The following is a 72,089-nucleotide window of genomic DNA, read 5'->3' on the forward strand; positions in this document are numbered from 1 at the left end:
ACCATTGAAACCTCTATGAATTCTGAATATTGTCACGTTCAAAAGAAAGGCAGCGTCACAAGGCCCGAGTCCCAAAAAGGGTCGGCGAAGCAAAGCCGAAAACAAAAGTTGGTTGGTTGGTTGTTCCTAGAGGAATGGCACAACCCACCACGGGGGATCGGGTACGAATCATGCACCAGTAGGATTTGTGAATGGAAAAAAGAAGTAATTCTAAAGACAACGGCGCGGCAACTATTGCGTCTTCGCTTGCCTTTTTCTCGCGGGCAGATTAAGCGCGTCGCATGGCCCCTGCTCCCAAAAGAGCATGACCTCGATGCTCTTTGGGGGACGGTCTTGTTGTTGTCCAACGAAGTCAGGTGTTCTCCACTTGTGATGCACTCATCTCGTGAACTTCGGCGGCACAAGGTACGAAGGCCAACGAAACGTTAATTTGTAGTCCGCTTACAATTGCTCATATTACCTCACGTATTCCTAAATTATTTAAAACTGAACATTTAATAATAGTTGGCCGAACAATTATGATCCTACTGCACCTAAAACTGAACAATTCACAGCATCTAACGCTGAAGTTTCAGTATAAGTTCGCCTTCCTAGCAAACGGAACAATGAGCGGTTATATTTCATTCTTATGAAATCATAGCGCGTATAGCCTGAATACTTTAAAAATGTAAATGTGTTCCAATTTTGGCAACACTGCTTATTTCTAACATCTTTCCGAGTGACGTTATTCTCCGTATACAAAAGCGCATAAGTGCTTGCAACGGGGACAAGGGAATTTTGTTTCAAGATTATAATATTCATTTTTCTTTAACATTAAAATGTATATTATAATTAGGTCAGAGTACTCCGCTATGGCGTGTCTTATAATCGCATTATGGTTTTGGAATGTATAAAAGACGCCCTAGCTGCATATTAAGCCGATCATATTTCGGTTTCTGTTAAGTAATCATGTACATTCCTTCCATGACCATTCTGCGGCTTTTCATTGTATTCGCGCTCTTGCTATCCACGATTCAGGATGGTCGGTTATTTGTTCTTGGACGTACAAATATTAGTCACAAAGGACCAGCATTTCAGCATGGCTTCCATCTAAATAGGAAATGGTGGTCATCCACTCGGAGGACGCCACCACCGCGTCCACCGAATCCTTTTCCTCCATTTCGTGAGTAAACCATTTGTCTCTACAGATAGAAACAAGGCAGTAGGCGCGTCAGCGAGAGCTTCGTGCTTAAACTAATTTCCTGCGAAAGCGTTTCCCAACAATGAAGACGGCCACCTTTGCTCGTCTCCTGCTTCCTCAGAGAATTTTTGCTCACTCACTGATCCACTACTCGGCAATAATCACGGAACCAAGGTTTAAATGGCTTTTGGTTGGGTTGTTTGCCACGGAGAACTCTCAAACGTATATATTATGGTTGTTATCATCATCATGACTACACCCAATGCAGGGCGAAAGCCTCTCTTTAGAGAAGGACGAAGAAACAGAGTAGACGCCACGGGCGCTACTCTGTTTCTTCTTCCTTGTGTCTTTGCGCTACCCTCTCTAAACAGTGTCATGCACCAACTAGCCCAAATCAAAGTACTGCATAGGTCTCTCGCATTTTCCTCCAGATAACCCGGTCCTGTGCTTGCATCGCCGCCACGTTCTCCCCGCATGCTTCACAATTTCCTCCGCCAACCAAACTTTCTGTCTCCCCGGCGCGCTTGCCTTTTCTTAGAATTTTTTCCTTCTCGCTACATGTCTCAACCATGCCCATTTCATCTTGTTCTCGACTGAGATATTCTTAGCACCCGTTTCTTCCCTGAACTACTCGTCCCTCTTTGTCTCACACCAACGTCCGCCGCGGTGTAACATTAGCTCGAATGCTGATCGCGGTTTTGATCGCGGCCTCGGGGGTCGCATTTCGATGTAGGAGAAATGCTAGAGGCCAGTGTACTTGCGATGTCAGTACACATTAAACAGCACCAGGTGGTCGAAATTTTCGGAGCCCTCCACTACGGCGTGCCACATAATCATATCACAATTTTGGCACGTGAAACCCCAGATATTGTTAATATAATATTAAGGGTACACCTCTTTTCTCTTGCACGGCTCGCTGCGTCGTCCTCAATTTAAGCTGTGCCCTTTTCATAAGGCTTTATGTTTCCGACCCGTAGGTAACTAACGGTATGATGCAGGAGAATAATAGAAGAGTAAGAATTGGTTGGGACACATTTGCCAGGTGTTCTCATATCATGAATGGCAGTATACCAATGCCCTTCAAAGGAAAAATATATAGCAGCTGCATCTTACCGAACGTATATAAGTGCTGGCAAAGTCACGTAATCATGTATTGCGGCAAATTATGACATTAGCCTGACCGCCGAGGCCACGGTGGCTCGGTGGCTACACCGAAACGAGGCCAAAGACGCCTACGAGTGCACCTGTGCTTTAGTCCCGTTGACTCGCAGCGTACATGGCCCACATGTGTTACAAGGTGCCCAAGCGAAGAGGCGCCATTCGCCCAAACGGAGACGTGCATTGTTACCATTAAACAGAAACTGAAGCACGATTGCCAGCCATTACCCAGTTCCGCCGAACGAAAAGGTCGCTAGTTCGCAAGAACACCGAATTCATTGTGCGAGATTGTAGAATGCGCCGCAATGAAATATCTTTAGTCCCGTTCACTCGCGGCGCATATGGCCCATATCTGCTACAAGGTGCCTCAGTGAAGAGGCGCCATTCGCCCAAACGGAAATGATGTAGTGTGCATTGTTACCATAAAACAGAAGCTGAAGCACGATTGCCAGCCGCTACCCAGTTTCGCCGAATGAAAATGTCGCTCGTTCGCAAGAACACTGAATTCATTTCTGCGACATTGTTGAATGCGCCGCAGCGATAAATATCGCTATTGAGATATTCAAATATATTCAGTTACTGCTGAGACCTCCAGAGTACTTGCCACTCAAGTTTCATTGAAAATTCATAGGGACATTATTAGCTGTTGAGTGGGTCCGCCATCCACACATCATGTAAGAAAATGTCGTGTTTTTACTAAGACGTAATCAATGTAATCGCTGAGACCTCTTTAGTATTGATCATTGAAAGTTTGTTGTAAGGCCACTATTTGGAAACGGGAAATAGCGACCGGGCGTCACCCAACACAAATTACATAACTGGTGGGCCGTTTAGAGCTTCCAACCCATTACAAAAGGCTGAGCCATAATTCTTCATCGTCATCAGTCGTCGCGTCAACAAAGTGAACATAACGCCTTACAGACGTGTAGCTGGTGCCTCGCTTCTCCGCAGAATGACGAATAATGGCTTAGTAGGTGCTTCCCAACTTCACAAAAATTGTGATTTATGGCGTAGTGGGTACCTTTCTAGTGTACTTGTATTGTAGCCCCAAGAAAGCTTACAACGGACTCTGGAAACGCCGCTCTTCCAGCTTTCGATGACTGTGCTGTGATTTCAGCGCAGGCCTGGCGTTTTTTAGAACACAAGTGCTTTGAGAGCAATAAGTTCGCTAGATATGCCTTCACATCAGTGCTAGAGTGGCATGTAATGTTGCCTTTGTAACCCGAAATCTGATAACAGGTGTTCTGTTAATTGGCAAATTTCTGGGCTAATTGGGCTAATTTCGCTCTTTGTTGCTGCCAATAGGTTACCGTTCGGCATGGTAAGCAATTCAAACCAAAAAATTCATATGTGTAATGTGTGATACTGTAATCGCGGAAAGAATATTACTTTTAAGGGCTCGTTTTTCTTTGTTAGACATAATATTAATGAGAACTAACAGACAATAACGCCAAGGAAAGTATAGGGGGTGTTACTTGTAACAATTAGGATATGAATTTAATAAAAGTAAAGTGGACGAAAAAAATAACTTGCCGCCGGCAGGGACTGAACCTGCGACCTCCGAATAACGCGTCTGATGCTTACCACTGAGCTACGACGGCGGTCATCCTCTCGTCCACTTTATGGGGTATATATGTGCTTTTAAACCTAGAAGTGTTACTCAACGCCGATCGCAGCCATAGTGGCGAGTGTGGAACACACTTTTTCTGCCTGTTGGCGTCACGTAGCACGTGATCTTTTTACAAGCCAGCAGCTGACCAATAATCCCTCGCATGCTACCTGAAGGGATCAAGTCTGCCAAAACGAGACCCTCGCTATGAATGAAGGAAAGAAGATTACTTTTAAGGGCTCGTTTTTCTTGGTTAGACCCATATTAATGAGAACTAACAGACAATAATGCCAAGCAAAGTATAGGGGGTATCATTTGTAGCAATTAGGATATAAATGTGAAGAAAGTAAAGTGGACCAAAAATAACTTGCCACCGGCAAGTATTACTTACAATGCGGGCGGAAACATATGTCCGTGCTGGCATTTTTCATATGCTACAGAAAACCTAACGCTCACAATCTCTGTGAAATTCCCCACTCGATTTCTCACCGTAATGATTCGTTTTCCTTCTCGATGTAACTTTATTGTGGAATGTTTATTGTTTATTTGCGCCCAGAAATCCAAAGCGTTTTTATTGCATATTTTATGACAAAAGGTGCTCACCTATTTTTGCCGCGCGCACCGATACCTATTCGTATGCACATACAATTCGTGTAGCAAGATCTACAAGCAGATCGAAATGGCTCCGTAGTGCAAGAAGTGATAAATCTACGTTCTGCAGTGCACGCCTTCACTTTTCAGATATTTGGTGTAGTACGTATTGGAGAAAATTCATCTGATTGCCTTAGACACTTGGAAATTAACTCTCGCCACTAATCACACTTATTGCAAATTAAATTGCAAATTTTGGTGTGTTGACTGGGGCAACAAATGACCTATCAGTGTATTATGTAGTTTTTTTTTGTTTCGTTTTCTTCTCGCTACTCTAGTATTTTCTACTTTTTTGTACACATGTCGTTTTCATTTCGTGACTATTCAGTTGAATCTGTATGTACAGTATATTTTTATTGACTTGTGTGCGACGTACGGCCTGCGTGCCGAACTGTCGTAGGAGCAGAAGCCTTTGTCAGGCCACGTGGCCTTTAGCTTCTGCTTCCTTTCTCTTGTAAACAGAAGAAATAAATAAAGTCAAATATTGCAGGACCCCCAGGACGCGCGATGACGTTGTCAAGACAGAAGCGGATGCCTAAGCTTAGGAAAGCAGCTGCTTAATGTCGTTCTGTCTGTCAGAATAAAAAGAAAATAAACATTTTTTTGTGTGTGTCATGCGGACAAACTCGCCGCTTTCGTGTATCCTATCGACGCAGATAAATAGCGTTATGTCTAGAAGGTTCCTATATACGCAGCATTTAATATTTAATGGTACAAAAATAGTGCTATGTTGTCACGGGCTTTTGAAAGGAAAACCTTTTAGAAGAACCTTTGGTTCTACATGACCTAGCAATAAATTTAACAACCATTCTTTGGCATGAGTCATTGCGACTGGGATTCCGCCATAGCGATTACTTTCGTGTCGCTTCCAAGCTTTTCAGACGCGCAAAAAAGATTGTTCAATTGTCTGTGTATTCAGCGTACCGGTTGTTTCCTTTTTTACTACTGTTTAAAGCTACTCAGAAATATTTGCACTTTACTTTCGTTCACAATTTTTTTCTTTTTCTTTCCTCAATATTCAGAATAACACTACAAGAAAGATCGTGATTACTTACGTATTGTAGCACCTGTCAAAGCGTATGCTTTTTGGACTACTGCCCGTAGTGGGTATGGGCCATTGATAAGGATCCAGAATAAGGGCACTGCGAACTGACCCTCTAATGTCAGCCATATAGCCACTGTGAATATAATTGAATGCACATTACGTACTTCAGTGGCACTCCGTATTCACCTTTGTAAAGTTAACCCCGGCGAGGGTTCTGAATCTTCTTCTTCTACGGCCGCATATCACCCTGGACCCACCGCACGTCAAGAAAATTATATATATATATATATATATATATATATATATATATATATATATATATTGTGAGAAATATTCACGTGCTTCATCCACGCACCTGGAACTACTCATCATCAATACTTGGGTCTGAGTAGCGGGGCTCAAGCTCGAGGAGAAATGGTCTTTCGGCTTGCACGTTGTCTCACAAGATATATATATATATATATATATATATATATATATATATATATATATATATATATATGTGTGTGTGTGTGTGTGTGTGTGTGTGTGTGTGTGTGTGTGTGTGTGTGTGTGTGTGTGTGTGTGTGTGTGTGTGTGTGCGTGTGTGTGCGTTCTATTGCAGTCTGCTGACCCGAAGGTCGCGGGTTCGATCCCGGAAGCGGCGATCGCATTTCGATGATGGAGGCGCAATGGTAGAGGCCCGTGTACTTAGATTTAGGTTAAGAACAGCAGATGGTCGAAATTTCCGGAGCCCTCCACTACGGCGTCTCACATAATCATATCGTGATTTTGGGACGTAAAAACCCAGATATTGTTATTATGCTATTGCAGTCTCAGAGGTTATACACTGAGAGTTCAAGGGTTTCTATTAATTTGCTCAGCTGGCGCAACAAAGACAATGAATAAATAAACACCTTTCAGTGGCAGTGTGTTTCGTTTGAAATACATTGATTATTTCCCCTCCTGCAAAACTGCAAATAAGACGAAATCTACCATGAGAAATATTTCTTATTTCTCTAGTGACGAACATTACGCACTGCTTCAGGAGGTTGCAGGTTTATTTTATCTCAGATCTGGTCACATTGTGCAACGCCATGCTGGTGCTGTTCTGCACCCTTCTCGGCGTTCTTGTGACGACGCCGAGAGAAGCAACGTCAGGAAACGCCGGCAAAAGGACTCCATGGGGGCTCGGGGTTGAGCTGCACGAGCGGCTTCTTCACAGGCTGTCGTGAACTTCCTTATGACGACTACAGCAAGTACAGTTGTCAGATACCCACTACGTCATAAATCCTCATCATTTTGGGAAATATCGAGGTGTTGTAAGGCAATACTCGCACCAACATCGATGGTGATGACGAAGAAAATATTCAGGAGCCCCTGCCTTGTCAGGCAAATGGGGGCAAGGGAAGCTTACAGTACGTGGATGACCTAGCGTTCTTCTGTACGGACATGTCTAGTATAAATATAGTGGTGTCTTTAAGTCGGGGAATTGGGAACCATTTCTAGTGCACGAACGAACTTTGCTAAAAGTTTGGCGCGGTGGTTAGGCCCATGGGCGAAAAAGGCAACGCATTTCGAGGGTACTGAATTGGTCCTGTGTTCCACCAAAACACCTTGGCGTTCATTCGTGTGCATATAGGTCAGGTGCAACTTTCTGGCAAGAACATGTACACAGCCTAAAGTGTTATGTCCAGACTATTATTTCCCGTAACCTCTCATCCTTTGGCTCAGCTAAAGCTTGCAATCTATTTCCCACAACACAGATATTCTACGTTTAATCTACGTATTGAAAATGCTCCATTGTTCTGGGACATATATTCAGAAGGCTTACCGAATCTTAGCGACCTTCATTTGATCATCAACCTGTGGCTCCATGAGGTGTAAGGGTGTTTTGGACCAGTTTGTGCAGGTGGTCTTGAGTTAATCCACCTATTTTTTCTACAACTGGAGTGTCATTTTTTTTTTCATTTTCCGGTTTGTGCTCAGCCGCAGCTTCGAAAATGCCCATACTGTGAGGAGAAGTCTTCGGACGTCTACCACATGGTGTGGGCATACCAGTCAGCTCCGAACCTCGCTCCAAAACCACACCTCACCCGGGAGGACTGGGAGGGAGCCCTGTTCGGCTGCTCCGACCTGGCGAGCCAGAAGGCCCTGGTCGACCGAGCTCGAGTCGCGGCGATCGCCAATGGGCTCCTGTAATGAGGAGCCCACCTAGTACTTGTGCGGGGGTGGCCCCCTTCGGGCCACCTCGCGCTTACTCCCTGTATATACCTATAATAAAGTTTTTTCCTCCTCCTCGAGCGTTCATACGAGTGAATCACCCCAATGTGTTACCAGTTTAGTGGCGTCTACTAATTTTTCATCGTCTCCCTATTTGCAACGATTCATGGGTGATGCGTACGAATCAATGCGCTTTCTCACAGTCTGATGTCCAATGTATATTTATTCTGCAGCTCAAGAAAATACCTATTTAGCGACATAGTAGATATGATACTTCCTGCGCAATAGTACTGCTCAGTATATATTGAATTACCTACAGATGACGTGCTCGCACTTCTGAAGAGAATTCCTGTCGTGCAAATGTCCAAGACTTTGCTTTTTGAGAAGTTTCACATAGAAACAATGCCTGTAAAAGCCTGGTTAACAAGGAGAGGTATCTTTGTATCGCCAATTATGTTTGCCTCTGTAAGTTCCAGAAGCTACAAAACATTGTTTCAGCAGCTGGAAGGGCGCCATCCTAGTTTTGAATGTTCTTCAAAGAGTTATTTTTTTTTTAAATGGCCGCCATCCCGCCCTGCGAACGTGAACGTCCAGCGAAGCTGTATCAAACACTACACATCCTGATGGGGAAGTATGTATATTATTACATTAGTGCAATGGCAGTGACTTTGTGGTCACTGTGGTAGACCGTGATTGGTTCCGCGACCGTTTTCAGCGAGTGAATCTGTTCCTTTCGTCGAGCATTGTATTCACGATATTCTCCTGGTGTCTTTATGTTCCTCGGTCTATCCATGGCAGTGTTAAAATGAACTGAATGAGTTGCTAGACGGGTCTCCCTCGTATATGAAAGCGGGAAACACATGCGGAAAGAACGAAGGGCCGTTTGGCGTCATTCGAAGATTCGTGTGAAATAGAAAGCAGCTGCAACCAAATCTCAGCCCGGAACGCGTGGGAGCGTTTTCCCATTGCCCAAAGGCACTTTAAATCCAGCACGCGGTTTGGTGCTTGTTTGGTGGTTTTCTTTACTGAAACGAATACTGTATGTCTGATTTCAAGGAACGATGTGCAGTTTGCCTTCAGTTGTTAAATGGCCCCGAAACCACCCAGAAGTCAAAATTTAGTTGTGGCGAAGCAGTTACGCACGAGTCTACAGCGAACGCGCTCGTCGGCTCGTCTGTCCACCTCTCCGAATGTCTTTCCTCAGCATCCGAGGTCAAAACGCAAGGAGTGCGCACATATGCTAGCACAGTAGCACGCGAGCGAGGGGGTCTGTTGGTGGTTGAGGGGCCCAGCGTTTTGTGTTAACGCCACGTAGGCCACGTGGCTTTTGCCCACGCATTTCTTGCCCACGCGCTTGTCTGCCCACGGACACGAAACCGTTAGGGGGTAGATGTATACAGCTTTGGTGTAAAACAACTTGAAGATTTTAGAACATACATTATCTTCTGCCACCCAAAAGCAATGCACTGCTTGTTGACATGCTCTCACTAATGGGTATAACAGTTAAACGCACCTTGCAGCACTTTTTGAACATGGTCGGAAACTGCTGCCGATTTGTAGTCGAGGCTCCTTCGAACATGTGGGTCAGACATTACAGCGCAGCACACGGCATCGAATTTACAATTATACTTCAAAATGAGCTAAAAATCGCTCGCTCCGCACTTACAAATGATGCCACATACCCAAAATCAACTGAGTCACATATACAAAACCACATGGGAAGGTCTATTGGCTGACTTGATCATCGTGAGCTGCAGAGTTACAGCGGCCGCGACGGTGTGCCGCGACGATCCCGCGCCGCGATCTACACCAGCGCGCTCGTGATCACACTAAAAGTTAGCCGCGCGTTCAAATAATAAAACAAACGAATGTGTTCAAGCTCATGACGCGCGCATATGTACGGATGTGGCTTCTTGCCTCCCTGTAATCCCACCCCCTGTAAGGAGGATGAGTAGGGTAGGTTTAGCAGAGTAAATCTTTCAGTTCGCTGGGATGAAAGGAGTGAGAAGCCGCTTAGAGCACTCGGAAAACCCTGGTAACTCCGCTCGTACTTGACAGACAGAAAAAGAACTTTATTAAAGTCTTGACGGATCCTAAAATTTTTACAGCGAAAGCTGTTATGAGATCATTTCATCGGCCGTTTTTGGCGCCGTAGTTCTCCGCCGCCGCCGCCGCCTGTGTCCGTAACCACTATCACTCGAAATAACAAAAAAAAACGAAGAAAAAAAAATTCCAGGATGGAACGACGTTCGAACCTGGGCCCTCTGCGTGGGAGCCCAGTATTCAACCTCTCAGCCATGCCGATTTTTTTTTTGTCTTTATTGCAGGGCTGCAGTTTTCAACCGTGAGAAGAGAGTACATCCTGTCTACAATTGTTTCATGTGCAACAGCAAGTGCATGCGAGGTACCCAATCGGGTACATCCTTTTGCATTTTTTGCAATTCAAGAAACGAAGTCAGCGTCTCACAAAAGTAATCTATGGCTCGCCGAGCATCAACATCAGCGTTACGTACAGCCATTCGGCGCCTCCAAATGCTGTAAAGCGCCGATGCTTGAAACTGCTTTGCAAAAAGGTCCTACACAGGCTTCATATCGGGAAGGAACCACATTAACATATGCAATATAGCGTGGTAGAAGAGTAAAATAGACACCAAGCGTCGCAGAACGCAAATTCTGTAATCAGGCATCACACAATGCGAATTGCGCAACGAAAAGGTTGTTGAATGCTTCCAACCCATCACAAAGGGCTCCGCCATAATTCTTCATCGTCATCAGGCACAGCGTTGACAAAGTGCGCATAATGCCTTACATGCGTTAGTAGGTACCACGGCTCTCCGTAGAATGACGACAAATGGTATAATGCCTGCTTTCCTACTTCTCAAAAATTACAATGATTTACAGCATAGTGGGTTCCTCGCAACTGCACTTGTATTAGTTGCCAAGGAAGCCCATAAGCGCATGATCCATTTCCTTGGGGTCTCAGTAAAGTTCTTCGCCCCCCCCCTCCCACCTCTCTCTCCCACGTCAACGTATGTTATACAGCATGGTAGGAGAGGGACAGAGCGACCGGGCGTAACCTAATGCGAATTACACAACTGGTAGGCCGTTTAAAGCTTCCAATCTATTACAAAGGGTTGAGCCATAATTCTTCACCGTCATCAGTCGTCGCGTCAACAAAGTGCACATAATGCTTACAGACGTGTAGCTGGTGCCTCGCTTTTCCGCAGAATGACGGATAATGGCTTAGTAGGTGCTTCCGAACTTCACAAAAGTTGTGATTTATGGCGTAGTGGGTACCTTGCTAGTGTACTTGTATTGTAGCCCCAAGAGAGCTTACAACTGTGCATTAGAAACGCCGCTCTTACTGCACCTGGGAATGTCCACAACCACCGGGCTGCCGCCCTATTCCTTCACCCTCACACTCCTCTTGGGAGACTGCGCTGACCAGCTCAGAGCCGCAGGAGCAGCGTCGGCTGATCCAGCGGGCACGTTGTGTGGCGCGAGCCAATGGGGCACTGAACTAAGGGCTCCACCCAACGAGGATAATCCTTGAGGCCTTCACAAATAAAAGTTTTCTCTCTCTCTCTCTCCAGCTTTCGCTGTGACTGTGCTGCGGTTTCAGCGCAAGCCTGGCGTTTTTTTTTCTTTTTTTTTTGCGCCAGTCAGTTTATGAAGCAGTAATCTCCGACAGTCGCTCATTCGATGATTACTCGCAAAAGTGTTGCGGGCCCCTTTAATGGAAAACTCGCATGTTAGACGGGCACGCGGAGCAAATGGCATCATCGCGGTCGCATTTCATACAAATGGCTCTAGAGATATTTGTATGGATCTAGAACACTTTGAGAACCCTTTTGTGAACAACTACAGTTTCTGCGGGATTGGTTGCCACTATCCAAGAAATTAACTTTAATACCCGTTTAGAACGCTTTATTACTCTTTTAGAGCACACTGTTCTTTGAAACTTCTGTGTAATGATCTTGTGCGCTCTAAATGTGGCCTTCACTATTTCGTTCTCTGTGTATATATATAAACACTGAGCATATTTGTACTAAATACCATGGAAGAAAAAGAAAACTGGCGTGGCTCTGTGGTACAACATTTGGCTGCCTTGCAGAATGCCTGGGGTCGATTCCGGTTGGAGTCCTTTTTTTACATCGCACAGGTGCTTAAAGCGGAGGCTTCGAAGCCCACTTAATCAATCTACGTAATTCACCAGGCAACATGGCTTCGCACTGCATAAGCGTGGTTGCATAATGTGTTTCTAGAGAAGTTTTAATAAAAGCAAGAATAAAACGACCAGAGAAATTCAGGCAGCCTTCACATGGCTGTAGCTGGTGTAAAAGCGCGCGCGGCTCCGAACCAACGGAGCCTAAATAGGCAATTGTTGCACTTTGAGTATTACAGTTCTCTGCTTTGTAGCGAGGACGAACGCTCATACGCATAAAAAAATTCAAATTCTAATTTACCCCCTCATGAGGGATCACACGGTAATGTTCGTGAAAAAAAAATAAAGCATTCTTACGACCGTTTCTTTATTGCGGAGCATTACAAGCTGCGCCATAAGTTGCCTCTGTTTGTATAAAGTGACCTTTCGGTCACCGAAACGCGACCGCTTTTGACAGCATTTAGCTGCTTGAGGTGCTGCGCAGCGCCGGCTCCCACTTATGCTGAATAGGCTTGAACTGCCACTTGTCGGGCTGCCCGAGATGGCTGTCTGCCAGTCCACTGGTGCTCCATTGGAAGGGCGGCTGGATTCTCCACGTGGGCCCACTCTCACCAACAAACTCCAATGACGGAAAGAGTTCATTACTTGTAACCTACGCATGAGCGAAAGAGAGCTGAGATAAAGTGATCAAGCAGACAGAATCGTCATGCAGTATAAATTAAGAGCAGCATCGCCATACTAAGAGCTAGTAAGTGTATTCAAAGCTAGGGAAATTTTACATATGCATGCGTTCTCAAGCATAATTTATGATAAGCAGCTGTCATAATTTCCCAGAATGCACCAGTGCAATATACCAGGCTTCCAATCATCCATACATCATCAAGGAACAGTCCCCCAGGTGGCCTGTTGATTTCTCTACTACGTTTTTAAATGCGAAGCATTCCTTAGCGAACCTCAGGCACTTTGGGCGTTACTATCTATCTATCTATCTATCTATCTATCTATCTATCTATCTATCTATCTATCTATCTATCTATCTATCTATCTATCTATCTATCTATCCGCCTACGTCTGGGCGCTCTCCTAGTCGTCTCCATAAATTGTAATATACCAAAATTGGCATAGCGGGGGATCAGTGTATGACGAACACATTTCACTGGTCACGACATGAATAACGCAAAATACCTGTCGCGTACGTCATGAAACCCTTTCTCTCAGTCACGTGTGGCACATACCCGCATACCAGAGTTCATGTTATGCGGGTATGTGCCACAGGTGATACAAAGACTCAAGCAACACAGTAACCGCGAACACACACATTGATACGCAAGGAAAGTGATAATATTAATAATTGTTGGGTTTTGTGTCCCAAAACCACGATATGATTATGAGAGACGCCGTAGCAAAGGGCTCCGGAAATTTGGCCGTCTGGTATTGTTTAACGTGCACCGAGATCGCACAGTACACGGGCATCTAACATTTTGCTTCTTTCGAAATGCGACCGCCGCGGCCGGGATCGAACCCACGACCTTCGGGTAAGCAGCCGAATACCGTAACCGCTACACCACCGCGGCGGACGCAAGCAAAGTGAGGAAGGCGAAGACATAACTCCCCTGGAAGACGGTCAACTACCATGCATGCGTTCACGTGGTCCGCCACGCGGACCACGTTGATTACGCAAAACCCGGGGTCAGTGCTTGCTACAATAAATCTGCTGAGAGAACCAGGCCTCTCATCATTACCAGTGACTTGAACATTGATTTATCAAGACCCAACAACGTCTGGTCTTTATACTGCGTGAAAGACGGCTTGAATGTGGACAGGGCATCAAGAAACCTCGCTGCCACGTCCAGGACAGGAGGCATCATAGATCATTTCATCGTAACAGGCATCCAAGATTTCCACCAGCTGTGCTATACCTCGCACTTCACTACACTTACACCCATCGTAGCCGCGATCACAAACGGATCCGATTAACAAGTCCGGTCCAGCTGCTGGTGCTCACTGATCACGGTGATGATGACCTTGTTCAAGAACTGTCCAGAACCCCTTCTACACATACACACGTTTTCGTGAAACGTGCGTGCTTCTCCGTCATAACGGACAAGTATAAGCATAACAACTGTACCTGTGACTGTAACTTAGGTGCAGTGCGCCGGCGTGTGCCACTCGGCTGTGTGTATATCTAGGGAGACTTTCCTGAATGAAGCTTAGTTGCGAGTAACGGCTGTCCTGTACATCTCTGTTCCTTCTTTGTCCTGTTCGGATTCGTGCTATCCAATATTGAAGATTATAAGCACTACATATCAGCTTACCGCGTCTGGTGTTGGCACACCCATGTTGGCATCGTTACGCAACAGTAAACAACTGGTTATATAATACACATACTCTTCAACATATGAGTGTGCGTATCCCACTTCCACATTTGTCTAGCGTCATTCCGTAACGATTCGCTCAATGGGAAAAATTTCGCCAGCCACCATGACGCGCATGCTTCGCATAGCATCGATTCCCACGGTACGTGGCAACTGCCCAAATTTTTTTTTTTACTTTTTATTCGCGCGAGTGGAGCAACGACTAAGCTTTCCTGCCGAGAGCTACGAGGTGCGTGGCTGGTTCCTGTGACTCACGTGATTTTTTGCTGCTCACAACGCGGCCTTGATGCACACTGATCTAAGGCTTTAGCCTTAAAAAATTACATGGAATGCTTAAGGTTTTTAAAAAATGTGAAGAAGAAATCCTAGTTTGATGTTCCGTTGATGGGATGTTGAACTTTCTGATGATCTGCTATTGCGGAAGCGCTCTCCCTCTGCTCCAATTCTGTATTCCCAGAACGCCTGTGTCGCATTAGGACCGCTTGTTGCTGCTCTCGTCGGATTGCTACCGCAGCTTCATCCGTAGCTGCTGCCTTCTGGGGAATTTCGAGCTTCCTTAGCCTTTTCCGTCGTGGGGTACTCTCTCGGTACACTGCACGTAACACTTGTGCCAAGGACGCAAAGCACCACTTTCTGCATGAATTTTCGTAGTGCGAAAAAGCTGCCTTGGAACGTTTTGCAACTCGTATACAGCCGATGTAAAGGGGCAAAATGTCTGCCGTGTGCACTGTACTGACGCAATGTGAAAGTTGTTTCGTTACCTGTTCAAGATCTTCTGAGCTTCTTATACTGACTCCTCCTTTCAACAGTATAAATGCGAAGGTGAATTTCGATGCTCGACTGTTTCAAAGGATGACAAGCGTTCAAACCAATTCCGAGTAAACGTTCCTAATCTAAAGTTTAGTCAATTATTCTTGTAGATTTACGTACAGACTCTAAGTACCAGCTGTGCCATAGCGAAAGGCTATGACTTCCTGCGTGCCGCGCCATCAATACTCACTTCAACATGCGGGACCCCTTTTGCCGCTGTCCGCATTTTAACTGCAGCCGGGGTTCAACGCGCCAGCTCGTGTTCAGCTGCGCAATCGCAATATGATACCTATTGAGGTACCACAGGAACTGTGGTGCAACTAGGTTTGGACGCGAGTGCGCGTTGTGAGCGCATATGGGAAGTATCGATAATCTAGCGTGTGCTACGCCGCTATGACGTACGTTGCGCCGAAATTCCATGCTAAGAAGCATTCCGCGAGATGGCATGTTGACTCTCACTTTTTCATTACAGCAATGAAGCATGTGTCCTTAAGCTCTTCGATCGGTGTTAAGCGTAGTATAAGAGCGACCGAATGCAGTGCCGGTATGAAGGGTCACGTCGATTTTTCGCGCGACCGGTTTCTCTTGAGAAGAATTGCCGTAGAGAGAACCGCTTACGGTCGCGAACCGTTTAGCGCTCGTCAGCTTTAAAAGTAGTTCTTTTCAAGAATGTATTAGCGATGTCTGTGCGGCTTGGTTTATAATACGTAAATCTATATGTCTTTTTCTTGCTTGCGTGCTGCAAGAATATTTCGCGAGTACTATAGACTCGCAATTATTCGTGAAAAATTACCCAACGTTTTTAGAAGAAATTGTTGTCAATCACCTTGGCGTCAATGCCACCGACAGCACGCCGGTTCATCGCAGGGGCATCGTACTGTCCGTTCGGGTCAAGCAAGTCCGTGCGCGCTGAGATGGCGAGCACTGGATTGTAGGGCGGAGTGCAGTTGCAGCGCGACAACGGGTCGTTCTTGTAGTCGTTGTACCTGCGAGTACATCGTATGACGCCGACATACCACCTACAATACAGACGCTCGTTAGCGCTATCAACGAGCTCCTCAAGGTCATCACGACGCGATGAGTGGCCTTTCTATTATCGCAGCTACGTCTTCACTTACAAGAGTATTAGTTTGGGCGAAACGGTATCCCGTGACCTTCTGATTGTTTAGTGCAACTCGAATAAAAGGAAACAAACGTAGGGGTAGAAACGAGCACAAGGAGGACTTGTGCTCCCTTTTACCCCTGACTTTGTTTCCTTTTACTCTGAGTTGCACTAAACAATCAGAACGTCTTCACTTCACATGTTTTCACAAAAGCGACCGTGTTTCTGTGAACTTTTACAGCCAAATGAATAAGTGCACTGTGAGCCTGGTGTTCCCTTTCAAGCGGTTTCAGGCACTGAATTTACCCTTTAGAAAAATCAGAATGAGCAACAACGGGGATCTAAGGGTTTTCTTGCTTCCCGTAATAGCCTTTTAGTTTGCATAATGATTAATGGTTCACGTAAACATTCTTTAGGAGCTATGGCTTGCCGAAAAGACTTATGGCCTATACGACGGAGCGCCAGCTTATAATACGAATTCACTTATGTTAAAAAGCGTTGATTATTAAGCCTGTTTAAATTAACAGATCTGACTGTTCTAGGGCTAGTGAGAATCCCACCCTAAATTTACACGTATTCTGCGAACGTTTATTGTTTAAATATGCGAAACAGGAATATTTCCACTGGCACTGAGCGACAGATCAAGATGTCATGGCCATGGATATACCACGTGGTTCGTGTACGCATGTGGTGTAGCGCGAGAGCTGCTCAACGTGGTGGTTTGCATGAATGACAACGGTATTATGTATGGTGGTCTGCGTTCGTGGAGTGTTCGACCCATCCATGCTGATGAAATTGAATGTTGTCTGAGTAGTAGCCTTCTTTATTTTCCATGATAAGGGTGTTAGACGATTCGAAGAGCTCATGAAATTACTGTTCCAATTCGTGAAAGTTTCTTCTTCTAGGGTCTAAGGGCGTTAGTTATGGATACAGTAAAAACCCCCTCATCGGTTTAAAGTGGTTTACTGTGTACCACTGTTGCGGCTGCGTATTCTGTTTGCGGGAGGTGAAGGTGGATAGTAAACTTAAATTGCGCAGTGAATAAACAAGAATTCGTGAACGGCAACCTCCGAAGTTTATGCAACAACACATTTTAGCACCTCCGTAGTAGCCTACATTATGTTCACAGTATCACATGCCATAAACCGTGTGACTTCTGCAACTCAGAGCCGCTGATTCCTGCAAGGCAAGGTGGCCACGTCTGAGTTGATCAATCTAGTCGAGGAAAGCTGGCAGCTGGCTCCCGTAATTTTTTCGGGTGATTACGGGGTCAATTCCAAGTTTTTAAGCACTTCAATTGCGTATGTTAACATGCTCCAAAAAAAGGCGTAAAGATTGAAAAACAAGAAAGCTGACTTGTATACACATCGGAAGGAAAGATAGGGAACGTCATCATGTACCAATGGCTTGTGTGTCAACACTGAGACCAAAGAAGGTTGCGAGATGCTGCATTTTAGAGGACCACTGCAGCTGGTGGTGTACCCTTCGTCCCTCATACTGAAGGGACCATGGCCGCTTCTTCCTTTTCAATACTAAGGGCGTTAGAGTGTTGGAAGAACCCATGAAGTCGCTGTAATAGCCGTAAAACGGGCTTTGTGCTACTGATATTAAGCAAAATTAATGCAACTCACGCGAAAGTGCAAATTCCTAGGAATGCCAAGGGAAAGGGGTTTGCAGTCCGGGATAGTGCGCATTTCAGTAGTGCGACATCATGAAAAGTTTGTAGCGTACGATTCATGCGGCTGAACACAGGCCTCGGGATACTAGCGAGAGATACTTCATCATTAGTTAACATAAATGAATTCGTCAGAAAATCATTCATCCTGCAGAGGACATAAACAGATTAAGCATGATTATGTTATGCAGCATTTCCTAAAACGTTTTGTCACTAATGCATGCACAGAAGCTGGGAATATTCTGACGCCGTACCACAAAGATGGGATGCGAAAGCAAGCCGGCGAAAAATATAACCGCTCAAGCGCGGTACTACATAAGGCATATATTCAGAAATTCCAAAGAAACCGTGAAAATGGACAATGCATCGCTGCGTGCGCGTTCTGTACAATTGTACATATTTTACAAGCAAGTTTTAGGAGCCAGCGCCTTGCACTCACCTCAAGTACGTCACAACGGAGTCCACGTCTGTAAGCTTGCCGTTGTCTCGCTGGAACATTCTAGCGCGCGGGCATTCGTCGTAGCTGTAATAGCGGCCGTATTTCTTGATGTTCTCCGGTTGTGCCGTCATTTCGAATACTTCTGGAAAATATCTTTTAAAAAAACACAGCATTCGTAATCTACGACGAGTAAAGTGAGTGCATCCAAAGGCAATAAATTCTGAAAAGTCCAAACACCAAGGATCCTCTCGATACAGACTATATTTACAATACATGACGGGTGATTAAAAATAAATTTCGCGTTTCAAAAGCATATCTAAAAATTCTAACATAAGGCGCTCTTAACCAGGCCTAGATTTTTATGATGCCCCTCGCCACAATACGAATTAGGCATCGGTCGCAGTAAAACTGACTAGCTCACATTTGCGCAAGCATATAAAACGCTTACATTCCACATTGCTTGAACGTTTGAAAGCGTGGTGGCCTACGTCACGTTTCTGCAGGAAGCTACGGTCCTCGTCTAACATTCAATAAACGCCGCAAAAGCTCCAAGATACCAAGATCGACTTGTATTTAGCTCTCATCGTAACTGTAAAGAAAACATAGCAAGCACCCTGAGATAAGCAGTTACTTACGCCACGTTGTAGCCAGGCCAGTATTTCTTGTCGCGGAGACCGTGGCTTACATCTTCGTATTTGGCAAAGCCTCTGGAAGTAAGAACAATGAAAAACGCTGACCCACTATACGCAAGACATTCAATACTGAGCGTGGCTAACAGCGTGAATAACACATACGAAGACGAGAAGTGGACACGGCGTAGCACTGTTTCCTTTCAACTCGATTCTTCACAGCAAGGCTGTGCAATAAATCGTTTCTTGTTCATCCCGTACCATCATCATCACAAACGGCTATGCGCTGTTATGCCAGGGCTCCCAACCCAAACTTCCTTGCTTCGACAAGGCATTCAAGCTGGTAAAACGTCTGACGCAACCAGCGTCAACACCCGCTGATGCAACGAGGCGGGAGTCTTACGCAATCCCCGGTAACTCCGGCGATGCGTCTGACGCAACCAGCGTCAACACCAGCTGATGCAACGAGGCGGGAGCCTTACGCAATCCCCGGCAACTCCGGCGCTGCGTCTGACGCAACCAAAGGAAATCTCTCCCGCAACGTGCGGCAAGCCCTCTCATCCGCGGATCCGGTTCGAGCCAGCGACCAACGGCGGTTCCTGATTGGAGGCTTCGCGCTCCTGGCTGATGCAAGCGATCGCCCAGGGCTATAAAAGAACCAAGCTGCGCGGAGAGAGAGAGACAGCGAGAGAGCGAACGAAGAAGTCCCGGGTCGTCGTCGCACCGCTGTGCGAGCCCAATAAGCTGTCGGCCCCAGCGCCGAATATGTAAAGCCTCTGTATATATGTATATAAATTTGCCTTAACTCACCGTCGCCTTGATCGCTCCGTCTATCAGCTCTGCGCAGAAGCAGTCGCGAGCTGAGACACCCGTATCCCAACAGCGCCACAGAAATGGTGTAATTCCCAATACTCACCACTGGTCCACTAAAAGAGAAGAAGAAAACTATCCTCATCAAATGGGTGTGTGCCACAGTGCGGCCTATCAAAAAACTATCATCATCATAAACATATATGTGTCAGAGTTTGGGTAAATCCCACTGCACACAACATCCACTAAAGAGGAAGAAGGCAAGAGTTAGCCCAACAAATGGCTGCGAAGCGACGACGTCGAGCCGAAGACCCCGAGTACGTACGAGAGAATACTATAGGGAACGGGAAAGGCAACGGCGGCTGCGATGAGACCCCGAAGCGATGGAAGGCATACGCCAACGACGTCGTGCCCGTAGATCTGAGTGGTGCGAACGCTTGGTGTCAGCGCGAGGTTCTGTCTCTGGAGTTTGGACATCCGTGTCGAGTGTGTGACTGTGTGTGGTTTAACTCGAACTTCTCTGCGCTGAGAAACAACCTAGCATCACCTAGTTAAAGCTTAGTGAGACCGAGAAGCAACCTAGAAACAACCTGCGTCACCTAGCTAAGGCCTAGAAACAACTTAGAAGCACTCAGATTTATCTTCAGAATCGGCCGGTTTCGCTGTCTCAAGCCTGACGCGGCTTAGTGCAAGCTTCGCCTGATTTTTTTGTTCTTTTTTTAATTGAAGAAAACGATAACACGTATAGAAACACGAACAGAACACCTCGTGTTCGTGTTTCTTATATATGTTATCGTTTTCTTCAATAAAAATCCAGTTGAATGTAAGCAGCGCTGTGCTGTGTAGACTTCTCGTCTTCGTCTGTGTTATTCGCGCTGTTATAGCCACGATGAATCAGTACCAATTCATTGGCTCAGTATTCCAACTTTCAACACTGTTCAAGCTAATTACGAGTGAGCATCATAAATTTATTCATTTACTTATTCATATAGTGCGAATGTCATTGCAACGTTATAGACAAAACTAGGGTTACAACTCCACGAGAGCAGCCACGAATGAATCATGAGCAGACTTGCTGGCGATAGAGGCGGGAATGCGATTCCAGTCGGACGACGTCTTCGACACGTGCGAGTGCAAATCCACGGTGGCCTTGCAGAACAGCACTTGAATGCTGAAACTATGATCGATGCTCCATCCAACGTAACACGGTGGCGAGGAAGAGCCTGGCTGTGCTAGGAGAAGTGAAATTTCCTTATACTACTGCGGAGCTTAGGCAACAGAGTTCCGTATACGACTTGGAGACCCCTTTGTGGCCACGCATGAGATGGCTGCCATGAATAGATGCTTGGCAAACAAACCACAGCAAGGTACAGGAAAGGGATATTTGCTGGAAAAAATGGACTGCCTGCAGAGCTACGCCCCGAAATGCCGAGGTCATCGTAGCAGCGCGCAGTAAGAAATGGAAAAGCAAAAAGGAGAGTGATATGATTGTTTTTCCGTTCAGTCTCCATGGTAAACAGGCTATCGAAGCTATTCTGAGGGATTCGTCCCTGCAAAGCAAAGTGTATTTGCAGAAAAAGAAAACCTATGCAAAGGTTATGACATTTGACAACTTTACAAACGGGATAGCAAAGTAGACACGCTACAAATATTCTAATGGCGACAAACCACGAATGGTACATTCTTTTTAGGTCCAGTGTGAGTTGAGGACAATCATGGCGGAAAAATGGGAGCAGCTTCTGGCTTTTAAGGAGTTGAACTTGATTAAGGTTAGCGATCTTTCCAGACCAGAAACAAGCATAACGTAAGGTTTGTTTCTTCTGTGCAGACTTAAGAATTATTTTATTCGTTTCCTCGCGACTCACTTTTTCATCCATTGAGGTCCTGTGGCGCACACAGGTTTCTTGCTTTCCGAGATTCCACAAGCATGCATGCGGATTGACTTTCTTTTTACCTTTCCTCTACTTCTATTTATTTAGAAGTGCACTTCATCTATTATTCTTCAAGAACTAAGCCGCTGCCGACGCCATTGGCAGAAACTTTAAGCGTTTTGAGCAAGCAGGGTAGTCATATAACTTCATTTGGCTCCTTATTACCGCCGCTATTTCGTCCTGCCAAGACTTCCCAATGAGCCTCTCAAGCTGTATTGTCAAATAACATGGCCGCCACTGGAACTGGAAGCAATGGTTACTTCGTATGTTCGACGAGCCAACCAACTCACTTTCTCGCCGATACAGCCAGTTGGCGGCCAGGAAATCGTGAACCTTGGCCTCAATTCGGTTGCTTTACTTTATCCACCCGAGAGTATTTATGACGCGGTAGGCCAGAACGAAAGCTATTATTCAAGTTCCCGAAAACCCCGATTACTGCGGGATAATCCGGCAATATGCTTCAAATGTTCTCGCGTCGCCCACGTCATGCGTCGCTGCCGCAGTGGCTCGTCGGCTACATTTAGAGCTCCAGGTACCGACACAATATAAGAACGGCTCGTTCCGTAAAACAGACCTTCAAGCGCGACCAAGTGCATGCCTATAGTGTACTAGAATATTATCCTAGGTAGATATTTGGTGAAACAGCGCACAAACGACACAATCACGCACACATAATATGACGCAAACACAAGCGCTGGAAGCTATTCTCGCGTGTGTGCTTGCCTCTTTTTATGTGTGCGTGAATATAAGAACGCACACATAAAAGTTCAGGCACACTTGTCCCTTGTGCGCTGCCTCACCAAATATCATGAGGCACCAACTAGTCCATCAGTACGTATTAAATATCTTAGTGGCGCGACCAAGACTAGGCAACAATGGGACGGCGGAAGCAAAGGCGAGTAGCCGCAGTCGGTGGCACTGCTGCGCCTTTGCCTAGCAGCCGGCGCGCGGTCCCTCCGGTTCATTCATGGTTTTGCGCCTGCCTGAACTGCGTGTTACCAATGTCGTATGACCTTCAATTTTCTTCCCTGAATAGAAGGGCAGAAAATTTTAAATATCCGCCTTCTTACACATCAACTACATCATAGGAGATACGATTTGATCGGAGGAGCTGACTTTATATGCGATGCCAAAAATAAAGGCGGATTGCTATGTTCCGGGCTTGCACAGCTGTTAGCCGGGTGCTCCGAAATCCCATTTCTTCGCCGCACCACAGTCCCGTGCAAACAGTATTTGAGATGTTTAGCTTTGTCAAGGCAATTCAGCAACATTCACTTGGTGGCCTTAATATCAATGATTAAAGACAGCGTGAACTTCGTTGTGCCGGCACGCTTCAGTATTTATTAAATTATGACTCGGTGCACCAGAAAATAGTGCAGCCAGATGTTTTTCATAACTGTAGCAGCACTATGGATTTGTTTTTGTAATTACAATCTGCGGCAGAGGTTTCATTGCGTGTGCAATAAGTTAATAGCGGAGCACTGGCGTTCCTAAGAAGTTTTCACTACATGCACATAATATCGTTTTACAGCGCCGGAGTCGTAGTCACAAGTTTTTTCGGGGGTGGGGGTCCGACCACACTTTACGTATGTGCATGCGTGGTTTGTATATGTGCGTGAATCAGGCCCGTAGCCAGGAATTTTTTGCGGGGGGGGGGGGGGGGGGGGCGCACCTTCTGAAAGCCTTGACTATTTGAAAAAACGCCTATTTTTATGATTTATTTTCGATAAAACACCATGTGTCATGAAAATTCCGCGGGGGGGGGGGGGGGGGGGCCTGGGCTCCCCCTCTGGCTGCGGGCCTGGCGTGAATATACGCACATGTCAAGTTTAAAAGGTATGGGGAGTTGTTGATGATTTCAACCCCCCCCCCCCTCCCCAATACCAATATTTTTTAATTTTGCTACGCCGGTGTTTCACAGGGTCTCTCAATAGAATAATACTGAAGCATGCCGGTTTTACGTTTCTTTTTGCAGTCACAGTTTGTTTGGTTCCTTACATAAAAAATCTCTAATGCTAGGAAACCAGGCTGGCTTGTTGATATGTATACTGCAATTAGATTTGCCTATGCTTGCTTCTAACATATTGATCGACGCACACACACACAGAAGTCAACCTCTTCGCACTTGGTATATATGCTTTGACGTACTTATTACTAATTAATAATATTCTGACTAGCTATTCCAAAAACGCACTACGTGTATTGCGAAGATGCACTGAAGTGGTCATTTACAATGTAAATTAAATAAAAAGCACCATTCCATCTTGTAGATAGGTTTCCCTCCCAGGGTACTAAGTTAAGGTGCGAATGCCGCGAGAGGTAAATAATTTAAAGTAAGTTTGAGTGTGAACGCATAATTTTAATTAACAAGATCATTTTGTGGACGACTGATTAATTTTGACCACTCGAGGTTCCTTAATGCGCACATAATGACCAGACACTTTTGCATGCCGCCTCCATAAAAATGCTGCCGCTGGGAGCAAGACTTAATTCCGAGCCCACAGATTTAGCACGGATGTGCGAAAGCCACTAAATACCGCGACGGCAGACGATTTTTGTTCATTGAATAAAGCAGAGAAATGGTCTCCGCATCGTAACAAACACTTGATCTAAATAAGCTGATAAGATAGTGCCATATGAGCAAACCATGCCTAGATGCGTACGCCTCCAAGTTTTATCGAAAAAGTATCAAATGAACAGGCAGCATGGGCAAGTGATGGTAGCGCTCCCTCCCGCTCGCCCCACTAGGACATTATTCTAGTACACTGTAGTCATTCCCAACGTTACTAGAACAAACTCAGTTTAAAAGCTCCGCCGGAGAGGCGGTCCGCGTGGCGGTCGTGAGAACTAGTGGCGCTACAGTCACGTCTAGCTCCCGCGGCTGGCGCTTGTTGTGATCGGCGCCGCCGATGTACGAGCGCACGTGGGTTACAGCGTCGTCTGCGCTTTGTTAGCTCGTCATTTTTGCGACTGTTCTTGACCAGGCTTAGCGTCTTGTACGAAGTGATGTACGAAGCGTAACGAGGGCGAACAGATTCACAGTGCGGTATGCCGACTTGCTTTGCGCCGGGCTGCAAGAGCGGCTACCGCAACGACGACTCCGCTTCACGACACTTCTTCGGACCTGCAAAAGACCCTACGCCATTCAAGCTTTGCATCGCAAAGATAGAAAGCTTACTGCGAAATGCAAGGTCTGTGACGTTCATTTTGAGAGTGATGACATTGTAAAGCACTATCGTCGTGTCGTTGCCGGACAAGGAGTTTCAATCCCACGTGGAAAGTGGGAACTCGCGCCAGGTGCCGTGCTGCGCTTGTTCCCAGCACTTGCACCCCACATTTCAATCCCAAAATGTTCGGGGTTTAGGCGCAAATCCCCCCCCCCCCCAAAACGCACGGCGTCCCGCGAAAGCCCAGTGCCCAATTTGGAGGAGCCGCCAGAAATAGAACAGCAAAACGAAAGCCAGGCATTGCATATATACGCTACCGAGAATGAGAGTTGCATCACACTGACATTCGATCAGTTGTCAGCTGTCGCTATGCCTTCAAAGCAGTGGATTTTCGAGAGATTTTACGACGAGGTATTGAACAAAGTGTGCAGAATATTTTACACTCGCCGGCTCGGGAACGGGCTGCTCAGCGCAAAAAAATTGACACGGTACACATAGAAAGGACGAGGACCAGCGCTGGTCCTCGTCTTTTCTATGTGTACCGTGTCAAATTTTTTGCGCTGAGCAGTTTAATAATGGAATACCAACTAGCCCAATCCCACACTTTGCTTCGGGAAGGGAGACTTACTTGTGCAAAAGATAATTGTAGTTGACGAGCAGTTTAACTGCGTAGTGAACGGCTACAGCACGAAACGCAAACGGCTGTCGTACAGTGTAAAGTGCTGCGGGCATGGAACATCTGCTCGGCGAAGTTGAAAAACTGAAGTTGAATACTGACGACTCTTCTAGCGACAGAGTACGCGCGAATAACTGCTCGGTGCTCACATCACGGCCGATCTGTTCGAATTGTTTAAGGCGCCGTAGAAGGATGCGACGTAGAAAGATGAGACACCGAAAATAATGTATCCGCTGAAAAAATTGCTCAGAGAAGACATCTATTCGATGTAATTGCACACTGAGATTTCATTTAGCGAGTTCTCGTAAAATTTTCCGATTTTGGGTCAGTATCCCTTTAACCGTCGCAAAAACGTGTCTTGTAACCATTGCAAAGCATTGGTGGTGTTTTTCGAGACAGTTTTTCAATAAAGTGTAGAAACATGAGTACTGTTTTTCTAGAACGTTTTTGTATCTCGAGTAAGTACGCTTCTTTGTGCACTATAAAGGCTTTTACAAATGTGTTGGGTTGTTCTTGGTCTAGATAAGACGGCAGCGGCTAAAATTGTGGTAGTAGTTATAAAAATTACTCTAAAAACCCTCATTCGCTTAGAAACACCCATATATGCTTGGAAGTTAAGCGCAATGTAGACAGCTCAAATATTGTCAAAGGGTCGTGACGTCGACGAAGGCAGCAGTCAGCAGGTCCGAGATGAAACTTTATTTGGCCGAACTTGTGGCCGGGAAACTGAAAGTTAACTACAGCAATACACTGATAGCGGCGAACAGAGCGTCGACCGTCGATCAACTGACAAGCAGTCAAGCGCGTCGGCTTTTATACAGGCGCTATCGAACTTTCCAGCGATATCGCTGGTGGCGGCGTTATCTCTCGACAAAGCTGGAACATTCGCGTGCAGCGCGCAATCTTACCAGAACGATCTACTACAATCGCGAAGCTTCTCGAGCACTGCTTCGCGGACAGCGTCGAGCGTTGATAACCGTTCTTGCTGGTCAAACCCACAGATCAGTGGTCAAACCCGAATACATCAAAATAAAACAAGAAGTGGTCGTGGCAATATAGACCAAACATCGATTCTTAGCCAATCAATGAACAACGCACGCGGGCCAATGCATACAGACGACCTTATGCACATCCACCTAAGCATCCACCCAACTAGTACAATAAGAAAGTTGCCGCGCAGTTGCCACGAGCAACTGCGCGGCGCACCGCAGCGTTATGCCGTGGCAGCAGACGACGCGCCGATAGTGGCGCAAGACGGAACTGCAGCGCCGCTAGTTCTCGCGACAGCCGTTCGGACCACCCTCCTCCGTTGGCGGAGATACGGAGCTTTGAAACTGAGTTTGTTCTAGTAACGTTGGTCATTCCAGCATCTCTGACGAGCGTGAGCGGCGCACGAATTAGTTTCGACATTGCCCGAAAGACCGCTCAATGTCCTCGCCGATGAGATCGCGCCGGCTTTAAGGCCGAACCACACGTACGCTGCCCGAGCGCGCGCTGTACGCGCTCCGGAAAGGTCGCGCATGCGCAGACGGAGCAACCGCGGCAAAATGCGCTCGGTACGCGAGTGTTCGCGGCGATCTAATGTCGACTTTGAAACCGCGCGCGTTCGGAAGCGCTTGGAGCCCTGCGAATGCGCAACTGTGGCATGCCTGTTACCAGAACCGGCTTGACCGACGGATGATATCCGTCATGTGAAAAGTTTTATTTCTCATTTACTTTTACATGCATGTAACAATAAAAAAACGTAACAGAATGAGGTTTTGTAAGTATTCTGATGAACTGTCAGTAATTTTGTACGAAACGATGTCGTGCACGTATGAGGAAGCGCGCACTCGTGTGCGCCTTCGCGCGTAGTGTCTGGGTGGAAACAGCCATTACTCGCAGGAGACGCCCGGGCTGCGCGCGCTGACGCGCTCCCGTGCGCGTTTGGGAGCGTACGTGCGGGTCGGCCTTTACTCCCAACGATCGTACAGCTGCGCCAGAACCAGACATGGAGAAGAAGCGGGCGGAGCGGGACCGCCTAGCCACGAGGCTCGCAAGATATCGCTCGACAAAGTTCGTTTGACCACGTTCAACCGCTCTAATTTTAAAGAGCGGAGCTGTTTACGCTATCGGTAGCTTATGCTCCGTCGAAAAAAGAAACACTTCATCATGAAAATGCAAGCGTTCTGTTCATTCCCTTCAGAGTGAAGCGGTTTTAAGTTATCGGTAACTTGTGCTCCGTCGTGCAAAATTGCTCAGGTAGGTATTTGGGCCAGCCCCACTACCGTGTACAGCAGGCGCGAGTGTCAAACGAAAGCGAGCACGTGAAAGAGGGAGAGTGAAAGAAATGGAGAGAAATAAAGAGAGAAAGAGAGAGACGGAAAGAAAGACGAAGAGGAATACAGAGAGAAATAAAGGGTAATGAAGACATGAAAACATAAATGCACATAAAAATATACAGAGAGAGAGAGAGAGAGAAAGAGGGAGAGCAAGAAAAGTATAGAAGGAACGAGAGAAGAAGAATAGAGAGAGATAAAGGGAATTAAATGCAGACAGAAAGAGATACAAAGAAACAGACACAAAAAGAGATAGAGAAAACAGAGAGCAAGACAGATAGAGAATAAAAAGCGTAAGAGAGAGAAAGAAGCGGAGAGGGAGAAAAAGAAAATAAAGAGAAAGAAACAAATATAGAAAGATCGAGAAAGAGAAAGAAATAGATAGAGAGAGAAAGAAAGAAATAGGAAGAAGCAGATACAAAAAAAGATATACAAGAAAGAGAGCGAAAGAGAAAGAAAAAGAACAAAGATAGAAATAAATAAAGAGAAACAAGCAGGCAACTCAGCTGCGCTCTTCCTTCAGGCTAGGCACAATTAGTGCGAAGCCGCCATAATTTTTTTTTTCTGCAATAGCTGTTACTTGGCATCGTTCCGAAGGCAACGCCAGTCGCTTCGCTCCTCTTCCTGGTTTTTCGGCTTCTAATACCAACGTTTGAAGCCCACTCAAATTATTTTAGGACTGAGACAGCGTTACAGGGACCGGTTGAATATTCTGAGAGATTCAGGACGCCTTGTTACTCACGGCATCCGTTCCAGAAGGTAAAGTGTACCGTCGCTGACAGGTTGCCCAGGAGTGAAGAGCTTGAAATCAACCACTAAGTTTTGACTGTTGGCTCTGCAAAGCATTAAAAGTACAATGAAATTTAGAACGATGGGCACTACACATGCCGTGCGTCTACAGGCAGGTGCAACAAAATAGTTTTGCAGGAACGATCGGTGTTGATCGGTAATGCAAGAGAATAGCCGACACCTGCTAAAATGTTTATTTCTTTGTAAATGTAATGCCGCCTTTGAAAACGTGCGGTTAGTGCAGTGTGAATGTTTTCCTGAAGTGTGTAGCACCCTTGCGTTCTATTGTAATGAACGGAACCGTAAGGCATGACATCTCTATGACGATACAGGTGGTTGTACATGTACGTACGACTATTCATCACATAATGTTGCCTTCAGCAGCGTGATCACCTGCATGAAAGGTGTCTCTTATCCTCCTCTATCTGTGTTGTGAAGCTGCGACAGTGAGATAGAGCGGTCAAACAAAACGTTGAAGGCTTTTTTTGAGCACCTGGCACGACTCAATTCACAAACGCATACCAGGATACGTTACAGGCTCGCACACAGTCGCTAAGACCGGAGCTACAATCGGAATGGCCGCCGCACCAGAAAAAGCTGTTTGGCGCTGCAAGTGCACACGTAACATCAAGCGCACAGTTAGAGCAAAATAGACGCATGGTTCAGGTAGCACAGGTAATGCCCCTCCATTGTGCTTCAGGTACCCTACTGATTTGCTTCTCTGCATGTCGACCCTACAAATCAGTATATTGCGTGGTCTTTGCGAAGTACCCGCGCCATATCGCAGCAAAGCTGACTACAAGGATCCAAGCAATACGCATCTTGCCGACGACTAGTTGATAACATTTTTTTTTAACGAACACCACGGGTCCTCCACTTGCTAGGAAAAATGACCTATGTCAAAGCTACTGTGACTTCCACCCGCTTTAGGGACCTTGTTTTCTTCTAGCCATCTTATGCTAAAAGAACCGTGATTACCACTACACTGCGAAAACGGTTCGCTGTGCGAAATGAAAGGTTTCCTGCATTTATATATGACTCATCACTAAAAACATTATTCTTGAGTAAAGTGGCTGTCAAAAACACGGATCCCGGCTGTAATACGGCTTATTTTCTGTAGAATGAAATTCATTAACATTCGCGGATCAAGAGATGTCGCTGCAGCCATAGGATAGCAACTGCTGCCCTTAGCAGACGTTGTATGATGCCCTCACCTTCAATCGGTATAGGGCTGACGCGCTGGAGTTTTGAGTACTGTGGCGGAGCCTGGTGGCGTGCGCCGAAGTTGCTTGGGTAGTCAAAAATGGACGCCGACCGGCGAGTTACGCAGGTCTCAGTTGCTTTAAGCGTTTTACTTAATTTTGCGCCTAGCTTTCAGGCTCAAAAAGTGCTTAAAACGTACGCAGGAACTTGTCCGCTATTCCTGCAGAGTCTGACATGTTTGACGAGCGATCCCTGCTTCAACAAACCGTGCCGAAAGCAGGTGGTCTGGGCGACGGCTCCGAGCAGCGCGCGGTCCCGAAGCGCGGTCGCCGCCGTTATTGTTGCGTGGTTAATTGCCTCGAACATGGGGGTAAGGATCCTAATGTGCGGTTTTACAGGTTCCCCTGAAAGCCGTACGAAGTGGAGCGACGGAACCGCTGGATACGTGCCGTCCGACGCGTGAAGTGAGTACGCGAGCAAAACGTGGTTTGCAACGCAACGTGCTGATTACTTTTCGTACGCGCGTGCACGCGTTTATATATGTATATATTCCCTGTGTGCAGTCCAGGCGGCACGCCGTGGCTGCCGACGGCGATCACGAGGATATGCAGCCGGCATTTCGTGCGAAACGAGAAAAACGATGCCATGAGTCACCCTGCGATGTGCCTACGATTTTTCCGGCAGCTTACAGCCGGCTGCTTCCAGCGGCCGGCTGTAAACATTGCGCGCCGTCGCTTCTTGACCGCCACCGCACGCTGACAGAATTTCACGAATTCCCTAGAAGCAAATGTTGAAAATTACAACCGTGCAAGGGGAAAAAGTGTGTTTGCGACTGAATGCGGCAGAAAACGGCACACGACGCGAATGCGCTCATTCGGGCCGCCGACGGCTAGCCTTCGTCACTGGACCTTTCTTGATTCCGTTTCGTCGTGTAATGCAAATCACGTCGGCTTTCTTAACAGCAATCTTTTCGTTTATGCACTGTCGTTAATCGCGCGAGCATGCCTCGTAAAACTTAACTCGAGTTCAACGTCGTATGAGATTCGCTGCACTTGCGAGTTGCAGCGCGCCAAAATGGTTCCTTCAATTTCCTGCACGTCGTAAACATACTTGATGACGAGCTTCTTGCGGTTACGCAGATTGCTTGACCTGAAGAACTCAGCCACGCCAGAAACTGGCCGAGATCCAAAGCGCAGCACAACCGACAGCGGCGGCTCCATTGCGCATCTGCGCTTAGTGCTGCATGCGGCCGCCAGTCTGACTACTCGAAACCAAAGAACTTGTCGTAGGGGGCGCTTTTTGGCACCGTTTTCGCAGCGCCGCCTGGGCAGCCAGTCAGGCCTATAGGGACGAGTAAGCTTATCCACAAGAACCGACGATAACCGGCGAGCAGTGCGTGTGCACAGCTACGCTCTACTAACTATGCTGTCACTCCGACTTTAACGTTGCGGCGGGTGCCATATTTTTCGCCATACCTTCGGCCTTTTTATTTTGAAATTGATATTGCGAGAGAGTTCTTACATAGCAGCTGCATCTCTAGGGTACAACCTTCGTTTGATTGGCATTGTCTACTTGCCCAAGAATTGTCGTAATTCATGCATTTCATATATTTCTTGAAAAAACCCAACATTAGCGCTACACTTCCGTTCCTACCGTGCCATACAACCCGAAACCTCCCTTTCTCGTACTTTCTTCTTCTACTCTCATCCCGCCCTCCTTTTTTTGCGCACAGACGTGTCCTCCGCTTCACCAAACGGAAGGTGGAGGAGAGAGAGCGAGGCGTGCTTTAAAAAAACTCACTAAGTAACACAGTAGCTGTACTGAGCTGGGAAGGCACCTTGTCGTAGCAACGACTGAAGCGACGTTCCTTTTCTAGCGGTCTCGCTTCTCTTTAAGCCTCATTCGTCATGTGAACTCTCTTGAACTCACACGCAATGTTCAGTCGCTTCAAAACTAAACAAAGCACAACTCGTGCATCTTTATCTCCACGGTGAAAAAAAAAGCGCGCGTTAGTCAAGTTACTCAAAAGTTACGCGTTAGTCAAGAGCAAGTTACTCTAACGCAATACTCACGTGCCGCCGTTTTCGGTAGCCATAATGCGCACCCATTCTTCACCGGACGTAGCGAGGCGGGAAGCGACTGCTGCCCTTATCCATCCGGGGATTCCGCCGCTGGGAGTCACTTGCTTCTGCAGCTCCTCGTTGTTGTTCAACAATTGTGTCTCCGTAATTGCCTACGTTACGTAATAATAATAATTGTCGGGGTCTTACGTCCCAAAACCACGACATGATTATGAGAGACGCCGTAGTGGAGGGCTCAGGTAATTTCGACGACCCGAGGTTCTTTAGCGTGCACCTAAATCTAAGGACACGGGCCTGGAGCATTTTCGCCTCCGATGAAAATGCTGCCACCGCGGCGGGGATTCTATCCCGCGACCTGTGGGTCAGCAGTCAAGGAACCGTAACCACTAGACCACCGTGGCGGCTTCCAACGTTATGTTCATAACAGACATGATATATGCCGTACACTGCGAATTTTTCAGCTCAGAGCTGCGGACTCGTGCAGACTAAAGTGATCATGCCTAGGTAACACTGTATTCGTGAAACGCGGGAAGATTGCCCACGTAATTTTCGTGGTGGTTATGCGGTCGATCTCACGCTTTCAAGCATGTAAGTTACCATAATACAAAAAGCAACAACAATAAAGCAGAAGAAAGCTTACCTGTACACAACGCAAGAGAAAATAAGAAAAGCTACAGGGTGTTTCACGGACCTATCTTTCATCACTACGCAACCAGGCCTCGTCCAAACTATGCTCTTTAGCATCACGTGTGTAATGTACGATTTGATGAGGCACATGAAGGTAGGCTGCCGGGACCAATGTCATCAGAATGTCTCAACGCGCAGCAAGAACCAAGTCTATAAAAGCATTTTTTTTTCCTTTTTTCTTTTTAAGAGCGACGCTGTATGTGGATAGGAGGTGAAAAGACTTGGCGGTCCGTGAGTGCGCGGAAGCTATAATGAAGAAGCAACGCCAGTTTTGGCTACCTCGAAGGGTCTCTGCGCGTGCAGTTGCCTTTGAGCTTTTGTCAGCACATACAACTAGGGATGATAACCCCCCCCCCCCCCCCCCCCACGCCCCGCAGCACGAATCGCTACCCATAAAAATCCTTACGCGTTCCTAATATCCTTTAGGCTAACGTCACCAAACGCAAAGTTTGAAGCACGAGTCTCTTAAGTGTGATGATAGAGAAATCAAAAGCTACAACAGGGGGACCTTCAATAGATCCCAGTACTCGACACAGAATGGGGCCACACGTTTCAGCTTGGCTTGTTTACGGAGTGCTTAAGCGACGGGTTCTTTTTTTTTTTTCATTTCGCATCAATGGGAACGCCGCTACCAGGGCTGGCATCTCGCCCGCAACCTCGAGCTCAAGAGCGCAGCTACCACGGAGGGCGACACCGCGCTTATATGCATCAGATATTAATACAAACCGAAAATTCGTTAAAAGAAGGTACACGCTCGATGTTTTATAGCCTTTTCTGCCATCTGAATGTACAGTTTATTCACTTCTAAACATGATATTTAACTGTGATAAAATATGTTGTGATATCTGCTTAAACATTTCCTTTCCTCCAGTTGCCTAACACTATAGACGATTTTCCGCAGCTGGTTCGTTCAATCAAAACTAGATGGCGCCACCGCACCGTGGCCGTCCCCTACCGTGGCCGTCTCCATGGCCATCCTCCTGCCGTGGCCTTTGGTAGCGCTGCTCAGTATGCCTCCATCCGCGTCGTGTCGTCTGCTCGGCGTTCCAATAGCGTCTGCGCGCACGCGAGTATAAGCGAGCAGACGGCAGCGCCCGAAAAGTAAACATGGCGGCACCTGTGGATGCAGTTTCGTTCCGCCTCGAATTTATCACGTAGTCTTCCTGCGCTGTGTGGCCCGTAAGTTCAAAACCTACGCATTTATTTGCTTTATATTCGCGTCCTGAAGCTTCAAGAGCAATGTACTCCTCGGTATTTTGCAGTGTTTTCAAGATTCATTCTTATATTGTCGCAGACAAGGCTTAGCAGGCATGACTAAATAAACACAACTGATCGCAATAATAAAAACAAAGCATACCTGACGCTTTTTCTCCAGCGTGAACTGACACAAAGCGATGGCCGATTTTGCCATTTATTTAATGCTGTGAGGAAAGTGTGCGAGTAGCAAGCGCGAGTTCGGATCGAAGCGGGCTGTCGCGTCTGCATGGGTGCTGCCATGTTGTCTTGTAACCCCAGCTACTGGCGGTTGTTAATAAAACAGTTAAAGGCATACACCATAAATACGAAGTAGATTAAACATATCGCTTATCGTTGTGGCGTGGTACGTACCAAACAAACGCAAATGCCTCAAGGTTTTCAACTTTGAGGCGATTACATGAGAACTATGTTTTGCTGCGCAAGCATGTGACCTGCTTACACCCTGCTGCAACCAGCTTGTGTGATACGGCCATGGCCGCTTCGCTGGGCCAATGCGTTGGCTGGGACAATGCCTCCTTGACTAGATGCCCGCCGCGTGGTCCGGTAACCCGGTTCCGTACCCTCTCCCTCTTTTTTTCTCCGCGGTCAGGTCACGAGCGCCACCTATAGCGCACGTCTGTAATGGATGCAATGGTCTTTTCTTCCTGTGGCGCTTAAAACGCCCGCCCTGTGTTAAAAGGGAATAGAAACACCTTACTAACTTTAATTACTTACTAACTAACAAAGGTCACGTGTTGCTGCCTCCGAGATCGCCATCACGCCTGTTACCGTCTCGGAGGTGCCAGACGCGGCGCGCGGCGGAACTGACGACATCGTCTGCTGCGGTAAGCGTATTTCCGCTGCCGCCAGAAGTCGGTCAGGCTACGAGTACTGCCTCACGGATTTTGTGGAGAACTGAGGGAACCGCCGCCGCAATGGGAAAGCGAGCGACGCGGTGGGCATCTATTCAAGGAGGCATTGGCTAAGGCAAATGGAAGGGGGAAGGCCAGTAAGGATCACGTGATCAAACATGGCAGCGCCCGTGCGCCGCTGCGGAAAATCGTCTACAGTTGGTTCCGAAAGTGGTTTCAGTCGTGCCTCTTCTAGCAAATTGTCCTACACATAAAAAAAAACCAGCGCTGCCCCGGCTATTCACATGTACGAAGTGAATGGTAACCATTCACTTTGTACACGTGAATGCACTACATGTAACCAACGGTTACATGCAGTGGATGTTCCTTTTTCAGACATTCAGTAGTATTAAAACTCTCACTGTGAAAATAAAGCTTATCTTAAGCAGGCGCAATGTGGTAAGGCAAAATCTACAGTTCTGTGACCTTCAGGCCAAGTCGAGGTTTGTATAGTAAGAATGGCAAACTTTTCGCGGAAAAGGGCGAGTTTCCTGACACCGTATTTTTTTAAATCTCCGACTGCCGAAAAAACAAAAACCTGCAATCACTTTTTCTTGTGGCAGATAATACGGCTACGGCGCACAGTTTCCCGCGTTTCAAAAAACATTCGGAGACAATGAACTAACTTACGAGTCCTCCAGAAGTAAGGTAAAAGCTGTCCCACGACATAAGCATGCCGGGATAGGAAGATATAGTCCACGTGTGGCCTGGAACGACGTCCTCTGAAAAAACATCAAAGAAAGGAGTAAAAATAACATACGGGGATTATCAGCACCTGCTTATCGTCAATCACCCTCTTTGGTCCCGTAACTGTATCGAGAGCAATCAAGCACTCAAAGTTAGGTGGCACTCTAGATTCACCTGCCCCTCACTATTCCCTTACCCCTAATCAGAGCTCGGTCTGGCGCCAGCTCCAGACGAAAACATTTATTTCCCCCTATCTGGCACATCTATTTTACCCAGGTCTCCATCACCCACATTGCACCACTTGTGGGGCTCCCCGGGCTGATCTTTTCCACTGTTTGTGGAGCTGCCCAAAGCCCCTGGTGGTAGACCCTATTCCCAATCCTTCCCTTTCCTCGTGGGAGGCCGCTCTTCGGGCCACTGGCTCGGACGACCAGCTGAGGCTGGTGAACCGGGCCTGCCTAGAGATGTCGGCCAGGGGGCTCCCGGACGTCTAGGAGCCCAACCACACTCACTTTGATTATTTCAAATAAAGTTGTATCCATCCATCCTCACACTCGCCGCTACCAAATCGATAGGAATTGGATGGAGAGCCTGACGCGCGCTGAAGACTCGTGGCCAGCGCTTGGCATCAGCAGTCGCTGGCGTGCTACGGCAGACCCCCCCCCCCCAAAAAAAAAAAAATTGCCTACGTTACTGTCAGCAGTGGAGCGCAGAATAATTATATAACACGGTCTTTCCCACTTTCTGGCCCGGAACGTATGGGGAAACTCGTGAAATTGCAGGAGAAAACGATAGCATGAACACATTGAAATAATGAATGAAGCAAGGGCCTTTCTTTCGAGGGCTCGTTTTCTTTGTTTGGCACAACGTTAATGAAAACCAGCAGATAAGGAAGCCAAGAAAGATACAGGGGACGTTTTAATTGTACTATTTTAAGTGTATCATTGTACTCATTGTGATATAGATGTGAAGAGAGTAAAGTTGCGAAAAGACAACTTGCTGCCGGCAGGGACCGAACCTGCGACTTTCTAATCGATATTACAATTACTACAATATAGATAAAACAGTACAAATAACGTCCTCAACTCATTCCGTGACGTCAGTATCTGCTGGTGTTCATTACCACTGAAATAAAACACGTACGAAAGACAATCCCCGACAGCTGAATACACCAAATAAAAACGTAGGCCACAGATTGATGATAGCGCAATTAACGAACAAGCATCTAGTTTGAAAACTGTTTACGTCGGTAACGAAGCTCTACTTAGTAAGTGTGCCCAAATTTAAAAAAAAAAATAACAGTGACGGCCTGCTACGCGGATGTCCGAATATGCTACTGGAATACCAGCATTGTGGCGAGGTGTACTACCTGGTTCCGTCTGAGAAGCCGTGAGATGCCAGGGGAAAATGTAGTGTTTCTGGAAGCGCAGCATCGCCCGATAAACGAACCACGCATCGTGACCGAAGATGAGGCCCTCGTTGTCTCCGACAACTTTGACCACAGCGGAACAAGCCATTATCTGGTCGATCGAATAGAAGTCTGTTTCACGCCCCAAGGCGTGCTCCAAGTCCTGGATGTCGCCCTGAGCGTTCAGGTACCTGCGCAATTCGTTATGAATGAATATTAAACGTTTACATATAATCTATCTCTCTCATCTTTTTTCAATGAGCCTGAATTACAATTTTTAATTGAAAGCGTACATCGGTTAACGAAGGAGAGGAATTAGTACTTCTGTAATTACGGTTATCACGCAATTACTGCGTATGAAGAAACGCTTGGCGAAGAAACATGGCGAAGTTTGTATCCAAAAGGTGCTGCGAAATTCCGATAGTGCGTCTATGCGAGCAATATTGGCATTCATTTTACACAAGTTAATCTCATATAGAAAGTAAGGGCACGTTAAATTAGGCTTTTCATCATATAAATGGTACTACACGGCCAATCTTTTGCCAACCGTTGTCGTTTGCCGACTGCTGCACCATTACTACAACCGTGAAAACGAATAGACTGCCCGTAAGCGCTCACATAAGGCGCACGCTTACAAAAACCCCAATAGTCAGTGCTCTCATAATCGAACGGACGCTGTCCTTACACCGTCAAATTTACGTTACTGTGTTACACTTGCGTAACTGGGTTACTTATGCTTTTAAGCGATAACGTGACTTGCATCAGCATATTTGCATTCACTTCCTTCTGTTTGCGTTTGTCGAAAATTTCCTTTCCTAGATTCATCAAACTCAACAAAAGCTTCGCTTATCACCGATTCCCACATAGGCATGGCATCTCTTGACGTTCTTTCCTCACTTCCGGGTCTCATACACTGACGCCAATCTTCAGAAAACAGGCAAGTGCTTTGTTTGTAAGACAGACTTATTTGTCGTGCATTCATGCTATGTAAGCTATTTGTTCAGCAAGCTAGATGGTAATGTATGATTACGCGCTGGAGGGGAATTGCGTTACACCTAACTGAGACTTCACAAAGCTAGAGGCCGGACGAACGTAATGAACACGACAAGCTGTTCATTACGTTCGTCCGTCCTCTAGCTTTGTTAAGTCTCATTTACCTGTAGCGCAATTCCCCTCCAACATGTACAACCAACTAGCCCAATTTCTAACTTTGCTGATGATTACGTGCGCTGCCCAGTATGTCATAAGAACAGAAAATAACAACGGATGAATGGATTTGCCTTCGTTATTATTTTACGTCCTTTGCCTGCTGTTGCGCTGTGTGCAATACTCGCGGACTGAAACGGGACATCCAAACATTTGCTGCAACAACTGATGAGCCCAATCACTCGCGATAACCAGGTCATGTCGCTACAAATCTGGCCGTGCAAATTAATTTAGGGTCTTATTCAAGTTTTATAGTCGAAATTACGCGACATGAACCGAAGATGGTGGGAAGGATAGTACGTGCATTGCTTAGCCCTAAAATGTCGCGTTTCAATCCGTGAGTAGTGTACATCATGACGTAAATTAGAGTATACACTTTCAATTTTTGGGGTTATTCGTGGGATTCCGCTTAGCCAGCTTCTACTTCGACCTTCTCGCATATTGCTTGTTTCTATACCCAACGCTGACACTCGTATATAACCCATATCACTGGTGCACTACGTATGCGAAATGACTGAAGTGGCCAAACATCCATATAGTTTTGTTGTTGTTGTGACCCGCCATCGTGTATTAGGTGGGAACGTGTCACCCTGCTAACGTCCAGGACGCGGGTTCGATTCCTGACCACTGCTGCCTCATTTGCAATTTAGGCGAAAAACAGCAACACCCACATAGTTCGATCACATTATGCAACCACAGGCGGTCGAAGTTAATCGTGAGTACGCTACAGCGAGCCTCATAACAACATCTTCGTTTTGGCGCGTAGAACAGCATAATTTCACCTGTTATTAGCGTTGTTACTGCGTACAACCTTTCAAGTGGTTCTAGACTCCGGGTGTCACCATTGGTTTGCAACCGTCGGTTAGATAATTTTAAGAGAAGTTGGCTAAGTCGTTTGTCTGTGGTCTAAAGAATACAGTCCAACGGTATCCTTTAAGCAGAGAGGCGTTTCCTTTAACATTCTGCTTTGGCTCGCATTAAATTACACTTCACTTAATAGATAGCCTATATGACATGACTTAACTAAAAAGTTGTAGTTTTAGAACCATTTATTCGAAAAAGCATGCCGGTTTACTCTCAGTTACGGGCCTGATGTTGGCTCGTTGGCGAGTGTATGACATTTTCTAAACACAACGCGAGCCCCAGTGCTCAAAAGTAATTCACCTTTTTTTCATATCTCCGCGTGATACACAACTTTGACCCGTATATCACAACGAAAGAACAAGGGCGTCAAATGGCCTAATTTTATATTACGGTTGAAATCCTTGTGGACCATAATTTCAAAGTCCTGGCATGGGCACCCTTCCTGATAATGACATCCGCTGAATAGCGAAGCAGTCATATTTGTCTGTTCCGGGTTCCAGAAGAAGATAATCCTCGACAAAACTTATTACTTCATTATTCGTCGGTATGGTTTGCTGTTAATCTGCTGTACAATTATAGTCCTTCTTACACTAATAAAAGGCAGCCTTGCTATTTTCTTCTTGGGTTCAAGAAATATTCTGTCGTAGTAAAGGCACTGCAGAGGTCAATATGAAACACTACACACAAGAATAATAAAATGAAACAATTACAGATGCAGTCTGCACACAGGTATGTTACTTGTGTCGCTGTAGGTGATGATGCATGTAAAGATGTCTAGCAGGAAATACAAGTTTAACGTGGTAGAAAAACGCTGCACTTACTGAACTCTCGGGACGTCCGTCAGCTCGTTTGAATAGTCTAGCGCGTTGTTTTCAAATTCATCGCTGAGACCCGTCAACTGCTTCATTTGAAGATTTACCTGCGGTTGCAAAGTATGATTGCATTGTGAACAATACACAACCACTTTAACTTCTATTTTAGGTAGTGTATGTCAAGCGCACAACACTCTGCTTGGCTGCTATGGAGAGCGACCAACGCGAAGGGAAACCTGTCAGTTATTCTGGGGACGCACGATGGCAGAAGCTGTCACGCGTTCCTTGAAATAGCACTGTCACAAACAGGAGCGCTTCCGCGTATCCACAAATAAAGGCATAACGCACAACGCTTAATTCTGAGTGATATATTTACGGTGTGCTTGAGCATGACTTGCATACACCCCCCCCCCCTGCACAGACGTCTGCTGCTTCTGCCTATATTAATGAATACGTGAGTTCAACAGCTGTCTTAGGCTTCCCCTCGAAAGTCTAAAGACGCAGCACGTAACGCGGCCAACTGTAAGCTTCTTACAAGGATTTGTTATTAGTTATGTTACGTCTTAGGACAAATGGCACGCTACGTACGGATCGCTACGTTATCAAGTGAAATATTCACAGTACTTCTAAGAATTCAGTAAATTTCACAAATAAAACTGCTAGAAAAATCCCACAGATCCCGTGCACTGTGAGAATAACTTTCATGTGAAGCAGTAACCGAGTAGCAGCCTTTGCCGTATTTTTTTTTCGCTTTCAAACAGACGTTACGAGGTAAATCGGCGTCTTTGTGTAAATTGAGTAGTGCGCATATCGCGGACATGACAGGCTCGACAACTACACTGGTGTGCAAAGGGTGGCTCGTGGCCCGACATAACGTAGGCACTTACGTTATATCAGAGACGTCAGTTTTATCGCAACGAAGTGCACGCTACAGTGCGATGATATTCATATCAAAAGTATGCGGGTCTCTCGGCGTATACGAGTAGCGCTTGCCTGTAGTTTCTGGAGTCATAGTTATATATATATATATATATATATATATATATGTATTTTTTATTAAACTCTTACAAAAGCGGATAACGAACACTTCAACCAGACTTATACTTCTTTCCACGAAACCGTTTCCAGAACTACCGTGACTGTGTGGCAGCATACTTTACTGCCACGAAAAACACCTAGGTTCGATTCCGGCTTCAGCCATGATTTTTACTATTTGCTTCCGTCGGGATTTTTCGTTCACTGACAACGCCGCTGGTGCTGGCACCGCATTTTCCGCGACAGAGGCCCCGTCACAATATCGCGTTAATACTTCCAAAGCCTGTGTTCATATCGACTGTCAATCACCTGTGGCTTATACCCGCATTCCACGGCCGCGGTATGCGGGTGTATGTCACACTCGACTGGTGGAAAGGGTATCATGAAGTGCACGACGCAGAAGCCACGTTATTCACGTCATGACCTGCCAAATGTCTTGATCACACACTCCTGTCCTCTTTATGATAATTTCGGTGTCTACCAAGTTAAGAAGACGACCACGACAGCGCCAAGACATAGGCTGCTAGAGAGAGATAGGTAGATAAAAACGGCCAAAGTGTCTTTGGCTGGCTAAGAAATTATTCGCATTTAATAGAGATGAACATTACGTAACGTTACTAGAATTTTACACACTGGGGAGTCATTTAGCACAAGCTGCAGATAATAGCTGACGGCATCACAGCACCTGCTTTCTCCGAGTTGTGCGCCTGAAAATGAAAGAGCAATTGAAAGAACATAAAGCAGCGAAGGAAAGTGAATCAAGAAAGTAAAATGTTGGAGGACGCTAGAGCTTCGCATTTCATGAGTAGAACGCGATAGCGAAATCGGGCCCGTTATTCGCATCGCCTTCTCAATCGCTAGCCGGGCTTCGCTTCTCACTGGACACTCAACCGCGCCGTAACGAAAGGAACGTCTGTACGCGTAACATTAGCCATTTCAAGCAATCCTACAACGCCTACTGCAAGTATAGTTGCGAATGGCCCACTACGCTATAATTCTATACCCTTTGCGAATCAGCGAAGTACCCACTACGCGTCCGTAAGGCAACACGCGAACCTACGCAGCTGCTTACTTTGCTGATGTTTTTGCTGATGATGATGACTAGATATGTCTGAGCGTTTTGTAAATGGTGGCATTTAAACCCCTCACTCGCGCAATTCACGTGTCTTGACGCCTGGCGCGATTCTGCGATTCTGCCACGCTCCATTACATGTGTTAAGGAGACTCCTCGATTTATCATACATCGTATAGGGTTTTTTTTTTCTTTTCAGAAACATTTTCAAGCAATGGCGTGGCTTTGTGACGAGACTATGAATCGCGTTAAGACTGCCCATACGGAGCTATCTTAAAGAAGTGGCTTCGTCTTTCCATTTCTTGTCAGTACGTTTTTCGTTTGAATGTTTGACTGAGATGTCACGTAGGAAATTGTATGAAACGTTGTTGATATTTTATTGCCTGTGCCGTTGTACCGTGAAATATACTGTGCAGGGCGAGGCCAACATGTTGTTAAAACCGTGAAAAGAATGCTCGTAGCACCAGGGGTTAAAACATTTTTCTTCAAATTGCACACGGGCACTTTACCAGTAAAAACATGGTTAGAAGATAAGGGATTATTTGTTCCACGGGCCACAGATTGTTTTCTGTGCCCCAAACCGGAGACCATTGATCACGTTTTCGTATGCTGCATGAGCGGGATGTTTTTCTGGGATATATTACAGAGAACCCTAAAGAGAAGGTACCGTTAAGTCCTCATGGAATCCGGTTTCTCTCCGTTGAAAATGAAGACGGCATACCTTACGACCTTATTATGATCCTGGGCATGCATAGTACATGGCGAACCCGAACGGCCTTTCACAATGCAGATGTGGAATTCAGACCTGTGCACAATTATTTTTGCGAAACTGTGTCTCCTTTTGTCGAAATGCAGAAAGTGCATTGTACCGGAGTGGGCTTCCAGAGTGGAATCATTGTTACACATGCCTAAGTTGTAACATCCAGTGAGCTAACGATGGTGTATCATTGCACAGAATTATTGTACTCTTTCTAAACGTTAACAGCACATAGAAGGTTCGAAAGGGACGAGAGAAATAGAGACAAAGAGCGCTGCCTCTTTTTATCTCGTCGCTTTCGAAACCTTCTATGCCCTGTTAACATTTATATATGAATTCACACCAACTTGCGCAAGCGTCAACCCTTTCAAACTATATTGTACTGTTCCCTGGCTTACAATTAGTGTGTGAATACTCTTACGTAAGAGGCAATAAAGAAAAAATGGCGTAGCTCCGTGGTAGAACTTCTGCTCGCCACGCAGAAGGCCTGGGTTCAATTCCTACTGGAACGGAAGCTTATTTTATTATTTATTTATTTGCAGCTATCTCGAATTTTCGCTCACGGACAACGCTGATTTTTCCTCCACACCAGAATTGCCGCGGAACGAGCTCTTCAAGGCTATCGCGTTAAAACGCTACATAGGAGTCTGGCAGTTACAGGGCATCTCGTAGCCTTTAGTATACCGATCTCAAGAAAGAACGCCAAAACTTCGGAAAATTCTCTCTTGCATCGCGGCTTGTGATGTAGGTCTAAACAGTCGCAAGCAATATGCTTTCCTTCAGTTCAATGCAGGTGGAATGTGAAAGATAAAGAGAAAAAGGAGATTCGCTAAGAAAGTCAAAGGTGAGCCTCTTTTGAAGGGACACTAGAGAGAAACAATGAATCGGTTTAGATCGGTCAACTGTGCTCTGAGAACTCTAATGTCAATAATTTCGCCACCATAGGTTTATTATTAGAAGAGTAAGTCAAGTTCCCAGTTCAATTTTTAAGATTCGCGCCCAAATCTTCCCGCGTGACTTCATGGATTTCAAAGTGTGCTTATAGTATATTAGAGCCATTGGCTCGACAAAATTACCTCCAACTTGGTATGTTAAGTCTATGTCCCCTTCAGAGGACAATGTACTTCATTTTAGGGGCGAAGCTCCTTAAGGCGGCACCCGTTCGTCCCTCGTCGTGCTCGTAGTAGTGAGTAACAAGTCTTACCCTTTGACGTCCAAGGTGGTGCCGGTGGGAGATTTCTCCTGCGCGTTGTTGAACAATAAAAAATTCGCAGCGTGCGCGTTAACTAAAAGCCGAATTCTTCTGTCTCTGTAGAAGTGTAAGTGTTAGCTAAAAGCCGACTTCTTTTGTCTCTCATTCCCATTAGCAGCCATTGTTTACCTCCAAGGTAGTGCCTGGTGAGATTTCTCCTGTGCGTGATTAAACAATAAAAATTTTGTTCAAAACGCCGTTGATTGATGAAATAAACCAACGAAAGACGCCAGATGTTTTGTAAAAACAAAACGAAAGAACGCCAGATGTTTCTAAAGCAAAACGAAAAGAAGCCAGCTGCTTAACGAAAGACGCCAGATGTTTTCTAAAGCAATGGTTTTCTAAACAATGAAAATTCACAGCGTACATGTAAAATTAAAGTGAGCTGCAAGTCGTCATAACTCATCGAACCTTTAGTATAAACGCGCCCGATCTCACGTCGGTGATGATGTACTGGGCAGAATTCACGGAAGATTCACGGTTTACCGATGAACCTCCGCAGCTTCGCCCACTCATCATCATTCACTCCGTGGATATGCTGTGATTTTTTTACTGATTAAAAACTACGTAGTCCCTAGTAGGCGCTGTCAAATCATGTGAAGTAGTGTGCCTCGATGTGTGCGCCCCCCTTAGGGTGTTGCCATTCTTTGAAGGGGCTGATGCCGCCACGACGCCATTTTTTGCCCCGCGTCTCGTGCCTCTCAGCGCAGCTGCCGTAGAGGGGTGAGACGCCGGTAAGAAGCCGTGGGCTAAAATATGGCAGCCGCGCCGCAGTAGACGCCGCAGATGTCCTCACCCTGGACAAAACGCGCAACAAAACGCGCATCAAGGCACCCTAATGTGAAGTCACGGCGAATGGTGCGGAAACTTGAAGGTGGCGCCGCCACCAACATTTTAACGCGATAGCGTTAGAGAGCTCGTGTCGCAGAAATTCCGTCGACGGTGTCGGGACCGTTGGTCGCGTTGGTTGTGAGCGAAAAATCATCCGTGAGCGAAAAATCGAGAAAGGAAATGGACAACTATGTCCATCTAGCGGAAAACATATCAAGCCAATGCCGCCTTGGCCTTTCCAGAGGAGGCGTTGATCAAGCAAACAGCAAACGCTAGATAATGTGCTGCCATCTGTGAGGCATTGTGAGACTCTTTGTGGCCTCCGAGATGGCAGGCGCGCGGCGTGCATTTTGGAGGCCATGCGACTCTTGGTTTAGATCAGAAACCTGTATGTACAGGCTGTTTCACACTTAGAGGAAATCTCGGAGCGCGTGGCATCGTGATGCGGCCAGCGCTGCAACCACGCGCCGTCAGCAGCTCGCGCGTGCGCAGATGTACAACTCTACAACCTTGAAGCGGCTGCGCACGCGCGAGCTGCTGCCGGCGCGGGATTGCAGCGCTAGTCGCATCGCGATGCCAGGCGCTCCGAGATTTCCCCTAAGTATGAAACAGCCTGTACCATTCTCGCGCGAGCGCGTGTGTGTATCTGTGTGCGTGTGTGTGTAACAATGCACATTAATAAGTATGCACTTAGTGGTTGAAGTGGGCACCAGGGGCCGGATTTCGCTATTGCGTTCAACTCTTAAAGGCGAAGCTTAAGGGTCCCCCAATTTTGTTCTTGCGGGTTTTCTCGCTTACTAAGCGTCTTCTCGCAGCGAGCGTGCTGTTTTTGGTATCGTGAAAGAGTACTTTACTAATGTGAGAAAAATCGTTTTGCTCTTTAGTGTCTCTTTAAATTACAGTGATGACAAAAGCGTACCAACACATAGCAAGTAGAGAAACCTGTTCACATAAATGTACTATGAATGGCACCACCTCATGTAGGAACACGATTGTTAACACGCCATGCGTATGTGGATTGACAACGAATCTATGGCAGTTTAGGAGCATGCGTTTTTCGCACTCTTTAACTGCCATGCGCATGCTATTCGCAGCTGTGCTGGCATTAAAGGGCCCTTAAACCACCTCGGATATTTTTTTTAACATTTCAAGCAAACGCGTGCACCCAGTTCAAAATGCCGTCACCATGAGCAACGCAAACGTGGCAGCGTTATAAGCCGCAGGCGCCCCACAAATTCCAAGAAACAATCCTTTCTCCTCTCCGTGCCTTTCGGCATTCATCATCCCCTCAATGTTCGCCGTGACGTCAACGTGTCGCCTGCTCGTCATCTACAACAATTGTTTGTCCATTCGCAGGTACGCGGGCTTGCTGCTCCTCCTCCTCGCACGGAGAGGAGGAGCACTCGGCCAGGAGGAGAGACGAGCCGACGAGCGAAGGAAAGAGTGAAACGAGCGAGGGCGTCTTCTGGATCGTCAAACGAGTGTAACTCAGCTATTACAGCACCGTTTCGAAAAATTCTCACGGCTACGTGTTCGTCGTAGACTGATGCACAACTGCAGCAGTGCAACTAAATTTCGACCTCTGGGTGTTTAGGGGCCCTTCAAGGGAAGCTGAAGTGGTTTTAAAATCCGGTAAAACTTGGCTGTTAACAAGGACCAACAATATTGTCGACGATGGCGTAATTTTTTCCGCTGTTGTGGCAGCAGGCGTTTTATAATACGCGAAAGAAAAGTTCGTCTTGCTCCGCCCACGCGAAAGCGCCGAAAGTCTGGGCGTGGAAACGAACTAACCGGAACTGCGTCATCGTCGGGGAGCTGGGCAGCTCTGTCGCATCTTCAACCGTGACCTCCGTGACTAGTTCCGGCTACGCGCGTTGGTGGGACCGATCGCGAAGGCCATGCTTGAACAGTGCCGATGACGCGACACACCGAAGCTGACGTCACCGTGTTCGCTCAGCATCCCAAGAAGTCCTGCGGCTGCAGCCGCTGTTCTAACGCGATAGCGTTAGAGAGCTTGTGTCGCAGAAATTCCGCCGTCGGCGTCGGTGTCGGCACCGTTGGTTGTCAGCGAAAAATCGTCTGTGAGCGAAAAATCGAAAAAGAAGCAAATAAAATAAAGAATAAAATCGAACCCGGACCGTTCGCGTGGCAAGCAGGTGTCCTACCACAAAGCCACGATCTTACTTGCAGCTGCTTCGGAAAAAAACACTACATAAATGCCATGTAGTGGAAGGAGTCTCCTTAACGCATTTTGTTCGACAGGTGTCACGACGAAAACGAGCCCATTCGGCGAATTGTAGGCGCATTTGGGAGGCCATCAAACTACGTCGGAAAAGGCCGGGATAGTGCAGCCATCGCCGATAAAAACACACACGAACTTTCAAACAGCTCTAAAAATGGACAACTATGTTCATCTAGCGGAAAACATATCAAGCCGGCGCCGGCTTTCCAGAGAAGGCATTGATCAAGCAAACAGCAAACGCTAGATAATGTGCTGCCATCTGTGAGGCATTGTGAGACTCTTCATGGCCTCTGAGATGGCGAGCGCGCGGCGTGTATCTTGGAGGCCATGCGACTCTTGCTTTAGATCAAAAACCTGTACCATTCGCGTGCGCGCGCGCGTGGTGTGCGCGTGTGTGTAACAGTACACATTAATAAGTATGCATTTAGTGGTTGAAGTGCGCACTAGGGGCCGGATTTCGCTATTGCGTTCAACTCTTAAAGGCGAAGCTTAAGGGTCCCCCAATTTTTTTGCCAAGAAATGCTGTTTGCGTTCGCTTCTGTGAACTCTTACATTGTTTTTCGAATTCAGCAGGGATCAAACTATGATTACGCACTCCAAAGTTATTTTTTTGAAGCTCTTCAGCTTCCCTTTAAGAATGATGTCGCGAATCACAATAACTGTGGCTTTTACACTGCTCTTATGCAAAATAAGTACGTTACCTATTCATCAAGAAAATGGAAGCACATCGATGCAATTGACATTTATTTCTTGTTTCCCTGATACAGTCGATAATTCGGCATTCGGTTAATTGGGACATTTTTTTTCGCCCCCGTGCAATTCGAATTGACGAGCTTTTACTGTATACCTATTTAGAGTGGTTATGTGCATATCTTATCCATTGTTTTTTTTACTGCCACTGGATCTGTCGCATAATAGGTGGTGCCTAGGAGGAAGAGAAGAAATACTTTGTTTATCACAAAAGGGAAGGGTGCGGTGGGGGAGGGAGCAGAGAAGGCTACCCGGCGTAGGTCTCCGCTACCCTCTTGGCCCAATCCAGGATCCAGTCCTGGACCTCGGGCACCGAGCTGCACATGGCAGCCTCGCGCTGCTCTTCACTATTAATGTTTAGCGAGTTAAGTGGTGGGTTCCGAGCACACCTCCAACATGATATGATCGTGTCTAGGCGCTGAAAGAAGATTAACATTTCCCACAAAAACGCGATCTGTACGAGCCATATCCGAACTCGCCTTTTCGCCACAGGCAATCTTGGAACTGAATGTCTGAATGAATGTGTGTGCAATCATATCGCGACAACTACCTTCGTATTTCACAAAAGCCGCGGGGCATTCGGAGACGGCGGTTGTCCCAAAGGCGATTCAACATATTTGGTCGTAGTTTTTCAGCGTAAGCATACTCGATTTTTTCTGTCCTGCGCATTATTTCTGATAGGTGCGGCGGCATGTTCAGATAGCAAGTGTGTTTCTACGAGGCAAGAACAGCGAACCTACATACAAGTGCAATTTTTAAACATTGCGCAATATATCTTAATATCGTCTGCCTACGAAGATTGAGCTACACGCAGCAGGGCTGACTTAATCGACAACCCAGCCAAACAAGGTCAATGCCAATAAGGTTGATAGCTTGGCTAGTTGGTGACCGATGGTTATACTTATATTGTGAAGTAGACCACTTTGGACAGAGAGAAAGGGGACAACAAGGACACGGCACTCGCTAGCGAGTCCCGTGTCCGTAACGAGTGTCCTGTCATTCTTGTAGCAATGCCGTGTCTTCTTGTAGCAGTGTCGTGTTGTGGCATTTTCTTGTAGCGAGTGTCGTGTCCTTCTTGTCCCCTTTGTCCCTGTCCAAAGTGCGCTACTTCACAATATAAGTATAATCGCCAATGCCAAGCTTTTCGAGCCTCTATTGAGCAAGTGATATTGTATCTTGTTATGAGATAGCGTAAGGTACTTTACCATGTACCAAAATGACTCGTTGTTCTTTCGGAGATCCTGCTGCTGTTGTGAGTATTTGTTGTTTTCGGCAAGAAACTGCTCCAGTTTGCGGCAGTACTCCGGCTGGCTGTCGCAGTAGCCTCCGAACATGTTCGTCCAGTGGTACTCGATCAGTTGCCGCGTGAGGTACGCCTCCAGAGCTCCTGCTGCATAGGCTTGAACTTCGTCCTTCGCACGCTCGTTGGTTTCGATTTGAAGGAACGCCCATCTGACAATGGAAGTGCGAAAAGACATGGGAATAGTACTGATGAACGCTTGTTCTTTAGATTGGAAATAAACGCGCTTCATGAAAGCAATGAGGCAAAGAACACTTTCATTTTTAACGTTAATACCTTTGCGAACCTTTCCAACGTTGCTATCACATATCTTTCAGTCCTAAAAATGACACTGTGCTTTGAGAGTCGCCACGGTGGCTTTTTGTAAGCCACAATGCCATCATTAAACAAACTTCCTTGCGATGTCAGTGACCTCAGTAGCCCTTTGAATCTTTCGTGAACTTGTGAGCGTGCATGAGTGTATATTATAAATAACCATGCGAAATTGTCGCGAGATTTGCTAATAACATTGACACTAATATGGATTATTATTTCCATGTAATGCCACAAGCAGCATTGAACCGCAATTTTTAAGACGCTCAGCTGGTGCTCTTGCTGAGTTCAAAGCAGTTCGGATAACTCTGTTGGCGGAAGCAAGTGTTTACGGAATAACTGCACGGTGACCTCGTAATTACGGGGCTTGCGTGCTGACCCGGAGGTCGCGGGATCGAATCCCGGCCGGCGCGGCTGCATTTCGCCTCCATCGAAATGCTAGAAGCCGGTGTGCTTAGATTTAGGTGCACGTTAAAGAACCCCACGTGGTCGATATTTCAGGAGCGCTCCACTACGGCATCTCTCATAACCATATCGTAATTTTGGGACGTACGTGAAACCCGAACAATTATAAATGCGCTAATCGAAGTACAGTTCGAAGTTAATTGAGACGGGAAGAAATTGAAATATGGCTTACTCGCAAATGCTAAAAAAAAAAGAGTTCAGTCTGCAGAACGTAAGGCCATGACGGTGTGAGTGAAGCGTTATCGCTCTACAGGTGTCGCAATGATATTTAGCAATGCACTTCGCCATGGCATGCGATACTGATGCCTGTTGATACTGATGATACTGATAATATCAGCCATATGATGCTCTCTGTGCCTAAACGTAAACATACTTGAATTAAAATCACTGTATTCGAAAACAACTAAACTATAAGGGCGTATTCCGGTTTCGAAGGACACTCCACGTGCAGAAAGAAGGCAGCGGCATGCGTTTAAACTAGGACGCGCTTCTGGTTGCATAAAATCTGTACTGCAACACAGATTATTGTGGCATATGTGCTGCAAATGATGACCCGCATTACTGTTACTATCATTAGAACACATAACTGAAATGTGCTAATATGCTCTCAGGTTCTCATATATTAATTCTTCAACCAATGAACAAACGATACTCACATCCTCCAAAGTAAGCTGTTGTATTTCACTTCGATAAGTGAGTTGCTCTTAAGGAATCATTTTGCCTGAAGAGATGGTGGTCAGTCAAAGACTTGACTACTGTGCCGCTACACATCACGAAGCACCAGCGACAACAACGAGCACGTCCCGAGACACAACCCATCCCGAGACATCATCAACCTTCGATATCGTTCAGACAAAGTAGAACGGCAAAAACCCAGCGGTGACAAGGCTATGCGTTCCTATTTGCAGGAATAATATCGCAAAACCTCATAGGGTCCCTCATGCATTCGCTTGAGGCAACTCGAAGGCGAAGGCCATCTTTTTCTTCTCAGCCGATGTATTCATCTTCCCCCGCCCCCCTCCGAAAGCTTTCTGCACCAAACGTAGTTTTTCACTTCCTTCAGAGTCGCAGACATTTCAAGCTGCACATCACCTGGTTTCGCGGTGCCTCCGCGATCGGCTCACCTTTGAACAAGCGACGTAGTCACGTGATGACGTAATCATGTGTCGTCGCGTTATGTGACGCCATAGTGTCTTTACGCATTTTGGCGATCTGTGACGTCATGATGACGTCATTAAGTGATGATTCTTTTTGCACCACTCGTGTTGACAGCAACGCCACCGGTCGCCGACTGTAAATATTCGTGTTTGATGAGGCTTTTAAGGCTTTCGCCTTAATAAAAGGGTGCCGTGACTCACCATATTCGTCTTTACAAATCTAACCGCTGTTGGAAGGAATTTTACTAAAGGCCTCTCTGGCTTTGCGCGGCTCAGCCATATATTCCAATGAGCAATTCGCGTCAGTGTGGATCAATATTCAGCTAGTAATAGTTATCAAAAATGATTTAAGCCCCAGCAACATACAGGGATCTCCAGGCAGAGTGCATAGTACTCTGATGTGTTCACCGTTAAATCATTTATTATTATTATTACTATTATTATTATTACTATTATTATTATTATTATTATTATTATTATTATTATTATTATTATTATTATTATTATTAACAGCGGAGCTGTTGACACTGGAGCTTCGCCCCTGTGGTGTTGGCAAAAACGACACTACACATTGCCATGACGACACTACACATTGCCTAGCAACCACATGGCACAGCTGCACCTAGCTTCGCAACGCCGCGCCGAGCCTCGCATAGCTGCGCACAGCTGGGAGAGGTGGGAAAGATAAGTGAGGGTGAGGAGTGATGCAAATGTTGGTGGAAGGAAATGAAGAAGGGAGAGGGTAAAGGATTACATAACTTTATATAGTATAGTTAAGCAAGAGGACGGAAAGGGAATGAGAGTGAGGGCTGATGACAGGGCACGGAGCAGGAAAAGAAAGATGTGAGGGGGCAAACAACAGCATAACCACGTACAGTTTAGCATAAAACAGTATACCAAGGGGGGGGAAGGGAAGTGAGGGTGAGGAGGGGTGATGTGAGGGTAAAGAACAGGGAAAGGAGTGGGAAAGGAGATAAAGCATAACATAGCCTTGTATAGTACAGTACAGCAAGGGAGGGGGAATGTGAAGTGAGGGAGAAAAGTGACGTGGGGGTGAGGAAGGAAGGGCAGAGGGGAGAGGGTAAAGCATAACATAGCCATGTATAGTGTAGTATAGCAATGAGTGGGAAAGGGAAATGAGGGGTAAGAGGAGTGATGCGAGGACATAAAAGATGGCTCCGCCGTTTTTGCAGCGTTCGCACCACTAGTGCGTGACCGCCCCAATTTTGTATTCTTAACATTACAGCAGGGAACATAAGAACACGTGCATGAATATTTCACATACCCGCTTTCGTTTATATCGTTCTTGAAGGTACCCCATGCGACAGGAAGTTGCGGTGAGTCAGCGGAGAAGTCTGCATCTTGAGGTAGACCGTCATGTATCTGCAACTTCTGGGAGCCGCTTTCTAGTGACACCCACGCGGATTTGGGTGCCTCGCCTTGTGACGCAATCAACGTAGAGCTCAGCCAGATTGCCACTGCTATCACCGCAGGCAAGTGATGCCGTTCCATAACGAATCTGCGAGTGAGGAAATGCGTGGCCGTAATATTGAGATTCTGTTGATCCGGGCTCCTTCGCGGCAACAGTGTCAATAATACCAACGAAAAGCAACAGGAAAGTGCTCATAACGCTAGTGAACAAATCCGTCGTCAAAAGAATGCAAATACGACCATCATCATATGAAGCGTAGCAAATTTATTTTGAAATCATTTCTTTACTGCGAGTCCGCATTGACGTTCATAATAATTTCGACTATTTTACGCTGAACGTCCTTCACGTGAAACTATCCTCAATCTCGTTGAAAGCAGCTTTTCACAGTGCCTAGACAACAACCAATGCAGTAGGCGTATCTGAATTACCATTAGTGGACTCTAGTCTCTCTCCGGAGAGTACAAAGCATCTACCTAAAAATTAGGGCTGCAGTTAGGATGTACTGGTCCAAGAGAAATGCGGGATAAAAGAAGTATACATATTACATAGCCTTTATATTGTATAGTTTTCCACAGAAACACGAGCGGAGGTGTAAAAAACGGATTTGGCTGTCTGCCATAAAGACCACATCACGAGCGCGATCATGAAAAGCAAGAGTTTTTTACAGATGCGCTGCGAATTCTCTTTCACACCATTCAAAGCTCAAACACATCCGCTCGAGCAAGACGGCATTTCGCAACCAGAGCACAGCCGCGTACAAGTTTCAGCAGTCAAATTGGTACGCCTGAAACGTTAATTCACACGATAGCGTTAAAGAGCGCGTGTCGCCGAAAATGCGGTGTCGATCGGTGTCTGCGTCGACGCGTCGGTTGTGAGCGAAAAATTCCGATGGATGCAAGCAATAAAAAATCTGGATTCGAGCCGCAGTCGTAACTAGGCAATAGGCGTGACCGTCCAGTGTTCAACCACAGAGCAACGCCAGTGCTTGAGTATATTAATAATTGTTGTGGTTTAACGTCCCAAAATCACAACATTACTACGAGGGACGCCGTAGTGGCGGGCTCCGGAAATTTCGACCACCTGGGGTTGTTTAACGTGCGACTAAATTTAAGTACACGGACCTCAAGTATTTTTGCCTTCACCGAAAATGCGGCCGCCGCGGCAGGGATTCGATCCCACGTCCTTCGGGTCAGCAGTCGAGCACCATAACCGCTAGACCACGGGTCTCCAGTGCTTGAGACTGCTTTGAAAAAAACCTACGCAGACGACATATCGAGCGAGGAGTGCATCAATATTGCGTGTCTCAAGCGTGGAATCGCGCCACACGTCACGCATTGTGAATTGCGCAAGAAGTGAGGAGCTTAAAGCTGTCCGCCCGTTACAAATGGCTTTGCTACAATTGATTGTCATCACCATCACCGCCATCACTATCAGCCACAGAATCAATAAGTTGTGCGGCTACGTACGTGCACGTATTCCCTTAAAGACACGTAGACGGTGCCTCGCTGCTCCGCAGAATGGTGAATCATGGCGTAGCGGGTACTTTGCAACTGTAGTTGCAGTAGAGGGGGGGGGGGGGGGGGGGTCTAAGAGAGTTGATGACGGCAAACGTCATACGCACAGGCGTTCCTTTCTTCATGGCACGGGTGAGGTCTCCATCGAGAATCGAAACATTATGGCACGCGAACGAGAAGGTGGTGTGAACGGGGCCAGGAACTCTACCGCGTTCTACACGCAAGTGGCACGGCCGCTTCATCCAGCTGTTTTATCCACGCTATCGAAATATACGGCTTGAGTTATCTTTAGGTTCTCTTTTTGTTTGCAGCATCGGGACGGTGCTTTTTCTCAAGGTCCCAAGGACGCGCGCACTTTTTCGCCCTGACCTGGTTTCACTGACTGTACATGGGCTGATAGACTCCAGCGTAAAGGCCCGAACACACGTACGCTTTGCAGCGCGTCAACGCGTGACTTTTTGACGCGGTGCCGCGCCCTCTCCCTATGGAGAGGGAGGGCGCGCAGCTTCGCGTAGCCGCGCGCCCTCTCTCCCCGTAGGGAGAGGGCGCGGCGCCGTGTCAAAAAGTCACGCGTTGACGCGCTGCAACGCGTACGTGTGTTCGGGCCTTAATAGACAGATTTAGTTGGGCGTCCGTACGTCGTTGCGGACGCCGAACTAAATCTGTCTAATGTCGACGCGCGCGCGCGCGCGTCACGGCGACGTTACGTCAGCGCTGCCCGCCGACGCGGCCGACGGCTGCTGGCGCGCACGGCTCCGAATAGATCCTGCTGGATTTTGCGCCGGACGCGCGCGGCCTCGCCGGACTCTCAAGTACAGGAACCAGCTTGGCGGGCTGTTTCGTCGGTTCCCGACAGGTAGCGCGGCGCATTCTTCATTTTGCTGCGCATGCGCTTCTCGAGCTGAGATCGCCCCGGCGCGTTGGAGCCGGCTCGACTGTAGCGGAGACCGATTTGCGCCTGGCGTAGCGTCGCCAGCTCGACGCGACGAAACGCAACGTCCTCGCGCACGCACGTCGGGACAGTATATCAGAGCCTTAACAGTCGCACGCCTTATCGCTCGGTGCAAAGCGCGCTTGGTAGCACTGAAACTCTGGAGCCTTCTCGAACCCTATTACATTTTTGTAATCGGGTGGTTCTTCCGGCGCGAACGATGCGGTACAACGCCGAACGTACGCGGTCAGAAGCGACAGTGCCGAAATCAACCGCGAGCTGTGTAAAAGTGACCGAGCCGTTAGATCCGCAAATGAGATCGTTGGCGACCTCTCGTTGTATGGTTGAATGTTATTTGCCTTGCTGTGCCCAAGTAAGATCTTCATTTGAACTAAAGAGCTAAATCGTCATTTGATGTCATGGCTGCCGAGTACCCATCGTCGCAAGCACGTGACATTGCGCTCGCGTTCATCTGGCGTCTTTATTGTGCGTTACGAATTTACATCCTGGTCGCTTCAATTTCTTTATTAGTTTAACTCACGCTTCCACTTCCCGTTGCGTGTAATGCTGGCAGCGTGAAAAAGCTGTCGCGCCGTCATTCTGCGGCTTTTTGGTAAAGACATTAAAGTGTACGTGTTCGTATTGCTTGACCGAGTAATTGCCTATTACTTGTAAAGCCTGGTGAACGGCTATTTCCCGACTCAAACTCCTAGAAAGGGTTGTAAGCATTTCAACCTTTTGTTGCAGTGTTTTTAGAGCGCAGCTCGCCGTTGGCGTTGGAGATGTCGGCGCAACCGATAGAGCGAACGACGACGAAAGAGTGCGAACGCGGAGTCTGTCGATATCACGTGCCACTGGCCTCTAAGCTCGCTTTCTTCCTCCGTCATGCGCGCTGGCCTCTTGGTCGGAGCTCGGGCGTATGAAGGGCTGGCACGTGCACTGCGGCTGGCTTCGCCTGTCGTAACGGGGCTGTCGGCGTTTCGCTTGGTTCGCGACGTCTGCAATGCACAGAGTGGTGTGCGTAGCACTCGAGCGCTGCCAGTTTCTGTGGCAATATGTAATAAATGTTACATTGCTACAACTGCGGATAGCCAAAAGTTCAAAAGAAAGTTGGCGTTGCCACAACACGAAGCTGCGCTCAGAATTCGCATTAGGTAGAATGGTAAACGTCGGTGCATTTTGAAGGCGAAAGCCTTAATGTCTCATACTTGCGGCGTCCGTCCATCCGTCCGTTCGTGCCCTGGCACGGCGCCAGTAAAGGCGCCAGCTGTAGCCTCTCCCCCTCACACTCTCTCAGCAATCACGTGATGGCTCAGCAGCGCATAGCAACAGTTGCGCGTTGCTCCTTCCAGCGCGCGTTGCGCAACTGCTGCGCAACGCGGCGGCGCCCAGCGGCGGAGTCAAATCTCCACAGGCTTTCGCCGAACCCACTTAGGCATTTATAAAGTGTCTTTCAATTTTTTCATGTCCAGAAGCTTCGAAATGTGGCCCATGACGGTAGCTTCTTTCTCAGTGCACACTGACCTTCAATGAAGTTCTAGTATCGGTTAAGAGCATGTTTGCGCTCATTTGGGTTAACGGTGGATGGCAGCAACAGTCGTATTTTTGCACTCACGTCGTTGCGCGGCCGCTCCGTACCAAACATCACTTTGTATAGTTGGGGCCCTTTCATGTGCGTATTTCATTATCGTCGTTTTTATTGCACAACTATACGTACAACAAACTTTTCGTTCTCGACGTTTCTTTCATCTATCATATTTTTTTTCAACTTTTACAGCCTCCGTTTACAGCTACATTGGATAATTTAAAACTCCAGAAAATGTACATGTAGCGCAGTGCTCTGCAATGCGGATTAGTTTTATGGTCTGTGAAAAAGACTTCCCTGAAAAAGTTATGTCCTTGATGTTAGTGTAAGTATGCCCTTATGCATTTTAAGTATATTTGCAGTGTCACACGAATGAGTAAAGAACTACATTTGTGCGATTTTTACTTTGCTGGCATTGCCACAATTTTTATTTCACTGGGTACAATATAAGACAATGTTCATGTGTACGCAATGTGTTGATTCTTAATGCCTTTGTCTGTTTTGATGTCATTGTAATTCATATTTCTTAGGTGTATTTTCAAGTTATCTTATTTTGTTGTGGCTTTCTTTCGTTTTTTTCGCATTGCTATTCAAGTATGTGTATATATAGATGCATTGCCCTTCTGCTCGGATCCAACTAGAGTCTGCAATATTGTATCAATAAATAAATAAATAAATAAATAAATAAATAAATAAATATTGACGTGCTAGAAAGAACAAACAAGACATACCTCATGAACACGCTTATTTCAGAGGTATAAGGTGACTGCACCTTTTTGCGTAAATATGACGCAGATGCACCAAGGACCAACAGCATCTGTGCGACTTGCTTTCTTCGAAGTTTTAAACCGATGTGATAGCTTACGAGGCCGCAGAATCAAACCCGCACGAGGACGAGGTCGCGGGTTCAGTGCCCGGCCACAGCAGCCGCATTTCGGTGGCGACAAAGTGCAACACGAAAACCACGAAATTATTAGCACGTCGCAAGAGATAGGTAACCAAGAGTAACGCATGCGTCCAGTATGCCTCATCAACATGTCGTGGATTGTGCACGCCAAACCCCAAGGATCGTTTTTTTTCTATACTATAATCGTGTCAGCGTTGAAGTTAAAGGGACATTAAAGTGAAACAACGAATCGCTTTAGATTGGCAAATTGTACCCCGAGAAGAACTCTAATGACTTTAATTTTTCCGCCATACGTTTATTAATGGCGAAGAAAACCAAGGTCAAAATCCCATTTTGAAATATCGCGCGGCAATCGCCGCACGTGACGTCACGAATTTCAAAGCGTAGTTTTGGTATTTTGGCCACTTCGGGTGAAATAAATTTCCTGAAACTTGGTATGTTAGGTCCACGGCCCCCTCGGGGATAATGTACTTTATTTCTGCCGATTGGGAACTCTGTAGGACCTAGTAGACGCCGTCAAAACTTATGACGTCACGGCGTTTGGTTCGCTAATTTCAAGGTGGCGCCGCCACCCACATTTCCTTTTTGCGCATTTTCTCGCTTACAAAGCCACTTCTCGCAACAAGCATGGCGATTTTGACATTGCGAAAGAGTAATTCACTAATACGACAAAAATCGTTTTGTTTTTTCTTCTTTCGTGTCCCTTTAAGGAAAACCACAGAAGTTAAAAACGTTCCAAGTAAGTACAAATGTTATTGGTACCAGAGGAACAAATTATTCCAAGAGGGGTATTCGACATTCTTGAATATGTGCATTTAGGTATTCTAGAGCAGAGGAAAAAAAATGTTCTTGATTTGTAGATAGAGCTGTGGTTGTCTTTAATTTTTTTTTTCTATCAAATTTTTTTTGTATCAAACTGCTCGCCGAGAAGCCCACGATTGAGGGAGCATCAACTGCGAATAAACGGCACACACAAGTACCCATGTGAGTAGCGCACCCTCGAGGGCTGAGTTTGTGAGCATTCGCATCTCTGTACACTCGTCTGCGCCAGGTTCTTCCGCGAAACATGCCGCCGCCACCGAAATCTGCAACTTCTCTTTAAAGAAGGTAGAAATCACGCTCTGAACGTGTAATATCGTAAAAGCTCTCCTCTAAAATTTCTCTTAAAACAGATATTGTTTTAATCATTGCTCTTCTTAACGCGTATTTTCTATAGCATAGAACGAAATTTCTCTTTCGTAATTATTTAAAGCTGTGACCTCTTCTTTGTATCGCTGAATTCTTGAAGGAAAGAACTTTCACTTGACGAACTCATAGAATAGCTATCCCGGTGGTGTTCGTGTATATGAAAACTACCGTGAGCTTATTTCGCATTATTCGTGATTATGTAATCTGCTGGAGCGCGTTTACGTCTTGACTGAATGGTAGCTTGGGCTAGCTGGTGATGTCATACGGATGTGCTTGCACAGCGCGAATGGAACGAGCATGGAGGAGCTTGTATTCAGTTCAGCGCCTGCGTTGTGTGCCCTCCGCTGCCCTCGTTTCATTCGCGCAGTGTAAACATCTCAGAAATCTACGGCGTTGAAGAATGATCCGCTCCATATCTTAGGACTCACCGTGCTTTCGAGCTTCCCCGTGGTGCCCCAAGAAAGAACCCCTCGAGTATCCTTATATAGTGGCGACATCGCTGCATTTCATTCTTGGTATGGGCCACGGAGAACCTATGACAATTCCGTTTTCATTCTTTGTTTTTAACACTACTATTCCTCTTTAGCTGTGACGGATAATTCAAAACTGTAGCTGGGTCATCAGAGACATCCAGTAGCGGGGGAGAAAGAGTCCGTCGCAGCAATTTGTACAAATTCACTACGTTAAGATAAGCGGAAATGCAGGGGGTCACGCGTTTCAATTTAGCGGACGACCACCCAGAAATAAACGCTGAGCTGTCCATCACCCGAGATGAGCAATAGGCGGTTCTGTGTACATTAGTGTTTCTTGTTTTTTTTTTGTAGTTCACTGCAATCCACGTACTGCCACTCTATCGCGAGTGACCTAAAAAGCAAGATAGCCACTGCATTTTCTGATCATTACTCATCTACTGGCGCATATGGACAGAGTGAGTCTGCTTCCGCGTAGTCGACACACGCGCTTCATCTGCTGCGTCTTGTCCTATCGCGGAAGTTCTACTCTCCCAGACATTCGCGCACGTGTTTGCTCTTAGGTTTAGAAACACACTGTATACAGAACGAGAATAAGCTGTTTTGCAAAACTTGACGTTCGATAACAGAACCAACACTGGTCACTGCCTGAAATAACACCTTTTGCTTTGAGGAAGTAACACACGAGGGTCTTTTCTTGGTTATAGAGATATTTAAAAAAATAAATAAAGGACTTTGTTGACGCGTGACTAAATCACCCGCAGTAGAAGCTAACGCCAATAGTTACACTGAAGAAGACTAGCAGTGCACGACATACGCGGATAGATTGATTTAGGAAAGTGCCGGCTTCGATTTCTAACTCCGTTGGCGCTAGTCCTGTCGCGTGCGTTCTAGAAGGAGGGAAAGAAATCGTGGGCGTCACGTTTTTCGGACACCGTCTGCTGACTTCTGCTACGCCAGTTGTTTTCGTAGTTGACACAGATCACTGACTGCGACACGCTATTCGCGGAAGTGACGAATAATCCGCTAGAGGCCCACATTAACACGCACCTTTTAGAATTACAACTCAAAATGTTCGCGCTGAGAATATTACACAGGCGCGACTAAGTCGCATGCCGGCGTTTCCGAAGTACCATGTTCTGCCTTCCGACACAAGCATCTTTGAAGCTGAGGCGCATGCCGTATAATCTGCTGAGAAACACATGAAGATATTAAAAAAATCACAGCATATCCACGTGGTGAATGATGATGAGTGGGGCGAATCTTCTGTGTAACGCCCCATCAATCGTCATATAAAGAGTGTGAAACACTGTGTGTATATTGCAAACATCAAACTTTTATTTTTCTTAATTAGATGACGCTTGGCTTGCGTTGTCCCTTCATTATGACGGCTTTATGGTCCGTGAAATGAACGGATAGCGGTTCCTGTACAGGTTGCAATTGGAACTTTGAAAATACCGGGTCTATACGCGTCCCTCGGATCGTCGGTTTCATATGATCAAAAGACGTGCATGTGAGAGCATATTTGGCTGCCATATGTTCTATTAACCACTCATTGTTCTTTGCGCTAATATCGACATTCAGGTCACCAACTAACACAAATGGTCTATTCTTGTACTTGTCATAATTACACAATGCCGTGTCAATGAATGTCTTGATATTCCCACTCGACAAATTGGGTGCAAGGTACATGGTCATGGTGATGCATCCATCAAAATCTATGGCAGCATATTCACCGTTGTGGCTCTGTGTCGTTGGTAGTAGTTTCAGATCTTGTGCCTTTCTGTTTGTTTGACGTATACGGCCACATCACCTGCAGGACGCTCTGCATCATCGATGCACACGACTGGAACGTATCGTTTGATATACAGTCTTTTGGCGTTCCACGTCTCGGTAAGACAGAGAACGTCCACCGCAGTAAGTATGGGGTCCCGTTCCACGTCGTCTACAAGCTTGACATAAAACCATCTAGGCTTACATGGTAGGCGGGAAACTACAGAAGGCAACAAGTATAGAAAACATAACAGAACGGCAATCTTTTGCCAAGACGTTCGACCACTGCAAAGTTAACTGCTATCTCGTGGATGGGTCTCTGTAGCCTTGTCTTCCAGCGAAAGAAAGAGCGCGCCAATAGGGAGCCTGATGGCGCGTTACTTCTGAAATGTTGCCTTCGGGCGTCGTTGAAAACACGAGACGTAGTGAAGAGGAAAGAACGCCACAGAGGCGAACACGCACGAGAGTCTCGCTCGTGAACGTCGTCTTCTTCTACTGCATACCAGAACGCGCGCTTCTCACAAACTTGAGGTGGCTACTACAAACAAACGAACAAACGGAGGATGGACAGACCCACGGCATAAGGAGCTTCGCCGCTAAAAGAGAAAAAAAGAGGTCATAGGAGCCTCTCTTATCAAGAAGGCTGCGGATCGATGCATCAGCACACCATCGCTTCACCTACCCCGCAGGGGCGTCTGCGAGAGCAGGCGTTTGGTGTGTAGCGACACCACGGACCCGAGCTAACGGGGGGGTTTCGACCCCCTCCCACGCCTAGCCGTGCGTGGCATTGCCGTGTCCGGGGAAAAGGGGATCCTGGGGGTTGAGTCGATGCCGGGTGATTGGACCTTTAAGGCCCCCCGGCAGAGGCAACACACCCCTTTGGCCCCGGCTTCACGTAGACGGCACCCCTGGGCTGACCCACCCAGGGGAAATCGGCAGTCGCCTTTTCCTGTTTCTCTCTCCCTACATCTTCGTCTTTCTCTCTTACTTTTAATCTTTCCTGTCTACTCCTCTCTTCCAATTTCTTCCAATCTTCCTGGCGGCAAGGGTTAACCTTGTGTATGTGCTCTACCTTGAGCATAATATATTTGGTTATAGTGGTAATGTACGGCTGGTGCCTGCAGCACTATAAGATCTGCAGCATCCCCTAGTTGGGCTCCGTGGTGGGTGGCCGCCATTACTGCCGAAGTACATTATGCAAGTATGCAAACTCCTGCATTTCCCCGACTCCTTGATCGTCACCCTCAGAAGAGGGTGCGCACCGATGAAATACTGAACATCTTTTCCAAACCCAAAGAGACCTTTCCCCGATTTCATGTAGTTCACAGCGAAACAGCTGACAAACCAGCCAGAACTCTCTCTCCCTTTGTTGTCGCAAAAGGCTTAACTGACACCCTTGGCCCGGGCTATAGGGTAACAAAAATGGCGAGCGGAGACCTCCTCCTAGAGATCCGTGATAGCGAACAGCACACCAGACTGAACAAGCTTGTGGCATTCGGAGAAACTCCTGTAACAGTCTCAGCACATCGTTCTATGAACACAGCACGCGGAGTCGTGTCTGACTCAGATCTTATCTACTTGTCTGAAGCCGAGCTCCTCGAAGGCTGGAAGGGCCAAAATGTTACGAACGTACAGCGCATAGTCATCCGACGGGAAAATAAAGAAATCCCTACAAAACACCTGATACTAACCTTCAATTCCAGCGACTTGCCACAAACCATAGAAACTGGGTACACAAAAACACCAGTCAGACCCTACATACCAAACCCTCGCCGATGCTTTCAGTGTCAAAGGTTCGGCCATGGCTCTCGAAGCTGCCGTGGTCGACCCACCTGCGCAAAATGCGGAGCTCAAGGCCACGACTCTGACAATTGCGACGCTGCACCTCACTGTGTGAACTGTGACGGTGCACACGCCGCATACTCCCGATCATGTCCAAACTGGAAAAAGGAAAAAGAAATTATCAGTCTAAAAGTCCGCGAGAACATCTCCTTCAGAGAAGCTCGCAAAAGGTGTTCGCCATTCCACACTAACACCTATGCTGATGCGGCGCGCAAGGGGGCAGCACCGCACCAGCCTTTGCCTCACCAACGACCCGCTAGCAGCGAGCCGTTGGCTATGGCACCCGCCCCCGTGGTGGCAGTAGCTAAGGCTGCTCCACCCACTCAGCCACAGAGCCTCGCGACTCCTGGGTCGTCGAGTCTCAAGACTTCGCCTCGTCAGGCGAGGTCTCCAACACGAACAAAAGACCCGCGCCCGCGGGCATCCAGTGCCTCCCAGGAAGTAATGGAGACAACTCCGGCACTTCCTGGGCCGAAGGACCGGCGCGGCTCTCAGGACCGCGCCAGGAAAGCCAAAAAACCCGTAACGGGGCCGGATGACGGTCCTGCTACATAAGTACCAAGCTTTTTTAATCCGTACACACAGCACTATTTTATATCCAATATGAAGACAGAAATCTTACAGTGGAACGTGAGAGGCCTTCTGAGAAACCTCGATGACGTTCAGGAACTCATCCATAAGCATGCTCCAAAAGTGCTGTGTGTACAGGAAACCCACCTCAAATCAAAACACACAAACTTCCTTCGCCAATACACTGCCTTCCGTAAAGACCGTGATGATGCTCTGGCATCGTCTGGTGGAGTAGCGATTATAGTGGTAAAAAATATAGCGTGTCAACAGCTACATCTACAAACCCCTCTCGAAGCAGTGGCTGTTAGAGCGGTACTTTTGAATAGGCTTCTTTCCATTTGCTCTATTTACATTCCCCCACACCATAAGCTTCAAAAACAGGAATTTCAATCTCTAATAGATCAGCTACCAGAACCATACATTATTCTTGGAGACTTCAATGCACACAGCACACTATGGGGTGACTCCCGATGCGATGCACGAGGTCGTTTGGTGGAGCAGTTTCTGTTCACCTCCGGCGCTTGTCTATTGAATAAAAAAGAACCTACATACTATAATCTGGCAAATAAAACATATTCTTCCATAGATTTAAGCATTGTCTCTCCAACTCTTCTACCTGATCTGAAATGGCATGTAATTAAAAACCCGTACGGGAGCGACCACTTCCCGATAGCTCTGCAAACATCGGAATCCAATGAACATACCCCTCAGTCCCCTCGATGGAAGGTGGACTCAGCGAACTGGGAGCAATTCCTAAATGAAACTCTGTTAAAATGGGCTGAAATACGTGGTTTAAGTATAGACGGTGCTGTTGAGTACTTCACCGCATTTCTTATCGCTGCCGCATCTAGGTGTATCCCTAAAACAAATGGATCATCCTGCAAACGCCGTGTACCATGGTGGAACAACGAGTGCCGGAGCGCCCGTAAGAATCAAAACAAAGCATGGGGTTTGCTCCGCGATTCTCCTACTGCAGAAAATTTAGTCAACTTTAAACAAATAAAGTCTCAAGGAAGGAGAACGCGCCGACAGGCTAGAAGAGAGAGCTGGCAAGCATTTATATCAAGCATCAATTCCTATACAGACGAGGCAAAGGTGTGGAATAGAGTGAACAGAATAAGAGGCCGCCAACCACACTCACTACCATTGGTAAACACTGAAGGAGACACCTTAGAAGACCAGGCAAATTTTCTGGGCGTACATTTTGAACATATATCTAGTTCGTCGAACTATTCAGAGACATTTCAAACATATAAAACACGAATAGAACAACTGCCAATAGAAAGAAAAGGTACAAACAGCGAAGCATATAACCGACCATTCGTCCTTGCAGAGCTTCAGGCATCCCTTAACTGTTGTAAAACATCTGCCCCCGGTTCTGACCGCATAGTATATGAAATGTTACAACATTTGCACCCAGAAACCCAGAAAACACTCCTTTGTCTTTACAACAGGATATGGTCTTCAGGCCTTATTCCGTCTGCTTGGAAAGAAGCTATTGTTATCCCCATCCTCAAAGAAGGAAAGAACCCTTCTTTGGCAAATAGTTACAGGCCCATAGCATTGACGAGCTGTCTCTGCAAACTCTTTGAAAAAATGGTAAACCGGCGCCTTCTTCATTACCTTGAAAGTAACAATCTTTTAGACCCCCTCCAATGTGGTTTCAGGGAAGGTAGATCCACAACAGATCACCTTGTCCGCATAGAGGCGATCATACGGGATGCCTTTATACACAAGCAGTTTTTCTTGTCAGTGTTCTTAGACATGGAGAAGGCATACGACACCACGTGGCGTTTCGGCATTATTCGTGATCTCTCCGGCATGGGTGTCCGCGGCAACTTGCTAAACACTATTGAGAGTTATCTGTCCGACAGGACATTTCGCGTAAGAGTAGGTGATGCGCTGTCACGACCATTCACGCAGGAGACAGGTGTACCTCAGGGTGGTGTGCTGAGCTGCACTCTTTTTATCATAAAAATGAACTCCTTGGGCACTGTGATACCCCGCACAGTCTTTTACTCCGTCTACGTGGACGATGTGCAACTTGGTTTTAAGTCGTGCAATATCGCTATCTGCGAGAGGCAAGTGCAGCTTGCTCTGAACAAAGTATCCAAGTGGGCAGATGCGAACGGACTTAAGTTAAATCCCCAAAAAAGTACCTGTATTCTGTTCTCAAGGAAGAGGGGAGTATTACCAGACCCTAGCATAGAGATCAGTGGCGAACGACTATCAGTGAGCTCTGAGCATAAATTCCTTGGCATCATATTAGACTCAAAACTAACATTTATCGCGCACCTCAAACACATAAAAGCAAAATGTCTGAAAGCAATGAACGTTCTCAAACTTTTGGCGCGTACAGCGTGGGGCAGTGACAGACGATGCCTTCTGAGCTTGTATAAGAGTCTCGTAGGCTCACGCCTTGACTACGGAGCTGTAGTATACCAGTCTGCCTCACCCAGCTCCCTAAAAATGTTAGACCCCGTTCACAACCTTGGTATCCGCCTTGCAACCGGTGCCTTCAGAACTAGCCCAGTAGAGAGTCTTTACGTTGAATCGGATGAGTGGCCTCTCTATCTCCAGAGAACCTACTCCAGCCTCAAATACTTCCTGAAGGTAAATGCATACCCCCAACACCCATGTTGTAAAGTCGTTAATGATACCACATGTACAACCCTCTATCAGAATCGCCGAACGGCCCGGGAGCCCTTCTCACTCCGTGTGAGGAGCCTCTGCCATCTCATGGATGTTGGCCTTCTAGAACATCGTCTCATGGCTCCTGCAAACGCGTTAGCACCGTGGCTCTGGCAAGTTCTTGATTGTGACACATCTTTTATTGAGGTGACGAAACATGCACCACAGGCACACATCACAATGCATTTTCTTGAACTTCAGAGTAAGTATTCCTGCTCGGAGTTCTACACAGATGCGTCAAGGTCACAAACTGGTGTATCTTATGCAGCTCTTGGCACTAACTTCTCTGAATCGAACGTGATGGATGCGGAAACAACTATCTTCACTGCTGAAGCTTATGCAGTACTATCAGCTGTAAAGCACATCACTAAAACAAAAATAGAGAAGGCCGTAATCTTCACCGACTCCCTTAGTGTGGTCAAAGCTTTAAAGTGTCTCCGGAAAAGTAAAAATCCTGTAATAAATAATCTTTATGCCGCCCTGTGTACAGCATACATGTCAAACCAGCATGTCATAGTATGCTGGGTACCTGGACACAGAGGTATAAAAGGGAATGTCCTTGCCGATGAAACTGCGGGAATGGCGGTAACAAGAGCGAGCAACCACTCCTTTAGTCTCCCGGCAATAGACTTGAAATCATTTATAAGGAAAAGGCTAAGGAATTACTGGCAGCAACAATGGGACAAAGAAATACACAACAAACTACACACAATTAAGCCCCACATAGGTAAATGGCTACCAATGTCAAAAACACGGAGAACAGAAGTTATGTTTTGCCGCCTAAGGATCGGTCACACGTATAGCACACACAGTTACCTGCTGACCGACACTGAACCACCTACCTGCGAAAAATGCGGCAAGTCTCTCACTGTTCTTCATGTCCTCTTGGAATGCCATGAGCTGGAGACACAAAGGAAAAAGTATTTTCCATTGCCATTTCGCCAGCATCTGCCGTTACATCCTGCAATGTTCATCGGGAATGAGCCGCGTTTCAAAACAGAGTCACTTTTAGCATTTCTCAATGAACTTAAATTTTTTCGAGTCATCTACGCAGGAGACAGCAGCGCGACCTCCTGAGAGAGGTTGTTGCTGCAGCAGTTTTAAAGGGAAGCACCTACCTCCTAGCCCTTGCGCGCAAGGACCTAGCTGAGGTATCGGTGCCACGTGCATAATTTTATGAACCCCATTATGACTATCTGCCATACAGCCCATAATCATCGACCACCTCACGCGCCATTGTCATATTTTTAATCTCTATATCTTCTAAGCTTGGATAAAGCTATTTGTTTTAGGCCACTTTACAGCCCCCTTACATAACCCATCGTACTCCATTTGTCATAGCGCTGGCGCTCTTTGGCCACACTTGGCCCTTGCGCCAATAAACACCATCATCAATCAATCAATCAACCATCACTTCACCTATCTGATAGAGAGTTTCCATTGCTCAATCAGCACTATTAGTCATAATCACATACGTGCGGTAACGTATGTGCATCGCTTGTTTTAGCATGTACCAAAGCGGCCGGAACACCTCAATAAATTCATTTGAAAGTCAGTGGTCTTCCTTGTCTCTGTTTTTCCTCCTACATTTCTTGCGCAGTACCTACCATATTTAGCACGAACCAAGTCACACAAATCACACTATCGTTGCCGCTACCAAAGCGCACGATGAATACAAAGGCTAGCAGAACGAACAGATCGGCCGACCTATCGAAATGTCTGAGCTACTCGGAGTAATGTGCGGCATAAGCAGAAATACCCCCACGGGAAAGGTCAAGGTCACGAGCAAGACCCCGCGTATCTTATGAAAAATCGACCGCGCCAGCAGAACAGTCTGCATTCACTCATGTGTATATTATTTTTGCAATAGCGCCTAGGGATTGTATATTGAAACCACTAAGTGCAATTAAAGAAGCTGTATAATTTACAGAATTTTTTAGTGTGGGACTTATCTTTCTGACAGAGCCTTCGCAGGACTGGTGCAAAAACACATCTTACGAAAAGTCTACAGTGCTATGAACAGCACAGCCAAATCTGGCAGTCGTCCCCGGGAAGTAGGATTATACAAGCTAAGCACGAAGTAGCAATTCTCTCAGGCGCCCTCTTCACACAGAGAACTGTGCTCACTCTTTTCGGAGCTGCCGGCGCCTGCTGTTTGACGTCGAACAGCAGAGAGCGTGCTATTTGCTAATAGCTGACATACCTGTAAATCAAGAGCATCCTTTGAGTTCAGACGCGCTTCTTGCCCCGGGGTGCCGCCACGTGCTGGCGCCGCGCGTTATAGTCTGCTAACATTACACAGTAGCCAAACTACCGTGCTTAGGAATCAAGTGGAAATGGCATTCGCGTTTGATCCCGCGCGCGCAAGGCCACGAAGCGCGCGCGTCATGACCTTGTGCGCGAACGCTGGCACGCTAAAATAAAAAAAAAAGATCTTAGGGCTTGCACATTTCGATACAACTCGGCTTGTATTACGCCTAGAAAAATGTCTTCCCAGCAGTGCATTCATATTTAGAAGTGACGACGACTTTAAGGATATGGGAGTAAGCTTGGTCTTTTTAAGCTGCATTTCGAACATCGTGCTCTGCAGTGCAGAGTACTCATGACCTAGATAGCAGTGTCGTCATCGATGTGAAACGGCAGACCCTGAACAGCGGTGTGAACATTAATGGGCATGTTCACAACGTGGAACTAGATTCCAAACTGGCCTCCGCCGTATCACCTATGTACCCTGGGCCAAACAACTTCACTGGACCTTCACAGCGAAATGGTTCGCAAGATTTTAAGCCGCATCAAAGCAGAAAATATTTACGGATTCGGGCAGACTGTTGGCGACGTTCGACTGACCCTTATCAAGCAGGCGCCATTGGGGACAGCGCTACAGTTTCCTCCATGGATGCTATCTCCTCTCCTCCTTCAGAAGTCCATCCTAGTACAGACTCCAAGAAGAACACGCCTCAAGCAGAAATTACACAGACAGCACTGGCCTGCATGAGCATAAAAAGTACCCTACGGCGAAACACATATTTACTGACGACTCATCTGCTCACCTTAACTGTCCTTCTGGTCGCTTCATTCACTTCACAAGCCAGAAAATCTCGTGGCGTTTAGGGCAAGTAACCTCATCGACATCGGCTGAGCTCTGTGCGACGAATGAGGCTATGAGATACATATTTCGACAAACACACTATTCCCACAAACTTTCACTTACACGAGAGCAGAATTGCAAAGCCTTTACCCCAAGAACACGAAGTCGAGCAATTATATTTAGTTCAGTGAGATAGCGCACCTGCACCACTCCGCATCTAACGTTGAGCATGTCGTAGAAGTGCAACTGCTTCCGGTATATTGCCGTATAACAGGCAATGAAAATACAAGTGAGGACTGAGCAAAGTAAAAGTGAAAATTGAGCTATAGCAAAGCGCTACCCGCTTCCGGGGAGCAACAGACGCTGGCCTTCGCTGCCACAAAACATTGAATTTTCATAGACATCGACCCAGACCTTCTAGTCTAGCGCTTCCGCTCTCCTTCTCTCCTTCACCATACCACACGTGCTTTACGCCACGCATCCAGCCTTCATAAATGAACTATCCCTGAAAACATATCCTGCATAGTATCAGCCCAACCATTATTAGGTAGAAAATTTAAACTTGGGGGTACATTTAAATGCGATGCATTTCTTAGCGAACCTCAGGCACTTTGGGCGTTTCTATCTACGTATCTATCTATCTATCTAGCCGCCTAAGTCTGGGCGCTCTCCTGGTCCTCTCCATAACCTGTACTATACCAAAATTGGCGCAGCAGGATATCGGTGTATGACGAACACCATTCACTGGTCATCACATGAATAACGCAAAATACCTGTCCCGTACGTCATGAAACCCTTTCTCTCAGTCACATGCGGCACATACCCGAATACCAGAGTTCATGTTATGCGGGTATGTGCCACAGGTGATACAAAGTCTCAACCAACACAGTAATCGCGAACAGACACATTGATACGCAACGAAAGTGATAATATTAATAATTGTTGGGGTTTTCTGTCCCAAAACCACGATATGATTATGAAAGATGCCGTAGCAAAGGGCTCCGGAAATTTTGACCATCTGGTATTCTTTAATGTGCACTGGGATCGCACAGTACACGGCCATCTAGCATTTTGCCTCCACAGAAATGCTACCGCCGCGGCCGGGATCGAACCCACGACCTTCGAGTCAGCAGCCGAGCAGCGTAACCGCTACACCACCGCGCCGGACGCAAGCAAAGTGAGGAAGATGAAGACATCACACTCCTGGAAGACGCTCAACTACCATCCACTCGTCCTCGTGGTCCGCAACGTGGACCACGTGGATTACGTAAAAACCGGGATCAATGCTACCTATAATAAACCTGCCCAGAGAACCACGCCTCTCAGCATTACCCGTGACTCCCAACATTGATTTATCAAGACCAAACAGCGCCTGGTTTTTCTAATGCGTGAAAGACGGCTTCAATGTGGACAGGGCATCAAGAAAACTCGCTGCCACGTCCAGGAGAGGAGGCATCATAGATCATTTCATCGTAAGAGGCGCCCAGGATTTCCACCAGCTGTGCTATACCTCGCACTTCACTACAGTTAGACCCAACGTAGCCGCGATCACAAGCGGATCCGTTTAACAAGTCCGGTCCAGCTGCTGGTGCTCACTGATCACGGTGATGATGACCTCGCTCAAGAACTGTCAAGAACCCCTTCTACACATACGCACGGGTTCGTGAAACGTGCGTGCGTGTCCGTCATAACGGACAAGTATAAGCATAACTAACAACTGTGACTTTAACGTACGTGCAGTGCGCCTGCGCGTGCCACTCGGCTGTGTGTATATCTAGGGAAACTCCTGAATGAAGCTTCGTTGCGAGTAACGGCTCTCCTGTGCATATCTGTTCCTTCTTTGTCCTGTTCGGATTCTCGCTATCCAGTATTGAAGATTATAAGCGCTACATATCAGCTTACCGCGTCTGGTGTTGGTAACACCGATGTTTAGCAGCGCTACGCAACAGTAAGCGACTGGTCATATAATACATATATTCTTCAACATATGACTGCGCGTATACTACTTGCACATTTGTCTACCGTTATTCCGTGACGTTTCGCTCAATGTGAAAAATTACGCCAGTCACCATCACGCGTATGCTTCGCATAACATCGATTCCGACGGTACGTGGGAGCTGCCGAATTTTTTTTATTTAAATCTGCCTGTTCGTCGCTGCTGCTGCATTTTTGCCCCAGAATCGGAGTAATCAAGCCTGCCGTGCACGGCGATCTTATGTTCGGCGGACACCTTTTCGCTTCTCTCGTGTTGCCCACAACTCGCAGGATCTCTTATGCACACACGCATACGACTGAAAGGCCACAGCCGTCTTCTTTTCCTTCACCCCGCCACCCTTCGAACGCTTGCTGCACCTAGCGTGGCTTTGCACTGCCTCCAGGATCAGAGGCGCCTCATTTGGTTTTGCACTGCCTTCGCGATTGGCCCACGTTTGACCAAGCGACGATGTCATGTAATGACGTCACATATTTTGATGATGTCACGTCACGATTACGTGGTTTGATGACGTCGTCACGTAATTATAATTTTTGCGTTACTCGTGTTGACGCCGACGGTCAATTTTCGCGCACACGTACATTAAAATGGTCGGCGAGAAACACGCTAACTGAACACTTTGCCGAGTATTCACCTCTTTTACAAAAGGTGTTATTCACCTCGGTGTGAAATAAAGTTCAGGTATTTCATGGAAATTGGGGTTTAGGTTGTTCGAAAAATATTTTATTGCTCGGTACGTTTTAGCGGGAAAAACAGAACGCCTCATCAACTTTTTTTTTTCGTTTCCTGTGTGCTGAAAGAAGTAGACTTCTAAACGTGAAAGGCACAGCTCGATACCTTCCTGCAATAATGGAACAACATGCCGCAGAGGTCATGAGAAGGACGAAAGGCCAGAGCGAACATCTGTGCATGCACGACTCTGCATCCTTCAAAACAGCTTTTTTCCCTGAAAAACAATACGCCACAGCGTACAGCGAGTAGTGTAGATGAGGGCGGCGGAAATTGCTCGTCGCTGCAGTCCTGTCTTGCAAAATGCTTTATGTTTCTCATTCACTAACAAAGCGTGCCGCATCTGCGGAGTTTTCGAACTAACGGAAACGTCTCAT

General features: G+C 46.7%; 1 protein-coding gene and 1 long non-coding RNA gene across 2 annotated transcripts; one reads left to right on the top strand and one right to left on the bottom strand.

Annotated features, from left to right (window-relative positions):
* Positions 1 to 929: 929 nt before the first annotated feature.
* On the top strand, positions 930 to 7,922 carry LOC125756295 (uncharacterized). Its single transcript, XR_007414338.1, has 2 exons — positions 930 to 1,166; positions 7,618 to 7,922. It is a non-coding gene; the product is annotated as an uncharacterized LOC125756295 (long non-coding RNA).
* Positions 7,923 to 12,362: 4,440 nt separating this feature from the next.
* LOC119374248 (putative phospholipase B-like 2) lies at positions 12,363 to 57,394 on the bottom strand. The gene is made up of 12 exons (XM_049410846.1): positions 57,327 to 57,394; positions 48,978 to 49,217; positions 48,037 to 48,112; positions 39,836 to 39,933; positions 36,906 to 37,135; positions 35,480 to 35,571; positions 32,007 to 32,167; positions 28,685 to 28,777; positions 19,047 to 19,118; positions 18,412 to 18,564; positions 16,022 to 16,181; positions 12,363 to 12,662 (listed from the first exon to the last, which is right to left on the bottom strand). Exons 1-12 carry the CDS (start codon positions 57,392 to 57,394, stop codon positions 12,471 to 12,473), a joined length of 1,635 nt encoding a protein of 544 aa, XP_049266803.1. The 3' UTR covers positions 12,363 to 12,470.
* Positions 57,395 to 72,089: the final 14,695 nt, after the last annotated feature.

This window comes from Rhipicephalus sanguineus, chromosome 11 (genome assembly GCF_013339695.2).
Source record: "Rhipicephalus sanguineus isolate Rsan-2018 chromosome 11, BIME_Rsan_1.4, whole genome shotgun sequence".
Lineage (NCBI taxonomy): Eukaryota > Metazoa > Arthropoda > Arachnida > Ixodida > Ixodidae > Rhipicephalus > Rhipicephalus sanguineus.

What these genes read in the sequence shown, in the direction of transcription:
- LOC119374248 (XM_049410846.1), bottom strand. Translation starts at nt 57,394, where the DNA reads ATGCGGCTGCTGTGGCCGGGCACTGAACCCGCGACCTCGTCCTCGTGC. An exon ending in ACCTTACTTCTGGAGGACTC is followed by an intron (nt 32,168 to 35,479) that starts GTAAGTTAGTTC and finishes TACGTAACGTAG; the next exon opens with GCAATTACGGAGACACAATT. An exon ending in GCTACCGAAAACGGCGGCAC is followed by an intron (nt 28,778 to 32,006) that starts GTGAGTATTGCG and finishes AATGCTTTGCAG; the next exon opens with AGCCAACAGTCAAAACTTAG.